Source organism: Hemiscyllium ocellatum, chromosome 37, assembly GCF_020745735.1.
Source record: "Hemiscyllium ocellatum isolate sHemOce1 chromosome 37, sHemOce1.pat.X.cur, whole genome shotgun sequence".
Taxonomy (NCBI): Eukaryota; Metazoa; Chordata; class Chondrichthyes; order Orectolobiformes; family Hemiscylliidae; genus Hemiscyllium; species Hemiscyllium ocellatum.
Genome location: NC_083437.1, coordinates 43,853,790 through 43,925,878, shown reverse-complemented (window position 1 = coordinate 43,925,878; position 72,089 = coordinate 43,853,790). Strand labels below are relative to the sequence as shown.

The 72,089-nt window shown below is 43.6% G+C and overlaps 1 protein-coding gene across 1 annotated transcript; it reads right to left on the bottom strand.

Annotated features, from left to right (window-relative positions):
- Positions 1-22,656: 22,656 nt before the first annotated feature.
- smim1 (small integral membrane protein 1) lies at positions 22,657-50,348 on the bottom strand. Its single transcript, XM_060852247.1, has 3 exons — positions 50,269-50,348; positions 30,076-30,217; positions 22,657-22,783 (listed from the first exon to the last, which is right to left on the bottom strand). Exons 2-3 carry the CDS (start codon positions 30,177-30,179, stop codon positions 22,657-22,659), a joined length of 231 nt encoding a protein of 76 aa, XP_060708230.1. The 5' UTR covers positions 30,180-30,217; positions 50,269-50,348.
- Positions 50,349-72,089: the final 21,741 nt, after the last annotated feature.

Below are 72,089 nucleotides of genomic sequence, written 5' to 3'. Positions count from 1 at the left end.
CTTGTAGAATTACATTTTATTTTGTTCTTAAAAGTGCATGAATCTATGTAAGATTCTGTAAATCCCTTGATTAGAAATACAATCAGCCTGAACATTGGGCCACTGACATACTCACACAGGGCAGCTCACTCCTACAATGCATTTTCTGGGCCACATGACACCCATTGTTAAAGTTCACTTGCGAATTTTGCTTTTTTAAAAAAAAGTTTTGGGATTTACATACGAAAGAACTGAAACCAACATGGTCATTCTAACAGATGAGAGACTTAACAAACAATCCAAATCTTTTTCAACATATAATTTCAGTTGCATCACACTGTAAACCTTTGCTATAAATTCTGTGTCTTATAATCTTATACTCCACAACCACCTGATGAAGGAGCAGCGCTTCGAAAGCTAGTGCTTCCAAATAAACCTACTGGACTATAACCTGGTGTTGTGTGATTTTTAACTTTGGAATATTAAAGTTAGTCTCAGTAATGGTGACTATAACAAAGTAAGCAATCAGGTTCATCAATATCTTTTAGAGGGAGGACATCTGCTGTCCTTAGCTGTGCTGGCCTACAGGTGATTCAACAGGAAGGATGTGGGGGGTTTAGAGAGGGTGCAGAAGAAGTTTACCAGGATGCTGCTTGGATTAGAGGGTATGAGCTGTAAGGAGAGACTAGAAAAGCCTAGGCTGTTTTCTTGGCGTGGCAGAGGCTGAGGGAAGACTTGATAGAAGTCTATAAAATTATGAGATACATAGATAGAGTTGACAGTCACAATCTTTTTTGCAGAGTTGTAATGTCTAGTCAGAGGGGGGGCGTGCATTTAAGATGGGGGAATGTTCAAATAAGATGTGAGGAGCAAGTGTTTTACACAAACAGTGGAATCTGGAACACGCAGGCAGGGGTGGTGGTGGGGCAGATACAATAAGAATGTTTAAGGGACTTTTGGTCATGAATATGCAAGGGAATTAAGGGATACTGATCAAGGATAGGCAGAAGGGATCAGTTTAATTTGGCATCACGTTCAGCATAACATCATGGACCAAAGGATTTGTTCCTATGCTGTACTGTTCTATGTTCTATAACTCCCAGCAATGTGGTTGACTCCTACCTGGCCCCTGAAATGGTTAAACAAGCCTCCTTCATTACCAAAACAAACTGGAAACGATAAATTACAAACATGTTTTTGATTGTAAACAAACACAAGACAATCTTGCTGCCTTTTGGAGGAACAACACTCTATCTTCCACCTGGGCACCCTAAAGCCCTGAGGACACAACACCGAGTGTTTCAATTTCAAACAACCTCCCTCTCCATCCCCCGACTCCCTTTCCAGCCCCTCTCCCTCCCTTCCACCGCTCCATGCCACCAACCGGATTCATCCCTCCCATTGACCAACCAGGCCATACCCTCTACTTGTCTCCAGCTATCCCCACTTCACCACCCTACCCCTCCCCATCTTCTCCTTTATCTGAAACTCCCCTCAGACCCACCACCAGTCCTGAAAGAAGGGTTATACCCGAAACATCGACTTCTGCACTTCTTCATGCTGCCTGGTTTGCTGTGTTCTTCCAGCCTCCTGCCTGTCTACTCAGCTCCAGGGCAGTTAGGGATGGGCAATAAATGTTGGCTTTGACAATTATGGCCACATTCTTTGAGAGAAATAAAAATAAAATCACTCGTGCCTTATTTGCTGTGCTACAAAGTTCACTAATTATTTTCCTTCTTGTCAGTGAGATTATTATGTATGTCATTTTTGCTTTTGGCAGCGAGATTGTCTTGTGTTTGTTTACAATCAAAAACATGTTGTAATTTATCGTTTCCAGTTTGTTCCATTGCAATGTATTTTCTATGGAGCAGAATTTCCTTCCACTGTTTGAATGAACAAGTAAAGTTCCATAAAAAAATAATTTTCTTGAGAATAATGTACAATTATTAATCAATCACTGAAATAGACTCACTGAACGCCCATAAATTACAGTCTCCAGATTAATTGTGTGGTGCTGGATAATCTTTGCATTAGTGTTCACTAAGGAATGGGAGGTGAAGAATGCTGAAATTAGAGATAGAAGTTTGTTTACTCTGGATCACATTGACATAAGGAGGGAAGATGTGTTGGGTAGGCCAAAGGATATTAAGGTGGTTAAATCCCCAGGACTGGATGGGATGTATCCCAGGTTGCTGAGGGAGGTGAGAGAGGAAATAGCTGGGGCCCTGACAGATATCTTTGATGCATCCTTAAACATAGGTGAGGTGCCTGGAGAGCTGGAGGGTTGCTCATGTTGTCCCACTGTACAAGAAGGGTAGTAGGGATATTCCGGGTAACTACAGACCAGTGAGCCTGACGTTAGTGGTGGGAAAGTTCTGGAGAAGGTACTGAGGGATAAAATCTACTTATATTTGGAAAAGAATGAGCCTATCAGTGATAGGCAACATGGTTTTGTGCGGGGCAGATCGTGCCTTACCAACTTAATAGAGTTCTTTGAGGAAATGACCAAGTTGATAGATGAAGGAAGGGTTGTAGATGTCATATACATGGATTTTAGTAAGGTTGATAAGGTTCCCCATGGAGAAAGTGAAGTCACATGGTGTGCAGGGTGTTCTAGCTAAGTGGATAAATAGTGGTTGAGCAACAGGAGACAGAGAGTAGTGGTTGAAGGGAGTTTCTTGAAATGGAGAAAGATGACCAGTGGTGTTCTACAGGACTCAGTGCTGGGGCCACTTTTGTTTGTAATATACATAAATGATCTGGAAGAGGGCATTATTGGGTTGATGAGTAAATTTGCAGGTGAGAGGTAGAAAGTTTAAGGAGGATACACACGGCAAGTACTTTACACAGAGGGTGGTAGGTGCCTGGAACATGTTGCCAGCAGGGGTAGTGGAGGATTCACTTAAGGTACATCTGGACAGATGCACGAGTATGTGGGGAGCAGAGGGATACAGATGCTTAGGAATTGGGCGATAGGTTTAGGTAGTGGATTTGGATCGACTCAGGCTTTGAGGGCCGAAGGGCCTGCTCCTGGGCTGTAGATTTTCTTTGTTCTTTGCTCTTTGTTCTAATCCTAAAATTGAGATGCCAGAGGCAGACTTTGTGTCATTCATTTAGCTTGATTTTTTTTAATTATAAAAAAAATGTGTGATCAGCAGCAAATGTACAAGCTACTGCCAGAGATGTTTCCACAGGAAAAAATTACAAAATAATTTGTACATTTCATTTCCATGGTAAAGAATACAAAGAATATTTACAAACATTATTTACATTACTTATATCACAACTTCAGGTCAATGTCATGCTTAAAGTCCTTTTGTAGATAAAATGTTTCTTGGTTCATGAACAGAATAAAAGAAATGAAGGAATTTGAAAACCCCAAAACAGAATTAGTTTTGGCATTTCTCCCCCTCCCAGTTACAACGTCCTCCTATCCAGTCCTCAGCCATAAACACATTGTGAGGAATTCTGAGAGGACCTGGTCTAAGGTGCCAGGACCTCATTAGATCAGTTCTTGCAATAAGCAAACACTGTAGAGATTTTGGGGAGAGAATGGTTGCTGAATCTGGCCTGATCAGAGGAAAGAACATGCTTTCTTTCTGGTTGAAGTTACTGTACAGTAAAGGTGTTATCTCCCTTCCACTCATACTGAAGGTGAGCTGAAACTGATTACAACACTCCCATTACCAGTCAGAATGAGATTAACATAATCAGCACAGCCCAGAAAGTGAAGTGGGGGGAACAATTCCAATCAATTTAAGACCCCCTGCTGGTTACATCACACTTACTCCTGAACAGGATGTTCTACACCACAGTTGTGATAACATCAGTGAACAATTAAAAGTACAATCAGTCAGTCAGTTTATTGGCAGCTGATTAGCACTAAATGACACATATATGATGTAAGAATCATGTTATCAGCTCAAACATAAATTCTTTATATAAAACACAAATAAATAATGGTTTCAATCCCCTTTCAGTGCTCCATAAATTTGTAGCAACAAAAATTCAAAACTCAATATTCATTGGAGTTGTACACCATTATAAACCTATTTTTTTTTGTATTCACTCATGGGATGTGGGCATCTCTGGCTCGGCCACCATTCATTGCCCATCTTCAATTGCCCAGAGGGCAGTTAAGAGTCAACCACATTGCTGTGGGTCTGGAGTACCATGGAGACCAGACCAGGTAAGAATGATAGATTATCAGTGAATCCAGATGGGGTTTTTCTGACAATCAATAATGGTTTCATGTCCATCATTAGACCCTTGATTCTGGATTCTTTATGGAATTCAAATTCCACCATCTGTTGTGGCAGGATTTGAACCAAGGTCCCCAGAACATTAGCTGGGTTTCTGGATTAATAGTCATTAAATGATTAAATAATTAAAATAGTGCAAAATAATAGCCAATCCAGGCAGCTCTCACATTCATTTCTATCTGTACATTCAACATCATACCCTCTGAGTATATAGATTAGATTAGAATCCTTACAGTGTGGAAACAGGCCCTTCGACCCAACAAGTCCACACCGACCCTCCGAGGAGCAACCCACCCAGACCCATTCTCCTACATTCACCCCTGACTAATGCACCTAACACTACAGGCAATTTAGCAATGACCAATTCATCTAACCTGCACATCTTTGAACTATGGGAGGAAACTGGAGCACCCAGAGGAAGCCCGCACAGACACGGGGAGAATGTGCAAACTCCACACAGACAGTCGCCCAAGGCTGGAATCGAACCCGGGTCCCTGACGCTGCGATGCAGTAATGCGAACCACTGAGCCACCATGCCACCCCGTATAATTAATATGGAGTAAATCTGAGCACATTCCCTTTTCTCTTCAACAGGAGGGTGGTGTTACCAGACTCTGCTGGACTATAGTCCAGGCTGGGGTAGCTGGGCCTCTGCTAGTGAATGCGATACTAGTTTCCAGATCAGAGTACAGAATAATAAATAGGTTTAGAAGCATGTCTACAGACTGTCCCTGCAGTTTACCGGAAAAAAAACTGCACAAACATTGACCAAGCTAGCATGTTCTAATATTGCCTTCTCTGTCTGATAATGCCCTTTGAAATGCCATGGATTGTTAGTTAGCTATGTTAAAGGTGGATATAAAGTGCATGGAACTTGTCTCCAATCACCTTTACACATCCAATGGAGCCAATTTCATTCCGAGTCCATCAATATGTACTTTGCCAGGGGCAGAGTCTTGGTGGGTCAGAGTACCAAAGTTCAACGTTTATTGGAGCTGGGACTGACTAAACCAAGTCAGAGAGCATCCTACTCTCTCTCTGTCACATCCTCAGTCACCCCTATCAGTCCATACACTCTGATACCTGCTGCACTGCTGGGCAATACAGCTCTTCCAAAACCAGATTGAAGAAAATAAAAGGTTGAGGAAGACAGACGTCTGTAAAATGGTGAGATAAATCAGTCAGAATAAAGATTCAGTAGAAAGTCAAACTCCCGATGGATAACGGAAACGGGGGGCCCACTGCTGAGTTTTGAAGAGCTGTCTGCAGTTTTGAGGAACATTCTGGTTGAGTGAACAGTCTCCGGATTTGGGGAAGCCGCTCAATCCTGCTGATAGACAATTTTGATGGAGGTGTCCTGCTCACTGAGGGAGACCAGTGTGTCCTTCCAGCCTCCGAGCCTAGCCCCTCGGTACAGACACGCGTTCACTCCTATTAACCAGTCAATGATCCTCTCGGTGGTGAACTCCTCTCCATCCGCACTGCTGCAGCTATCACTGTCTTCCTCACTGAGATCCTCACTCTTCGCCTTGTTACCACCTGCCGGCTGCTGCTTCTCCGGGCACCGGGCGGCCACTCGGGCCGTTCCGCTCGGTGCTAGCCCATCGGCCTGGCTGCTGCGCCGGATTTTGCGGCGGTTCTCGGGCAGTAGCGGCAGGTTCTCCTTCCCGGGACCGGGACAGGGGCCGGGGCCGGGGCCGGGGCAGGGCAGCGAGTGTCTCCGTCTCCCCGGGGCCGGGGCCGGAGCCGGGAGCCGGTTCGGGGCGATCGGCGGAAGCTGGGCGCAACTGGCCTGCGGCAGGCGGCGGTTTTCCGGCGCTGCTACACTCCTCCTCCGCCGGTCCGGGGCTGGGGCGGGAGCCGGGCTCTGCACCCAGTTCCCCGGCCCCGGTCCCGGCCCCGGTCCCGGTCCCGGGCGGCTCCAGTCCTTGGTCTCCCGGTTGCTCCAGGCCAGCTTCCTCGGGGGGCTCCACGGTGCCATGGCTCAGGGCAACGGTGCTCACTGCCCGCCTCTCCCTCTCCCTGTCTCACTCTCAGTCTCTCCCTCTCACTGTCTCTCCCTCTCCTTGTCTGTCCCTGTCTCACTCTCACTGTAGTCCCTGTCTCCCTCTCCTTGTCTGTCCCTGTCTCACTCTCACCAACCCTCTCTCTCTGTGTCTCTTTCTCTCTGTCCCTGTCTCTCTCTCTCACTGTGTGTCTCTGTCTTTCCCTTTCCCCTCTCACTGTCTCAGTCTCCTCTCTCTCTCTTTCCCTCTCTCTCTGTCTCACTGACTTTCACTCTCTGTGCAAAGTTGATGCCAGCCCTCAGTCCCCATTCTATTCAGCCCAGCTCCCAGCCAACCAGTGCCCTGTCCCTGCCCACAACTCTCTCCCTCCCTCGCTGCTGCTTCCAATTTAGCCCAGCCCAGCCTCCACACTGGGAGCTTTGTAACATCCCTCTCTTGGGAAATAATAATCAAACCACTCCCCTCCAATACCCATTCACCCACCCCCACCCCCATTTACAATGCTCCGGCAAACCCACAGGGAATGCAAACAGGGCATGTGGGAACAAACAGCCCTGAAACAACAAGGTGTGGTGGTGCCACTGTTGGACTGGGGTGGACAAAGTCAAACACCACATGATCCCTTCTTGAGCGGGGGCTTCGAAAGCTTGAGATTTGAAATAAACCCCCTGTTGAGACTGTAACCCAGTGTCGTGTGATTTGTTTGGTTTGACCTAAAGAACAGGACATTGTCCCAGGGATACCTCTGCAAAAGGAGAGGAACACAGCAGAGATCACATGCTTTTAGATTAGATTAGATTCCCTACAGTGTGGAAACAGGCCCTTTGGCCCAACAAGTCCATACTGACCCTCTGAAGAGCAACCCATCCAGACTCATTCTCCTACATCTCATCTCCCCTTCACCTAACACTACGGGCAATTTAGCATGACCAATTCACCTAACCTGCCCATTTTGTTTTGGACTGTGGGAGGAAACTGGAGCACCTAGAGGAAATCCACACAGACACAGGGAGAATGTGCAAACTCCACACAGACAGTTGCCTGAGGCAGGAATTGAACCCAGGTCTCTGGCGCTGTGAGGCAGCAGTGCTAACCACTGTGCCACCATGCTGCCCTAAATCAACAAAATCCACTTGTAAATCAACAAAATTGAAAAAAAAAGCATGCTCCAGAAGTTTAAGGTGGGGACTGAGGGGTTTAAAGGGAATCCGCTGACTTCTTTCACCCAGAAGATGTTGAAATATGCGCTGCCCGAGAAGGTGATGAAGGCAGGTTCTCACTCAACAGTTAAGAAGCATCTGGCTGAGCACTTAAAATGCCAGGGTGTATTGAATGGGATTAGTGTAGTTTGGTGCTCTTTGGTCAGGGTAGACATGGTGGGCCGAAGGGCCTGTTTCTATGCTGTATGACTCTAAGAGAAATCTCATTACAGCAGGAAAAAAATCTGATGGCCCTATTAGCCTAAACTCACCTGCCCCTCCCCTGAAATGCTGTTTTAAAACTCTGTCTAGAATCTTCTTTAAATTTTTGACTGAAGTTTCATCCATTTTGCTGATGCCTTGTTAAAGGCGTTGACCATGATTTGATGTGGCAATTTCCTTTCCAGGTAGTTTGCAGTGCCAGGTATTGACATTTGCATCTGATCTCAGCATCAATTTCTATTTGGGGAAGAGAGTTCCAAACTTCTAGCAACCTTTATATTAAAGAAAGCTAACAGTGAAATTACCAGAGTCCCAATCATTAGACACAGATGCCGGGTGATGGTTTAACCTGAGGATCACCATGCCTCAGGTAAAAGGAGAGTAACCTCAGCTGGTTCAGAAATTGAACCCACACTGTTAGCAACACAAACCGCCTATCCAGCCAACTGAACTAAGAGTAGTTAGTAGGAATTCTGTAAATATCTATTACTGTATAAATGTTAAACTAAAAATGAATAGAAAATAAGGATGGTCTGCTGAGTTTGGAAACTTGCTTTTGAATGTGAAAAAGGCTGATTCCAATCAAACCAACTATGCATAAAGAATGTTACAAAGTTTCATGTTTAGTATTTCTTGAAGGATGTAAGTTTTGAAGGACTGTGGAAAGATGGATTTATTTAAAGTTTTGTGCAAATGCCTGGAATGATTTCTTTGAGTAGAGTTCAGAGTGAAATGCATTTGATTTTCTGAAGAGTGATTGAAGCAACAACTCAGTACTATGTTTCTTGAGCAAGCTGGATCTGTCAAAGCTCCAGAGAAAACCATACTTGATCAGTAACTTGACCACATGTGCCAGACTTCAGGGTGGCCTGGTGGCACAGTGGTTAGTACTGCTGCCTCACAGTGTCAGAGACCCGGGTTCAATTCCTGCCTCAGGTGACTGACTGTTTGGAGTTTGCACGTTCTCCCTGTGTCTGTGTGGATTTTCTCCAGGTGCTCCGGTTTTCTCCCACAGTCCAAAATAAAATGTGCAGGTCAGGTGAATTGGCCATGCTAAATTGCCTGTAGTGTTAGATGAAGGGGTAAATGTAGGGGAATGGGTTGGTGTGGACTTGTTGGGCAGTGTTTCCACACTGTAAGTAATCTAATCAATAGACTTTGAAACATCCTACCTGCTCTTCAGAATAACTTGTTGGCCAAAGTATTTATTTTTCCAGAAAGCCAATTGCTTCAGAAAAATCCCATAACTTGCCTATTTTTCTCACATGAGTATGTGTGAATATGTTGGTTATTTATAGAGATACAATTAGAACATTTAAAAGGCATCTGGACGGGTATATAAGAGGAAGGGTTTAGAAGGATATCGGCCAAATGCTGGCAAATAGGACTAGATTAATTTAGGATATCTTGTTGACATGGATGAGTTGGATCGAAGGGTCTGTTTCCACGCTGTACAGTTCTATGACTCTAACTGGGGGTTTTGCTTGATTTGAATTCATTATATTTAAGAGAAATCTTTTTAAAGTAAAATAAAGAACTGCAATGCTGGAGATCTGAAACAAAAACAGAAATTGCTAGAGAAACTCAATTCGGGTGAAGAGTCACTGAATATGAAGCATTAATTCTGCTTTCTTCCCTGTCTCTCTTTCCATAGATGCTGCCAGGCCTGCTGAGTTTCTCTAGCAATCTCTGGGGTTTTTTCATTTTAAAAGTAAGGGGTGATTATAAGTGTAAAATGTCTATGTTGGGGTGAAGTTTAGTGAATAGAATTTGAAGATAGCTTTTGAATATTGCGTCAGACTTTCCTTGAATTGGAAGATGTAACAGTCAATTATTTCACAGGTAAATATTTGACTAAAGATGAAGTGAGACAAGAATGAGATGCTTCAAACAATTATCCAACATTTAGAATTGAATAAAGGGAAACTGAAATTGTGGTATCATAGTTGGAATTAGCTAATATGCAGCTAGAAATGAAAAGGAAAACTTAATTTGGAGAAAAATAGGAAAATTAAAAGTCTTGAGTTAGACACTAACAGAAAGTGAGGAGAGAGAAAGATAAAGGGATATAGAGTTAAGAATTCTTGAAGTGGAAAGAAAGGAGATAAAAAAGGACAATGGAAACTAAGGGGGAAAAAAAAAGAGAAAGTGAATTTTAAAAAGCTTGAATTTCAAAAACATGGGGAACATAGAAGTTATGAGTTGGCCAAAGTAAAGAATGAAGATGGTGGTAATCTCTCAGAGAATGATTTTGATTCTGATGAAGGATTAGATTTAACTTAGAATCTTCATGTAGTGTCTAAATTTACTCTGGAGGTTAAAAGGACATAGAACATTACAGCACAGTACAGACCCTTCCGCCCTCGATGTTGCGACGACCTGTGAAACCAATCTGAAGCCCACCTAACCTACACTATTCCATTATCATCCATATATTTATCCAATGACCATTCAAGTGCCCTTAAAGTTGGCAAGCCTACGACTGTTGCAGGCAGGGCATCCCAAGCCCTTACTACTCTCTGAGTAAAGAACCTACCTCTGACATCTGTCCTATATTTAACTCCCCTCAATGTAAAGCTATGTCCCCACATGTTAGCCATCACCATCTGAGGAAAAAGGCTCTCACTATCTCCCCTATGTAAGTCTGTGATCATTTTATATGTCTGTATGAAGTCACCTCTCAACCTTTTTTCTTCTAATGAAAACAGCCTCAAGTCCCTCAGCCTTTCCTCATAAGACCTTCCCTCCATACCAGGCAACATTTTGGTAAACCTCCTCTGCACCCTTTCCAAAGAATCCACATCCTTCCTGTAATGCTATGACCAGAACTGCATGCAATACTTAAACTTCTGCCGCACCAGAGTTTTGTACAGCTGCAGCAAGACCTCATGGCTCCGAAACTCAATCCCTCCACCAATAAAAACAAACACACTGTATGCCTTCTTAATAACCCTATCAACCTGGGTGGCAACGTTCAGGGTTCTATGTCCACCGAGATCTCTCTGATCATCTGCACTACCAAGAATCTTACCATTAGCTCAGTACTCTGTATTCCTGTTACTCCTTCCAAAGTGAATCGCCTCACACTTTTCGCATTAACCTCCATTTGCCACCTCTCAGCCCAACTCTGCAGATTATCCATGTCCCTCTATAACCTGCAACATCCTTCGGCACTATCCACAACTCCACCAGCCTTAGTGTCATCTGTAAATTTACTAACCCATTCTACTACGCCCTCATCCAGGCCATTTATAAAAATGACAAACAGCAGTGGCCTCAAAACAGATCCTTGTGGTACACCACTAATAACTGAACTCCAGGATGAATATATCCCATCAGCCATCATCCTCTATCTTCTTTCAGCTAGCCAATTTCTGATCCAAACCACTAAATCACCCTCAATCCCATGCCTCTATATTTTCTGCAATAACCTATCGTGGGGAACCTCATCAAACACTTTACTGAAATCCATATACACAACATCAACCACCTGTTTAGTCACCTTTTCAAAGAACTCAATAAGGTTTGTGAAGCATGACCTACCCTACACAAAACCATGTTGACTATTCCTAATCAAATCATTCTTTTCTAGATGATGATAAATCCTATCTCTTATAACCTTTTCCAGCACTTTATCCACAACCGAAGTAAGCCTCACTGGTCTAGAATTACCAGGATTGTCCCTACTCCCCTATTTGAACAAGGGGACAACATTTGCAACCTCCAGTCTTCTGGCACTATTCTTGTAGACAATGACGATATAAAGATCAAAGCCAAAGGGTCTGCAATCTCCTTCCCAGAGAATCCTAGCATAAATTTCATCCAGCCCAGGGGAATTATCTATTTTCACACTCTCCAGAATTGCTAACAATACCTCCTTGTGAACCACAAACCCATCTAGTCTAATAGCCGATACCTCAATATTTCCTTGGCAATATTTTTCCAGTGTGAATACTGATAAAAAATAATTATTTAGCACCTCTCTTATTTCCTTGGACTCCACGCACAACTTCCCATGACTGTCTTTGATTGGCTCTAATCTTACTCTAGTCATTATGTTATTCCTGATATACATAGAGAAAGCCTTAGGGTTTTCCTTGATCCTATCCACCAATGACTTATCATATCCCTCCTGGCTCTTCTGAGCTCTCTGTTTAGGTCCCTCCTGGCTAATTTGTAATTCTCAAGCGCCCTAACAGAGCCTTCATGTCTCACTCCTACATAAGTCTCTTTCTTTTCTTGACAAGAGATTTAACTTCTTTAGTAAACCAGGGTTCCCTCGCTCAACAACTTCCTCTCTGTCTGACAGTTACATACTTATCAAGGACCTGCAGTAGCAGTTCCTTGAATCAGCTCCACATTTCAATTGTGCCCACCCCTTGCAGTTTCCTTCCCCATCCTATGCATCCTAAATCTTGCTCAATCACATCATAATTGCCTTTCCCCCAGCTATATCTCTTGCCATGCGGTATATGCCTATCCATTTCCATTGCAAAAGTAAACATAACCAAATTGTGGTCACTTTCACCAAAGTGCTCACATTACCTCCAAATCTAACACCTGGCCGGGTTCATTACCCAGTACCATGTCCAATGTGGCCTCACCCCTTGTCGGCCTGTCGACATACTGTATCAAGAAACCATCTTGCACACATTGGACAAAAATGGACCCATCTAGGGTACTCAAACTACAGTGTTTCCAGTCAATATTCGGAAAGTTAAAGCCCCCATAACAACCACCCTGTTACTTTTGCTCCTATCCAGAATCATCTTTGTAATCCTTTTCTCTACATCACTGGAATTTTTGAGGCCTATAGAAAACTCCCAACTGAGTGACCTCTCCTTTCCTGTTTCTAACCTCAGTCCACACAACTTCAGTAGACGTATCCTTATTAAATGTCCTTTCTGCCACCTTAATATTGTCCTTGACTAACAATGCTGCACCTCGCCCTCTTACTTTTTTCCCTGTTCTTACTGAGACATCTAAACCCTGGAACCTGCAAAAACCATTCCTGTCCCTGCTCTACCGATGACTCCGAAATGGCCACAATATCAAACTCCCAAGCACCAACCCATGCTGTAAGTTTGCCTACTTTATTCAGAATGCTCCTGGCATTGAAGTCGACACACCTCAAACCACCTGCCTGCCAGTACACTTCTGCGACCTTGAAACTTTATTTATGACCTCACTACTCTCAACCTCCTGTACACTGGAGCTACAATTTAGTTCCCATGGTAGTTTAACCTCTATGAAAAGGTAGCTCGACAGATGAAGTGACCAAAAAACATTTGGACGTTAATGTTGTGGAGTGTTCTGACCGTGTATATTAGTTTGTCAGAAGAAAAAGCTGCAGACTACAAACCTGTCAAAGAGGCAATACTGGATGCTATGAGCTAGTGCCTGTAGCTGATCAACTGAAATTTGGGACTACAAGAAACCAAACATATCCGACATTTATAAACTTTGCTACAGAGAAAAAAGTGCTGTGGGTTTGGTGGTCTAGACCACTAATGCTACAAAATATTTTGGAGAACATCGGGGAAATTATGATCATGAAATATTCAGAAGCAGCATTCTTGCAAATTTAAAAACTTATTGATCTGTGTGTCAAGTATTCAAGATCAGAGAAGTAGCAGTTATAGAGTCATAGAGTCATAGAGATCTACAGCATGGAAACAGACCCTTCGGTCCAACTCGTCCATGCCGACCAGATATCCCAACACAATCTAATCCCACCTACCGGCACCCGGCCCAAATCCCTCCAAACCCTTCCTATTCATATACCCATCCAAATGCCTCTTAAATGTTGCAATTGTACCAGCCTCCACCACATCCTCTGGCAGCTCATTCCATACCCATACCACTCTCTGTGTGAAACAGTTGCCCTTTAGATCTCTTTTATATCTTTCCCCTCTCACCCTAAACCTATGCCCTCTAGTTCTGGACTCCCCGACCCAGGGAAAAGACTTTGCCTATTTATCCTATCCATGCCCCTCATAATTTTGTAAACCTCTATAAGGTCACCCCTCAGCCTCTGACCCTCCAGGGAAAACAGCCCCAGCTTGTTCAGCCTCGCCCTGTAGCTCAAATCCTCCAACCCTGACAACATCCTTATAAATCTTTTCTGAACCCTTTCAGGTTTCACAACATCTCTCCGGTAGGAAGGGGACCAGAATTGCACACAATATTCCAACAGTGGCCTAACCAATGTCCTGTACAGCCACAACATGACCTCCCAACTCCTGTACTCAATACTTTGACCAATAAAGGAAAGCATACCAAATGCCTTCTTCACTATCCTATCTACCTGCAACTCCACTTTCAAGAAGCTATGAACCTGCACTCCAAGGTCTGGCAGATATATATGATACTTCACACAAACTGTTACACATTGAGAGATGTAAAAAGTGAGGTCTGCAGATGCTGGAGATCAGAGCTGAAAATGTGTTGCTGGTTAAAGCACAGCAGGTCAGGCAGCATCCATGGAACAGGAAATTCGACGTTTCAGGCCAGAGCCCTTCATCAGGAATGATGAAGGGCTCTGGCCCGAAACGTCGAATTTCCTGTTCCTTGGATGCTGCCTGACCTGCTGTGCTTTAACCAGCAACACATTTTCAGCACATTGAGAGATGGTCATATGGAAATCCCCAAGAAACTTGGTGGGATAGAAAATCTGCAGATTAGATTCCCTACACTATGGAAACAGGCCATCTGGCCCAATAAGTCCACATTGACCCTGTGAAGAGTAACCCATCCAGACTCCTTCCCCTGCCCTACAGTCACCCCTGACTAATTAACTTGACACGATGGGCAATTTAGCATGGCCAATCCACCTAAACTGCACATCTTTGGACTGTGGGAGGAAACCAGAGCAGTTGAAGGAAGCCCACACAGACAAGGGGATAATGTACAAACTCCACATAGATAGTCATCCAAGGTGTGGAAACCTTGGGTTCATGATGCTGTGACGCAGCTAACCACTGAGCCACCGTGCTCAGGAGATGTTATGTTTTTTATATATGTGTGTATTTACATATATAATTTATATTAATATTATTTTTGAATTTGCATGTTGAACTAGTGGCATGTGTGCTTTGGTCTATGTCAGTGAGGAGGTTTAATGATTAGCTTACAAGCCTTTCTGAAGCCATGATTATTTTAAGTTAGTATGAGACAGACAGCCCTCCTTTAGTGATAATGGGAGCTTTAATGGACAGCCGTAAACATTGAAAAGCACTAGTTCCACCATCTCAGTTCTAAAGGGTTGTCACTTCACTCTGAGGCTGTGCCCTGGGTCCTAATCTCTTCCACTAGTGGACACATCTTCTCCACATCCACTTGATCCAGGTCTCTCAGTATTCTGTAAGTTTCAACCAGATTCCCCCTCATCATTCTTTACTACATCGAGTATGGACGCAAAGTCCTCAACCACTCCTCATATGACAAGCCCTTCATCCCTGCCATAATTCTTGTGAATCTTCTTTGGACTCCTCCAACACCAGCACATCCTTCCTTAGATACAGGACCCAAAACTGCTCCCATTATTTCAAATGCAATCTGACCACAGCTTCATACAGCCTTAGCAGTACATCTCTGCTCTTGTATGCTAACCCTTTTGAAATTAATGATAATATTGCATTTGCCTTCCTACCAGCCAACTGTACTTGCACATTAACCTTATGAGAATCTTGAACTAAGGCTCCCAAATCTCTTTGTTCTTCAGATTTGTGAAGCCTTTCCCCATTTAGAAAATAGTCGATACCTCTATTCTTCCAGTAAAGTGCATAATCTCACATTTTCCCACATTGTATTCCAACTGCCATTTGTTTGCCAACTCTCCAATCTGCTGACTGACAAAATCTATTCATGCTGTACCCCTTTGTCTCACAGTGGTTAGCATGGCTGCTTCACACGTCTGCTCCAGTTTCCTCCCACAATCCAAAGATATGCAGGTTAGGTGGATTGGCCATGCTAAATTGTCCATAATGGATTGCAGAGAGCCAGGAGGGGGCACGAGAAAGGCTTGGCAGGAAGGATTAGGGAGAACCCAAAGGCATTTTACTCATACGTAAGGAATAAGAGAATGATTAGGGAGAAGGTAGGGCCGAACAGGGATAGCAGGGGGGAACCTGTGCGTGGAGTCTGAGCAGATAGGGGAAGCCCTAAATGAGTTTTTTGCTTCAGTTTTCACTAAGGAAAGGGACCTTGTTGTGAATGAGAACTTTGAGGAGCTGGGATATGGGCTTGAACAGAGCAAGGTTGGTGAAGTTGATCTGTTGGAAATTTTGACGAACATTAAGATTGATCAGTCCCCAGGGCCAGACCAGATTTATCCTAGGTTGGTCCGGGAAGTGAGAAAGGAGGGTGCTCAGCTGCTGATGAAGATCTTTGCTTCCTCACTCTCCAGAGGAGTCGTACCGGAGGATTGGAAAGAAGCGAATGTTGTTCCTCTTTTCAAGAAAGGTAATAGGGAAATCCCTAGCAATTATAGACCAGTCAGTCTTACATCTGTGGTCAGCAAGGTTTTGGAAAGAATTCTGAGGGATAGGATTTATGACTATTTGGAAAAGCATAGCGTGATTAAAGACAGTCAGCATGGCTTTGTGAGGGGCAGTTCATGCCTTACTAAACTAATTAAGTTCTTCGAGGAGGTGACATGACAGATTGACGAAGGTTGAGCAGTAGATGTGGTGTATATGGACTTCAGCAAGGCATTTGATAAGGTTCTCCATGGTAGGCTCATTCATAAAGTCAGGAGATATAGGATACAGGGAGATTTGGCTATCTGGATTCAGAACTGGTTGGCTGGCAGAAAGCAAGAGTGATTGTAGATGGAACATATTTTGCCTGGAGGTCAGTGTTGAATGGTGTCCCACAGGGCTCTGTTCTTGGGCCTCTGCTCTTTGTAGTTTTTATAAATGACTTGGATGAGGAGATTGAGGGGTAGGTTAGTAAGTTTGCAGATGACACAAAGGTTGGAGGTGCCTTTGATAGTATTGAAGGCTATTTCAGGCTACAGTGTGATGTAGACAGGATGCAGAGCTGGGCTGAGAAATGGCAGATGGAGTTCAACCTGGATTAATGCGAAGTGATGCATTTTGGAAGGTCAAACTTGAATGCTGAATATAGGATTAAAGACAGGATTCTTGGCAGTGTGGAGGAATAGGGGGATCTTGGTGTTCAAGTACATAGATCCTTCAAAGTTGCCACCCAAGTGGATAAGGTTGTTAAGAAAGCATATAGTGTTTTGGCTTTCATTAACAGGGGAATCAAGTTTAAGAGCTGCAAGGTTTTGCTGCAGCTCTACAAGTTTCTGGTGAGACCACACTCAGAATATTGTGTCCAGTTCTGGTCGCCCTACAATCAGAAAGATACAGAGGCTTTGGAGAGGATGCAAAGAAGGTTTACCAGGATGCTGCCTGGACTGGAGGGCTTGCCTTATGAAGAAAGGTTAACTAAACTTGGACTTTTCTCTCTGGAGAGAAGGAGGACCTGATCGAGGTGTACAAGGTAATGAAGGACATTGATAGATCAATAGCCAGAGACTTTTCACCAGGGCAGGATTGACTGGTACGAGGGGTCATAGTTTTAAGATATTAGGAGAAAGGTATAAAGGAGACGTCAGAGGTAGGTTCTTTAAGCAGAGAGTTGTGAATGCATGGAATGTGTTGCCAGTGGTGGTGGTGGAAGCAGAGTCATTAGGGAATTTAAGCGCGTGCTGGATATGCACATGGACAGTAATGAATTGAGGGGTGCGTAAGTTAGGTTATTTCATTTTATATTAGGATTAGTTCTTGGCACAACATCGCGGGCCTATTCTGAGCTGTACTTTTCCATGTTCTGTGTTCTGTGGTAGAATCATTAACATAAACTCAGCAAATTGGGAATCGATCACTTCCTTTCACCAAACAAAATGAACAGAGTTCAAAGTTCAACACATGTGGCTCTATCCCTAACTAATCTGTGTTGGATGAAGCAATCAGGTAGCCACGACAACTGGTACATGAGATTTTCCTCATGTAAAGGTGAACAGAAACCAGGAATCTGTTCAATGTGACAGAGAAGAGGGCACACTGAAGAAGACGATGAGAGCTGGATTTGTGTGCTGAGCTGTTCACACTTGACCCAGGAAGTAAAGCTTGTTTCCATCTGTTAATTACTGCCTGAGGTCATTCATTACTGTATTTAAGAAACATTCCTGGTGTGGTAGTGAGTCCCACCATCAAAATTATTTGACAGATTCAGACATAAGTAAAGGCAGGCATGCCTTACAATGTGTAGAAATATTTCCCAAGTTCAGTCCTGAAGCATTTGGTTCCAGCATCTAAACTGTGCTCCCTGGTGGCAGAATCCACAAATCACAGTCTGGGCAGAATGGAAGGTGAACATTTGTCCTCCAGCACCATCTCTATCCGAAATACCCTGTTCAAGTGTTGCAAGAATATTGTATCCCTTCAAACTGTTTGTGAGTAACCTTAGGGTCACATCACTCTGGGGTCTGAGTCGGTAGTTTTTCCTGTTTTGGCATCCCTACTCTGGGAAAAAGACCAAGCAGGAGAAAGTGAGGACTGCAGATGCTGGAGAGTCAGAGTCGAAAAGTGTGGCGCTGGAAAGGCACAGCATGTCAGGCAGCAACTGAGGAGCAGGAGAGTCGGTGTTTCGAGCCAAGCCCTTCATTAGGATTGCTGATGAAAGGCTTTTGCCCGAAATGTCGATTCTCCTGCTCCTCGGTTAGTGCCTGACCTGCTGTGCTTTTCCAGTGCCACACTTCTCGACACATTTACCATCCAGCCAATGATGTAGTTTTGAGGAGTGGTCACTGTTACCAAGTAGGAAGCAGGGCAGCTGACTTTGTACACTGCAAACTCACACAACTAGCCATGTCATAGTGGCTCAGTCATCTGCTTTTCGGTTGGTGACTGATTGATCTGGGAGCCAGGGAATGCTCCCTTGCAGCTTTTTGTCAATGTAGTGCCATGAGATCTTTTACATCTGCCAGATCAGGGAAGCCTTGGTTTAATGTCTCACTGGAGAGGTGTCAGCTCTGACAGTGCAGTATGGTCCTGGAATGGCTTCCTGCACTTTCCATGCTGTAGTCCTGGAGTGGGGCTTGAACCAAGGAACTTGAGATTGTGAAAGCCATGGCTGACACAGGAGCAGAGTGAAATTTACTATCAAACATTGGAACTAGCCAAAGCTGCTGAAAGACCTTGAATTGAAAGAATATTTTTCTGTGATCACATGGGAACTCAGGGCATAATGAGTGTAATCTGATTGCACGGTTCTGTCCATGTTTTGTAAATATTGGGAATCTATCACCTTGATGATTGGTTCTACATTGAGCACAGAGTAAGTTAACAATGAGGGGAGGTGATGGTCAATGGTATTATTGCTCGGTTTTTAAACCAGAGACATGGGTAATGTTCTGGGACCTGGGTTTAAATCCTGCCATGGCAGAGGGTGGAATTTGGATACAACAATAATCTGGAAGTAAGAGTCTGATGATGATCATCATGAATCCACTCCCATTGTCAGGAAAAACTCATTGGTTCACTAATGTCCTTTTGGGAAAGAAACCTGTCATCCTTCCTGATCTGACCTACATGTGACTCCAGACCCACAGCAATGCTCTTTGGGCAATTAGAGATGGAAAATAAATGCTGGCTTAGCCAGTGACACCCTCATTCTGTGAATGAATATAACAAAAATGTTCCTGCTGCCATAGGGAATCGACATTGTCAGTGTGCAGTTAGATCAGCTAGGATTTTCCTCAAATATTCTGTAAATAAATCAAAATACAGGAAATCCCTGGGTTACGAACGCCTGATTTACGAACGTCCCATTCTTGCAAACCGATCTCTGGCTTCTCCATTTTAAAAATTGTTTTTAAAAATCTGAGTTAACTACAATGTTTTGTCCTAATGAACAGACAGACTAATTAACCTGTATGTATTCCGGCTTATGCACAAATTCAGCTTACGCACAATGGGAAAATGGAACTTGTTCATAACCTGGGCACTTTTGTAATGTTGAAGATTCCTTCTGAAATCAAATAATTATTTTTTCATACCCTAAATAAATTGTGAAAATACTCCAAAAATTGGTCCTGGGAGCTGCTGGTGTGGAATGGACATTATTGAACGTTGTAGGACAAATTCCACAAAATAAACTTTACTAATTAAGAAGTAATGTTTGTTTAGAAGGTTGGGGGTGATTTGCGCTGTGAATCAGATACGAACACATCCAATAGACTTTCTGGTAATTATGCAAAACAGATCAGAAAATTAGTGAAGATGTGACGTCCAGTCAGCACCTGTTTAGTTTTCCCGTTATTGCCAGTTACATTAGTTACATCAATATTAACTCTTTATTGTTAAATTTAGATATTCACCCAACTTCCTCAGTTGGTCAGAAGATCTTGTGCTGGGTGCTGTGACATAACGAGTTATTTGGTGCCCCCATGTTTTACTGTAACAGGTCAGTGTGCTTCATCAGTAGCCAGCACCCTATTGCTCAGTATTCTTAACTCCACAGTCACAGGCTGTGGTTCACCTCTCCGGCATTGACTCTGTAAACAAGACCAAAATCAGGAGACACACTGATGTGGAGTCGTGCAACTTTCTGCAGTGACCTCTGCTGTAAGTAATGATTGGCATCGCCAATAGGTTTATCAATGCTGTCAGACATTCCTCCTCTGCCTCCTGCCTGACAAACTGCTCTCCAAAAATAGGCAGCAGGAGAACCAGTCTCACCCTACTCCATTCTGCTCCGCCTGTACTTTGGGCATCAAAAAGGCTAATGGTGTGTTCCATATTCCATTACTTTCTCACATTGGGCTCCTGGCTCTAAGTGTATCCATTGACACAGAATCAGTCCATGGACATTTGTTACACAGATAATCTTTGCAAGGGCTGAAATATACACTGAACGCACTAATGGCTTTGAGTCCACTTATCCCAAAATATGGTAATTTACCTTTAATGGCTGTATCCCTTTAAACATCTCAAACAGCTCTTCTAAGGAGTCGTAAAAGCACCCAGGTGGAACTCAGCAAGTTTTGGGATCCTGCTCATACTCTGCAGCATCTGATTCTGTCCAATCAGGTGAGGTCAACTTGCTATCACTGTCACACTGCTCAACAAACACTTGCTGGATGTCCAATTGGAAAGTGCCCCACTCTGATTCCCAGATTGGAAAGATTCTTGTATTTATATTATAGTGTTGAATGTAGCCAGACAGGTGACAGAACATCCCAAGCCCCCCCACCTCAGTTTTGACTCTTCCCTGGACCAGCTTAATTCCCAGCTTTGGCCACCACCTCCTTCCCTTCACGTTGAGAATGAATTTAACACCTAGTCTATATTATCATCTGAACAAACCACATAATTAGCACAACAAAGTATTTTGATCAACACCAGTACTCCCCAAGGAAATGAATCAACATTGTCACACTCCCCACCACAGCCCACTCTGAGTAGGAGAATTGGCCCTGAAACGTTGACCATCTCCCTTCACTGAGGATTATAAAGGAGGATTATTGGGAGTTGCTATCACTGCATGGTAGTGACGTTTTAATCAATTCTTCAACAAAGGATCAAAAACATACAGGCGAATGAATAATCTGGAATGAACAAGTGGAGAATTGTTTATTGCCAAGACTTACAACCTCAGCTTTATTTACAGAAACACAACACCTGAGACCTTACAGTCTGTCATTTTAAATTGGTGAGATATGTGCTGTGAGAGTCTCATTAAAACTCATTGCATTTGGTGTGAGTGGTTATTCTATCTGGGTGTGACACAAATATATCTGATGTATAACTTCCTTTTGATCCCAAAAACATTTTGGAGAATTTGGCACAACATATTCTGGGTGCACGAAGTTGGAAACTGACTCTGGTTGAGATTCCTTGCCGCTTGAAGATTCCGGAGAAAATCAGGTCTCAAATCTTACATCCATCACTAGATGTGTACCCATGTGTGTACTCAATGTGAATCTGGAGATATAGCATCTATGTTCACCTACTCACTCACGCTGACGTGACAGAGACAAGTGTAGATTGGACAATCATAAGAACTTGGAAGATATTACAGACTGACATGAACAGATTTTGTAGGAGAGTGTCATCAGGGAGTGATGGGGGATGAGTCAGGGAAAAGCTGCAGAAACATCAAAAAATTTACTGCCCAAAACGTAAGGATATTGAGACCTGTTTGACCCCAGGATTGAAACCATGGCCTTGTCTGGTGCATGTGCCTCAATTCCAATAAAATGGAATACTGAATCAATTCATCGAAGAGCAGCATGGGTGGAGACAGGTACAGAATTGACAGTTCAGGTGAGGGAGTGTTAGCCAGTTCTGATGAAGGGTCATCAGTCCAAAATATTAACCCTGTGTTACATTCCACAGATGCTGCCAGATCTCCTGAGCACTTCCAGCATTTTCTGCTTTCATTTTAAATTTCCAGCATCCCCAGTTCTGAAGAAGGATCACTGTTACAGTAATCTTGTGTTTCTCACCACAGATGCTGCCAGACCTACAGAATTTCTTCAGCAATTTCTGTTTCTGTCTGCAGTATTTGTTTTGATAAAAAGGCATGATATGTTGGACAAAAAGGAGATTCATTTGAATGTTTTGAAAAAAGAAAGGTATTTGGAATTGGTCTGTGTGTTGTGGGTTTGATATGGCTGTGATGTAATATGGCAATGTCAATGAACTGTTGATAGCATAGCCTACCATGCACTTGTCTTCCTCAATACACCCCTATGGGAACAACTTATTCCTTTTGGAAAGAAAACAAACTACATCGGAATTTAATTTCATGTCCAACATTCAATAATAGCATACTCCAGTAATTTATATACTAGATGATTTTCAGATTGATTCTCTCATTATACAGTGTTCAAACAGGGAGCTACTTTGGGGATCACACCTGAAGGAGCATCAAACCATGTCTCAAATGGAATAGAAGAAATTATTTAGGTTTCTATTTGCACTTGTGGACATAGTAGCCTGTCACATAACCAATGATGAAGATGATCCAAAACACAGCAATTCCTCCAAGTACTTTCATCACAATGCCTAGTTTTCCGGTGCATAATTTATCATAAATCCTGAAATGAGAAACAAACAAACATATGCTGAATATTTAATCAGGTCAGTGTTACAAGTAACAACAAGACTGTTGAAGCAATGGTTATCTGCACACAAGGACACAGTAATACAATCTTGCTTCATGATAACTCCTAATTGGCTAGCAGTTCTGGCAGCTGTTATAAAAAAAAACTTCCTTTCATTCAGCTTGTGCATTTCGACACAGACATATATACCAAGCCTCAGGATCAGAACATCACGGGGAAGATTATTAATTGCCAAATCCATCCATTCTCATTGCTTGTCTGCAGGTTCCCTTCATCACACTCCAAAATCACAGAGGAAACTCAATCAGGACCTAATGTTACGTTGGCAAGCACATTTATAAACAGCTGTCATGTTAAAGCAGAATGCTGGATTTCAGCAACTGTGAACTGAGTACAAATATATCAATATGCTGATAAGCAGCAATAGGAGGACATTTGGCTCTTTCAGTCTACTCCCCCATTCAATAAGATTGTGCTGATCTGATTTGAACTTCACCTCTACATTCCTGCATACCACTGCTGGTGAAATAAAGTTCATTAGAACTCAGTATTGTTTTAGATTTCTTGCAGCTGCAGGTTTTTTGATTTGATCCAAAGTGCTAATAAATTTTTCAATATTATGTTATAATTTTGATTCACTGGAATAATCAAAATTTAGCTCATGTCTAATAGTTACCTAAAGATCCTTTAATCCTTTCTTTTATTTATTTTAACTTTGAGATTTATCACTTTCCTATGTCTAAACTGCCCTTACTTTTGAACTTTAAATACTAAATTGCTTTGGAAGAGTTTTGTTTTGGTTTTAACTCAGCCAATGAAAAAATGAATCGGGAAAATATTGATAATCTGCATTCTCAGCAAAAAGTGCAATACCTTCCCTCTCCCAGCCTCGACTGCCCTTTCTGGTGAAGAATCCCACAGTTTCATTGTTCTCTGAGAGAAAACATTCTTCTTCAGCTCTGTCTGAAATCAGTGCCCCCTTTTTCTGAAATACCTTCTGGCTCTGGACTCAACCCTGAAACAACCACTCCACATTTACTCTATCATATTCTCTTAGAATCTTGTGTGTTTCTTGTGGAGATGGTTTCTATTCAGAGGCTGAGCTGACAGAATCCATCATTCAAACCCACAATGGGCTGAAGGCATAGGAAGGACAGGAGGTTGCTGCATCATTAGGACAACAGCCAGAGTTTCAGAGGCCATCACTAGTTTCCTGTGTGTCAGCTGACAATGCTACAATCAATAATTCTGCTGGATTTACAAGATTTCAAGAGTAATAACATAGACCAATAGAACTTTAGAAACTATGTCCAGCATCAATGGGTTTAGAAGGAACAAGAGAGAGTGAATAAACTCACTTCCAACTTGAACCTGACATCCCTTACTACTGACAGTGCCGGTCTGAAAGAAGATTGGACATGGATAGGTTGGAAAGGTCCCAGTGAGGTGGCCCAGGCTGGGTCTGGGACAATGCTTGAATTGCTTTGATGCTCCTGGACTTTGAAAGGAACTCTGGTCCAATTTATTACTCAATATCTTCAGCTGGCTGACCCAGGGATGCCAACTGTGCTCAGCATCAAAACTCAGCAATACCTCAAGTCCAGCCAAAACCATCAAAGTTAGTGGACATTGGTTTCCATCTAATTGTTTCCTAGCAACACTTAGAGCTTCCAAGAGAGATGAAAAAACAGAAAAATAAACAGATTTTAAAAATTAAGTACATCTGTTCCATTGTATTTTTTAATTTATTGGTTCATTAAAATATTAAGACCATAGATCATAAGACATCGGAGCAGAATTAGACTATTCAGCACATCATCTTTGCTCCACCATTCAATCATGGCTGATATGTTTCTCACTCCCATTCTCCTGCCTCCTACCTATAAAGCTTGAGCCCCTTACCATTTAACACTGTCTTAGAGACATTCAATGACTTGGTCTCCACAGCCCTCTTTGGCAATGACTTCAACAGATTAAGCACCCTCTGCTGAAGACATTCCTCCTCATCTCAGTTCTAAGAGTCATCCCTTCACTCTGAGGCTGTGCCCTCAGGTCCTAGTCTTTCTGACAAGTGGATACTTTTCTCTATGTCCACTTTATCAAAGCTTCTCAGTGTCCCATAAGTTTCAGTCGGATCCCCCTCTTCCTTCATAACTCCTTTGAATACAGACCCAAAGTCCTCAACTGCTCCTCGCATGACAAGCTTTTCATCCTCAGAATTGTTCTCATAAACTTCATGTGGGCACCTCCAATACCAGCACATCCTTCCCCAGATATGGGGCCTGAAACTGCTCACAATATTCCAAATGCAGTCTGACCAGAGCTGTGTACAACCTCAACAGTACATCTCTGCTCTTATATTCTAGCCATGTCAAATAAATGCTAACATTGCATTTGCCTTCCTATTGGATAACTGCATTTTGGAAAGGCAAATCAGGGCAGGACTTATACACTTAATGGTAAAGTCCTGGGATGTTTTGCTAAACAAAGAGACCTTGGGGTACTGGTTCATAGTTCCTTGAAAGTGGAATCCCAGGTAGCTAGGATACTGAAGAAGGTGTTTGGTATGCTTGCCTTTATTGATCATGCGAGGAGAAAGTGAGGTCTGCAGATGCTGGAGATCAGAGCTGAAAATGTGTTGCTGGAAAAGCGTAGCAGGTCAGGCAGCATCCAAGCCCTGAAGAAGGGCTTATGCCCGAAACGTCGAATCTCCTGTTCCTTGGATGCTGCCTGACCTGCTGCGCTTTTCCAGCAACACATTTTCAGCTTTATTGATCATGCATTGGGTATAAGAGTTGGGAGGTCATGCTGCAGCTGTGCATGACTTTGTTAGGCCACTTTTGGAATACTGTGTGCAATTCTGGTCTCCCTGCTATAGAAAGGATGTCGTGAAACTTAAGAGGGTTCAGAAAAGACTTACAAGAATGTTGCCAGGGTTGGAGGATGTGAGTCACAGAGAGAGACTGAACAGGCTGGGACTGTTTTTCCTGGAGCACCGGAGGCTGAGGGGTGACCTTATTGAGGATTATAAAATCATGAGGGGCGTGGATGGGGTAAGTAGCCAATGTCTGTTCCCCGTTCTGGAGGAGTCCAGAACTAGAAGGCATAGGTTTAAATTGAGAGAGGAAAGATTTAGAAGGTACTTAAAGGGGCAACTTTTTCATATAGAGGATGGTGCATGTATGGAATGATATGCCAGGGGGAGTGGTGGAGGCTGGTACTATTATGACATTTAAAAGGCATTTGGATGGGTATATGAATAGGCAGGGTCTAGAGGGATATGGGCCAAATGCTGGCAAATGGGACTAGATTAATTTAGGATCTGATCAGCATGGATGAGTTGGACTGGGGATCTGTTTCGGTGCTGTACATCTCTGTGACTGTATGAATCTGCATGTTAACCTTAACTGAATCCTGAATTAGGTCTCCTAAGCCACTTTGTGCTTCAGATTTCCAAAGCCTTTCCCCATTTAGAAAATAGTTTATGCCTCTATTCTTCCTACCAGAATGTAAAACCTCACACTTTCCTACACTGTCTTCCATCTACCACTTCTTTGCCCACTCTCCCAGGCTGTCCAAGTCCTTCTGCAGCCTCCCTATTTCCTCAACACTTACCTGCCCCTCCACATATCTTTGTCTCATCTGCCCTCACTTCCTTTGTTCAGATCATTATTGCATAACGGGAATAGTTGTGGTCGTAACGCAGACCCATGTGGCAATCCACTAGTCACTGGCTGCCATTCTGATAAAGACCCCTTTATTGCACTCTCTGCTTCTGCCAGTCAGCCAATCCTCGGTCCATGCCCCTAACACCATGGGCACCTTGTCAAAGGCCTTTTGGAATCCACGCAAGTCATATCCACTGACTCTCCTTTGTCTAGCTTGCTCATTACCTCCTCAAGGAAAAGCAATAAATAAATAAACACATAAATAAATAAATGCAATAAAATTAAGAATTAAAAGTACTACTTTTGAGATTTTACCCAATCATTGTACATTTTACAAATATTGTATTTTAGCTTGTTTGTACAATCATAATTAGAGTCATAGAGTCGTAGAGATGTACAGCATGGGAACAGACCCTTCGGTCCAACCCGTCCATGCCGACCAGATATCCCAACACAATCTAGTCCCACCTGCCAGCACCCGGCCCATATCCCTCCAAACCCTTCCTATTCATATACCCATCCAAATGCCTCTTAAATGTTTCAATTGTACCAGCCTCCACCACTCCCTCTGGCAGCTCATTCCAGACATGTACTACCCTCTGCATGTAAAAGTTGCCCTTTAGGTCTCTTTTATACCTTCCCCTCTCACCCTAAACCTATGCCCTCTAGATCTGGAATTCCCCCACCCCAGGGAAAAGACTTTGTCTATTTATCCTATCCATGCCTCATATAATTTTGTAAACCTCTATAAGGTCAATCCTCAGCCTCCGACGCTCCAGGGAAAACAGTCCCAGCCTGTTCAGCCTATCCCTATAGCTCAAATCCCCCAACCCTGGCAACATCCTTGTAAATCTTTTCTGAACCCTTTCACATTTCACAACATCGTTCTGATAGGAAGGAAACCAGAATTACACACAATTTTCCAACAGAGGCCTAACCAATGTCCTGTACAGCCACAACATGACCTCCCAACTCCTGTACTCAATACTCTGACCAATAAAGGAAAGCATACCAAACGCCTTCTTCACTATTCTATCTACCTGCGACTCCACTTTCAAGAAGCTATGAACCTGCAGTCCAAGGTCTCTTTGTTCAGCAACACTCCCTAGGACCTTACCATGAAGTGTATAAGTCCTGCGAAGATTTACTTTCCCAAAATGCAGCACCTTGCATTTATCCAAATTAAACTCCATTTGCCACTTCTCAGCCCATTGGCCCATCTGATCACGATCCTGTCGTAATCTGAGGTAACCTTCTTCATTGTCCACTACATTTCCAATTTTGGTGTCATCTGCAAACTTACTAACTGTATCTCTTATACTCACATCCAAATCATTTATTTAAATGACAAAATGTAGAGGACCCAGCACCGATCCTTTTGGCACTCCACTGGTCACAGGCCTCCAGTCTGAAAAATAACCCTCCACCACCACCCTCTGTCTTTTACCTTTGAGCCAGTTCTGTATCCAAATGGCTAGTTCTCTCTATATTCCGTGAGATCTAACCTTGCTGACCAGTCTCCCATGGGGAACCTTGTCGAACACCTTACTGAAGTCCATATAGATCACATCTACTGCTCTGCCCTCATCAATCCTCTTTGTTACTTCTTCAAAAAACTCAATCAAGTTTGTGAGACATGATTTCCCACGCACAAAACCATGTTGACTATCCCGAATCAGTCCTTCCTTTTCAACTGCATGTACATTCTGTCCCTCCAACAACTTGCCCACCACTGAGGTCAGGCTCACTGGTCTATATTGCTCTAGCTTGTCTTTACCGCCCTTCTTAAACAGTGGCACCACATTGGCCGACCTCCAGTCTTCCGGCACCTCAACTGTGACTCTTGATGATCCAAATATCTCAGCCAGAAGTCCAGCAATCACTTTCCTAGCTTCCCACAGAGTTCTAGGGTACACCTGATCAGTCCTGGGGACTTATCCACCTTTATGCATTTCAAGACATCCAGCCTTTGCTCGTCTGTAATATGGACATTTTTCAAGATGTCACCATCTATTTCCTTGCATTCTATATCTTCCAGATCCTTTTCCACACTAGATACTGATGCAAAATACCCGTTTAGTATCTCCCTCATTTTCTGCAGCTCCACACAAAGGCTGCCTTGCTGATCCTTGAGGGGCCCTATTCTCTCCCTAGTTACCCTTTTAGATTAGATTCACTACAGTGTGGAAACTGGCCCTTCGGCCCAACAAGTCCACACTAACTCTCCGAAGAGTAACCCACCCAGATCCATTTCCCTCTGACTAATGCACCTAGTGCCCACCTAACACTATGGGCAATTTAGAATGGCCAATTCACCTAACCTGCCCATCTTTGGACTATGGGAGGAAACCAGAGCACCCGGAGGAAACCCAGGCAGACGTGGGGAGAATGTACAAACTCCACACAGGACAGTCGACCAAGGAATTGAGCCTGGGTCCCTGGTGCTGTGAGGCAGCAATGCTAACCACTGAGCCACCGTGCGGCCCCACAGTGTCCTTAATGTATTTGTAAAAACCCTTTGGATTCTCCTTAATTCTATTTGCCAAAGCTATCTCATGTCCCCTTTTTGCCCTCCTGATTTCCCTCTTAAGTATACTCTTACTTCCTTTATACTCTTCTAAGGATTCACTCGATCTATCCTGTGTATATCTGACATATGCTTCCTTCTTTTTCTTAACCAAACCCTCAATTTCTTTAGTCATCCATCATTCCCTATACGTACCAGCCTTTCCTTTCACCCTAACAGGAATATACTTGCACAATAAGAATCAGAGAGTTATACAATCATACAGGACAGAACTTGCCCTTTGGCTCATTAGGTTTGCACTGACCCATCCACAGTAAACCCACTTTGCTGCACTGGGTCCTAACCGCTAGTCTCTCTCAGTTTGTAGGTTTGTACCTACTGCTGAACCCCACAGGTGCTGTACTGAACAGTTACTTCCTCTCCACCCTTTTATCTCCTCAAAATTTTATACACCTCAAACAGATTCCCCTTAACCTTCTCGAAAGAAAACACCCTGAGCTTATTAAGCCTCTCTTCAAAGTTAAACTGCCCCATTCCAGGGCAATATCCTGCTGAATCTCCTCTGTACCCCCTCCAGTACAATCACATCCATTATGTCATGTGTAAACCAGTACTGCACACAGCACTCCAGCTGTGGCCTAAGCAATGTTCTGTACAGGTCCAGCATAACCTCCCTGCGCTTCTAATTCATGATTAAGGCAAGAGTCCCTATTGTGCCTTCTTAACCACTCTATTAACCTGTCCCGATCCAGGGATCTGTGGATGAGTCCAAGATCCCCCTGTTTCCTGGAGCTTCCTGGTGTCCTAACGTTCATGGAGTACTCCCTTCTCTTGTTACTTCTTCCAAAGTGCATCACCTCATACTTTTACAGTGCACCGTTTCAGTTTAGTAATGTTACTGATTAAAAGAACAAACTTAGATCAGTGCTAGGGTCCTCAACGTAAACTTTCAACTGAAATTTCGGACAGGTGCAGATATTTGGAGGAATGTGAATTGTATTGCATGTCCATAAACTGATACCTTCTGAGAACACTATGGGCTATGGAATAATCTTTGAAAGCAGCCGTACCTTTTACAGCCTGAAGCTTCTATTGCAGAAATGCTGATGGTGACCTGGTCCTGGGCATTGTCATTCCATCGACTGTACTGCACATCTGTCTCATGAGTGATCATTGTTAAATTCAATCTCTGGTGCTAAAAATTAGCTGGATCTGTAGTAACACAAAACTCATGCCTTTAATGTTCTTATAATTAATCTAGGTAGAGAAATTGTTTTTTTAAAAATGATCATTCTTTCTTGTTGGATAATAATGGCAGAAAAAGACCTTTCAGTCCGCTCACCGAGAAGCTGTACTGTTATTCAGTCGGATCACGATAAGCTGTATTAAAATTTCATCTGTATCATGACGCTACAAAAACCTTTAGCATTAACTTGGTTCAACTTCCCTTGAATCCTTATGATTATTGTGTGCAGTTTTGGTCGCCGTATTATAGGAAGGATGTGGAGGCATTGGAACGAGTGCAGAGGAGGTTTACCAGGATGTTGCCTGGCATGGTAGGAAGATCGTATGAGGAAAGGCTGAGGCACTTGGGGCTGTTCTCATTGGAGAAAAGAAGGTTTAGGGGAGATTTGATAGAGGTGTACAAGATGATTAGGGGTTTAGATAGGGTTGACAGTGAGAACCTTTTTCCGCTAATGGAGTCAGCTGTTACTAGGGAACACAGCTTTAAATTAAGGGGTGGTAGGTATAGGACAGATGTTAGGGGTAGATTCTTTACTCAGCGGGTTGTGAGTTAATGGAATGCCTTGCCAGTAGCAGTGGTGGACTCTCCCTCTTTATGGTCATTTAAGCGGGCATTGGATAAGCATATGGAGGTTATTGGGCTAGTGTAGGTTAGGTAGGCTTTGGTCAGCGCAATATTGAGGGCCGAAGGGCCTGTACTGCGCTGTATTTTTCTATGTTCTATGTTCTATGTAATTCTCCAGCTCAAATGTAAAGGCTTCTAATATAATATGCTGGATTTTGTTTAATTTATGGCTGTATAAAATACTTGTGGTTCCAGGAGTTAAGTACAAAATCTAGGCAGACTGGGGAGGGCGTTGTATTGATGAAATTGCAATCTTGTAGCTAACTCATGGTTTAGATGTTTGCTGAGCAGGATGGAAAAGATCCATTGAGACAAAGGAAGAATAAGGAAATTTTCCAGATGGCTGAGCTACTGCTTACCCATTAACCAACAGCATCAGAATATATTAACTGGATTTTTATTCCTTTGCAGTTTACTGGAATTTGCTGATAACATTCTTTCCTACGTTGGAGCAAATTACTGCAGATGCTGGAATCTGTCCTGAAAATAACAAATGCTGGAGATCACAGCAGGTCAGGCAGCATCCAGGGAGACAGACCAAGCTCATGTTTCGAGTCTAGAAGACTTTGTCAGAGCTAAAGTGAAGTGTGGAGGGGGCAGCATTTATGCAATGGTGTTGTGGGGGTGTGCCGGGGAGGTGGTGACGTGCTGGCAGAGAAAAGGACAGAGTAGATTAAGTGATCAGAATGAGAGAATGACAGAACAATGGTCCAACAGCCAGACTAGAAAAAACAGTCAGCCCCACTGAAGTGGATTGGCCGTGGGAAAGGATAGATTTACGGGGTTAGGGTGAAGGGAGTGGGTCTGAGTCGATGCTCTTTAGAGGGTTGATGTAAACTTGATGGGCTGAATGGCCTGCTTCCACAATGTAGAGGTTCCATGATCCCATATGAATTCAGTCTAGGGCTTCCTTTTAAGGCCACAAGACAGTTATTGCCAGTTGTGAGCTGATGTGTTCCTATTAAGGCTGCAGAACGTGCCTGGCAATCCATTGCAGTAAGAAGTTCCTGTTCTTAGGAACTGAGGAATAAAGAGCTGCGTATTTCATTTTTGGTGAAAGTGAGGACTGTAGATGCTGGAGATCAGAGTCAAGATTAGAGTGGTGCTGGATAAGCACCGCAGGTCAGGCAGCATCCGAGGAGCAGGAAAATCGATGTTTCAGGCAAAAGCCCTTCATCAGCCCTTTATCCCTGATGAAGGGGTCATGCCCGAATCATCGATTCTCCTGCTCCTTGGACACTGCCTGACTTGCTGTGCTTTTCCAGCACCATTCTAATCTTGACAATTTCATTTTTGGACCTGGGAAAGATGTCAGGGTCTTTGAGGTAGTGGTGTGCTCTGCGTTTTGGTGGGATATTGGCGTGGACACCACTGTAAGGACTCTGATGGGATTGTGCTGTTCACCCAGACCATGTGAAGGACCTCTCACCACCATTTGAGAGCAGTCAGCATCCTTCAATGTGGACAACCTTGCATGCAGCTTCTCAAAACTTGCAGAGGGGAGAATTCTCCTAATTTTCACTTCAATTAGCTCATATATTGTGATACACTACTGCTGAGCAAAGACAGGAGAGAAATCTTACAGACAGTTCAAGTAGATACTATCAAAAGAAAGAAAAAAACTCTCATGGCAGTTATATAGCACCTACTACATCTCAGATAATCCAAAAATGTTTCACCAATGAATGAACTATTTCTAAACTGTAGTTAAGGCAAACATGTTCGTCAGACTTCACCTGGCAGGTTAATACAAGCAGCAATAGATAACAGACCAGATACATTTTTCTTTATCAGTGCCTTTTGTGTGATATTGGCCCAGAAACAAGAAGCTTCCCCTGGTTTTCCTCAAGTCTGTCATAGTCCCCTATCTGGAAATTTAACCTTATAGTTAATGAAGCTGTTCATTAACTCTACCCATGTGTCAGGAATGCTTGAAGGCTCCCAGTTCTCAAGTGACAAACAGGGTAGTATAATCCTGGATTGTCTTCACTCCTGGGATCTGATGTGCTTTCCTGTTTTGCTCTGCTCTCCCTCTGGACTCTCAGGTACCTGACCTCAGCTCTTCAGTTCCCTGGTGCTGTGTGACCTGCACCGTCATCTCTTGTTAACCACAAGAAATGCATGAAACCAAATTTGAACGTTTTCAGGTTCATGAGTGAATGATTTTGAAACCTGAGTCTAGAATCTTGAAGCATTTCCACACAAGAGACCTTTTGAAACATGATTGTTTTCCAACCAAGGTAGATGACAAAGGCATCGCTGATTAAAATATTCATTACACTTGGCAACTTTGTTTCCTCCAGTTCTTCAGAATCTTTGACTTTCTGATGATATTTAGAATACAGCTGGTGGACAATGAGCTCAGCATTCTCTAATGGAATAAAGAAATAACTTGCATTTATATAACACCTTTCGTAATCTCAGGAAGGCTCAAAACATTTTATACCATTTTATTTATTCATGGGACATGGGTGTCACTAGCTAAGCCAGCATTTATTGTTCGTCCTTGATGATCAGAGTGCAGTTAAGCATCAACCATATTGCTGTGGGACTGGAGTCACATCTAGGCCAGACCAGGTAAGGACAATGCACTCCCTTCTCTAAACAGCATTAGCTAACAAGGTCTTTTCAGCAATTAACAACAGTTTCATAGTTGTCATTACATCAGACTTTTATTGAATTTAAATGCCACCATCTCTCATGGTGGGAATTGAACCCAGTTCTCCGGGACATTACCTGGGATAGGATTCTGCGTAATCTAAGATGGAGGATAGGAAACAATTGTGGCTGGAAGAGCTGTTCTTTTTTTGAGGTCTTTTAGGTGTTGGAGGTGATTTCCTCGAATTCCAGGAGCAGCAATTATTGTTTTATATGCTGTTACATGTTTTGAAACTTTGAAGAAAAAGAAATCAGAACAACAGCACTTGTAAATATTTTTATTGAGAAAAAGAATTTGAATTTTTTACAAAATTAGAAACTTACTACAAACAAGCATAACAATCTTAAAATATAATAACAATAACGGCGGCAGTAACAGTGAACAAACTACAACTCTACTCCACAAACAATTTAGAAGAAAAAAAGAGAAAGAAAACCTACGCAAACTACAATTCAATAAATAACTAAACTTAAAAAAATAAACTAAATGAAATGAAATTGAACCAAGGCAAATTAACTTACATTAAGTAACTAAGTTACTACACTCAGTGCAATTCCACCAAAGCTCCCCACCACTGGGATCATCAGTTGGCGTACCTGTATTTGTTTGGAACTCTTCCTCCCAGGGACCCCCGAGCTGCCAGACACAGCCCTCATAGTTATAGAAAGGCCCTGACCAATATGGCTGACAAATCCACATCTATATGGTTTAAAAAGGGCCGCCACATCCTACAAAGCAGTTCCGTTTTCTAGTGCCCCATACTTGTAAGAAAGTCCAGGGGGATATGCTCCATAACTAATCTACTCCACCCTGAGAGTCCTGGGGGATTTTCTGACACCCATCTCATCAGGATGTTCTTCCTTGCCCAAAGTGAAAGAATATTAAACAGTTTCTTCCCATGTGCATCCAAAGAAGGGAGGTTTGGCAAACCCAAGAGTAGGGACACCGGATCTACCTTGACGTCAGTTCCCAAGACCCCTTCCAAAACACTTGCTATAAAGCTCCAATACCTACAAAGCTTGTGGCATGACCACAAGAGTACCAACATCTGTTTTATATTTGGGCCACACTGGGACGCTCCTGTCATAAATTTTGTAAGCTGCTTCGATGCCAAATGAGCCCTGTGGAGTGCCTTCAGATGCATAGTCTGCATCCTATTGCAAATCTAAATCTTCCTTACTCTCCCAAATATCTTCCCACGCCTCTGATGAGATCTCCACCCCCAATTCCCCTGTCCAGATTCCACACAGCCACTCAATGTCCTTCAAAACATTACCTCCTGATAAATGGTAGAGGGTGCTGACTGAGAGAATACCCATGGACCAAAGTACTCCCCTCTCCACTTCCAACTTAGTGTAGTCCTTTTCTGTATAAAGTCCCTAATCTGAAAATAACGAAAGAGGTCCATCCTAGATAGTTAATACTTCTGGCTCAACTGCTCGAAAGACATCATGACATCCCCATCAAATAAATCTCCCAACCAGGAGGCTCCTCTAGTCTCCCAGAGCCTAAAGCTGGAATCCATCAATCCCGGCTGGAATCCTAACCTTCCTTCCATGGGAGTAAAAGGAGAAGTTTTTTGTAAATTGCCCTCACCTTGTCGCATCGTTCTCCATGCTTTAACCGTGTTAAGGACAATCAGGTCTCTGCAATGCTCCATACCAGTCCTCATCTTGTCTATAAGCAACAAATTAATGAGGGGGCATTCTGCCTGGGGGGGCCGCAATGTCCAGCCAGGTTGACCACGGGTCCTGGCAAGTCTAATCAGCCACATCGGAAATTGGGAACTTAATTGATATTTCTTAAAATCTGGAAAATCCACACACCCCCCCATCCCCTGTGGAAGTTGCAATTTGGAGAGCTTAATAAGGGGCCACTGTGACGAGCCAACTGTAAAGCCTCAGTAGCGCTTGCCCAGGCAGCATCAAAGGGAGCGTTCGCATGGGATATAAAACAAATAAGGAAGAACATTCCTTTTAACCAGAACTAAGACTTGAAAGGATCCTTTTTCTCTTAATCAGTGAATTACTCCCCTTAACATTTCAGGTGCACCAGGTAAATGGTTAGCCATAGCTATCTGAAACAGTCTGTGACCCCCAGGAGGAAGAACCCCACTCATAGCACACCAAGTGAAAGCAGTAAACAGCTCATATAAACTTGAAAATCCAACTACAAAAATTACCAAATCAAAACTTCTAACAACTATTTCTAGAATGAACCAACATATAAACACAAATAAGAGGAGACTTTCCCCCTTTCCCACAGGGGGTCGCCCATACTACCCACTAAGCCCTCGATGGTTCCATCTTACTGAAGCCGTGCCCCAAACCCAGGCAAAACAAAGTAAAGAAAAGTTACACGTGTCTTACAACAAGAAAATTGAAAGTGGGCACTCAACCCGTCCCATCCATTCTTTGACCCTAGGCAATCCTAGTTAAAAAAAAACCCTCCCCTGTCTCCCCAAACCACTCCCCCCCATCCCATACAAACAAAGAGAAATGAAAAAGGAATGATAGAGAAATAAAGGATAATGGGAAGGGAGAAGGAAGGGAGAAGAGAGAGAAAGAGAAAAAAGGGACCCCCACATAATAAAAAAAATCAAGGAAACCAGGCAAACTACAGAGAAAACAAACATATTATTTGAGACAATCAGTCTATTTTAAAATTTCTAGGAAGTCCTTTGCCTGTTCTGGTGAGTCAAAATTAAACACGGACCCTCTATGGCTGAAACGTAATATTGCCGGATATCTTACAGAGTACTGAATATCTAAGTCCCTAGCTTCCTTTTTAACCGCATTAAAAACCTCCCTCTTGCTGATCACAGCTGCAGAAAAATCTTGGATAAACAAAGTTCTTGATCCTTTGTATATCAGAGCCTGAAGATCCTTCCCCAGTGCTCTAGAAGCTTCCAGCACCATTTGTTTGTCTCTATAATGCTGGAGTCACACTAAGACAGGACGGGGCGGGGGTGCTGGTCTGACCCGGGCCTGTGCACTGCGATCTGATGGGCCCGCTCAACCCACACCCGGCCCGCCCCGAATTTCAGATTCAGAAACTGCGGGAGCCATTGCTCTACAAAGCTGATCAGCTGGCCTTCCTCCTCCCGTTCCAGCAGCCTGACCAAGCGGATGTTCTTCCAATGACCTTGATTTTCGAGGTCATCGACCTGCTTGACTAAGGCCCGTACCTGCTGTTCCAGGGCCTGGACTTAACCCCCAAGGATTCTGGTTGCAGTTTCGGAAGCCGTGGTCCGCTGTTCCACCTCCATGACGCACTGCCCGGGATACTAGATCTCCTGGTTGTGCTCCTATAGCATGGTCGATATCGGTTCCAGCCTGGTCTGGATCTCCTTCATCGCTGAATTGATCTTCTCTTGGAGTTTCCGAGACAAAGCTCTGCCCCACAGGCCATTCCCCTGGGGCAATCGCAGAGGCTGATGCTGCAGCTGCAGGCATGTCTGTTACTGTAGGGGAGTGCCCTCCTTAGAGTCATAGAGACATAGAGATGTACAGCACGGAAACAGACCCTTCGGTCCAACTTGTCCATGCTGACCAGATATCCCAACCCAATCTAGTCCCACCTGCCAGCACCCAGCCCATATCCCTCCAAACCCTTCCTATTCATATACCGTCAAAATGCCTTTTAAATGTTACAATTGTACCAGTCTCCACCACTTCCTCTGGCAGCTCATTCCATACACGTACCACCCTCTGCATGAAAACGTTGCCCCGTAGGTCTCTTTTATATCTTTCCCCTCTCACCCTATGCCCTTTAGTTCTAGATTCCTCGACCCCAGGGAAAAGACTTTATCTATTTATCCTATCCATGCCCCTCATAATTTTGTAAACCTCTATAAGGTCACCCCTCAGCCTCCGATGCTCCAGGGAAAACTGCCCCAGCCTGTTCAATCTCTCCCTATAGCTCAAATCCTCCAATCCTGGCAACATCCTTGTAAATCTTTTCTGAACCCTTTCAGGTTTCACAACATCTTTCCGATAGGAAGGAGACCAGAATTGCTTGGTGCAATCTTCGCTATTATTTTGCCTTAGTCGTTTTTCTTAATCAATTAAAGTGACATGCAGCAATTCTGAGGATCCAAAACTACTGATTTTTACCACAATGGGTGAGAAAGGTAGAGTGAATGCACCTCTTTGTCTGAGGTCTGAGTGCAGAGCTCAGCAGGGCAGACCTACTGGATCACTGCCATCTTAGATCTCTTTTAAAAGGAGAAAGACAGACAAAAGGCAGCATATTGTCAGTGAAGAAGAGAGAGAAAGACACCTACACTGCTAATTGACATAGCAGTGAATCTGCGCAGTTACTGCCTTTGTTGTTTGAATTCATACATCTCTGGACTCTGGAGTACATCTAAGAAAAATTAAAAACAGCAGAATTCACAACTGACCTTGGAGAAACCTGTGTGGGAGAGCTCACACCACAGGAACAGATGAGTGCATAGCTTTTAACATGTAACCTTGTTGTAAGTCTACAATAGTGAGTAGAGTGGGTTCTTTCTTGATTGTATGTTTTATTGAGTCCTGTCTCTGGATTAAATTTTAAGCACTAAGTTAGCCTGGAGCACTGTTTTTTAGAGCAAAAAGATGGTGGTATTTTCTGGGTCTGTAGATTGTGAAGGAGCAAAGATGGCCTTTAATAGGGTGATATGCTCCTCCTGTTGGATATGGGAGTTTAGGTTTTAGGGAGAGTTTACATGTTACTAATGATTATGACTGCAGGAAGTGTCCTTGGTTACGAATCCTATCAAATCGCATGGATCAGTTGGAGCGACAGTTAGAGGCAATGAGGAATTTATAAGAGCTGGGGGTGTAATGGAGTGAAGTTATAGGAAGGAAGAAAAGCCACAGATACAGTCAGGTAGATGGGTTAACTCCAGGAAAGGGAGGAGGGGTAGGCAGGTCATGCAGGAGTCTCCTGTGGTTATCCCCATTTCAGACAAGGATGCTGTTTTGGGAAATGGAGAGAGTGATGGACTCTCGGGGAATGTAGCATGAACAGCCAAGTTTCTGGTATCAAGACTGACTCTAATGTAATGAGGGTTATGTCGGGTTCCAAGTGATTGATTATGTTAGGGGACCCCCTAGTCCGAGGCACAGACAGACGTTTCTGCAGCCGGCAGTGAAAAATCAGAATGGAGTGTTGCCTCCCTGATGCCAGAATCAAGGATGTCTCAGAGAGCATACAGAATGTTCTCAAAGAGGAGAGGGACCATCAGGAGTCATTGTACATATTGGATCTAAAGAGATAATATAGAGAGTTAGGCAGGAATTCCTCAAGGGTAGTAATATCTGTATTACTCTCGGTGCTACAAGCTAGTGAGGGCAGGAGTAGGAAAATAGAGCAGATGAGTGCGGCCAGGAGCTGGTACATGGGAGAAGGACTTCTGCCTGAAACATTGACTCTCCTGCTCCTCGGATGCTGCCTGACCTGCTGTGCTTTTCCAGGAACCACATTCTTGACTCTGATCTCCAGCATCTGCAGTCCTCACTTTCTACTACGCAAGGGAGAAGGGTTCACATTTTTGGATCATTGGAATCTCTTCTGGGATAGAAGTGACCTGTACAAGAAGGACCGATTGCGCCTCAATTGGAAGGGGACTAATATACTGGCAAACAGAATTTCTAGAGCTGCTCAGGAAGATTTAAATTAGTAGGGTGGGGGGAATGGGACCCATGGAGATAGTGAGGAAAGATTTCAATATGAGACTGGTACAGTTGGGAACAAAGGCAAGTCAAGCAGTCAGGGCAGGCAGGGACAAAACAGAGAACAAGGTAGGACTGATAAATTAAGCTGCATTTACTTCAATGCAAGAGACCTAACAGGGAAGGCAGATGAACTCAGGGCATAGTTAGGAACATGGGACTGGGATGTCATAGCAATTACAAAAACATGGCACAGGGATGGATAGGACTGGCAGCTTAATGTTCCAGGATACAAATGCTACAGGAAGGATAGAAAGGGAGGCAAGAGAGGAGGGGGAGTGGCGTTTTTGATAAGGGAGAGCATTACAGCTGTGCTGAGGGAGGATATTCCTGGAAATACATCTAAGGAAGTGATTTGAGTGGAACTGAGAAATGAGAACTGATCTTATTGATATTGTATCATAGACCCTCTAAAAGTCAGAGGGAAATTGAGAAATAAATTTGTAAGGAGATTTCAGTTATCTGTAAGAATAAAAGGGTGATTATGGCAGGGGATTTTAACTTTCCAAATGTAGATTAGGGCTGCCATAGTGTTAAAGGGTTTAGATGGAGATGAATTTGTTAAGTGTGTACAAGAAAATTTTCTGATTCAATATGTGGATGTACCTACTAGAGAAGGTGCAAAACTTGTCCTACTCTTGGGAAATAAGGCAGGGCAGGTGACTGAGGTATCAGTGGGGGAGCACTTTGGAGCCACTGACCATAATTCTATTAGTTTTAAAATAGTGATGGAAAAGGATAGACTGGATCTAAAAGATGAAGTTCTACATTGGAGGAAGGGTAATTTTGACGGTATTAGGTGAGAACATTTAAAAGCTGATTGGGTGTAGATATTCACAGGTAAAGGGATGGCTGGAAAATGGGAAGCCTTCAAAAACGAGATAACGAGAGTCCAGAGGCAATGTATTCTTGTTAGGGTGAAAGGAAAGGCTGATAGGTGTAGGGAATGACAGATGACTAGAGAAATTGAGGGTTTGGTTAAGAAAAAGAAGGAAGCATACATCAAGGAAAGACAGGAGAGATCGAGAGAATCCTTACAAGAGTATAAAGGAAGTAGGCGTATACTTAAGAAGGAAATCAGGAGGGCAAAAAAGGGGACATAAGATAGCTGTGGCAAATAGAGTTAAGGAGAATCCAAAGAGTTTTTCAAATACATTAAGGACAAAAGGGTAACTAGGGAGAGAATAGGGCCCCTCAAAGATCAGCAAGGCAGTCTTTGTGCGGAGTCACAGAAGTTGGGGGAGATACTAAATGAGTATTTTGCATCAATATTTACTGTGGAGAAAGACATGGAAGATATAGACTGTGGGGAAATAGATGGTGACATCTTGAAAAATGTCCATATTATACAAGAGGAGGCACTGGTTGTTTTGAAACACATAAAAGTGGATAAATCCCCAGGACCTGATCAGGTGTATCCAAGAACTCTGTGGGAAGCTAGAGAAGTGATTGCTGGGCCCCTTGCTGAGATATTTGTATCATCAATAGTCACAGGTGAGGTGCCGGAAGACTGGAGGTTCGCTAATGTGGTGGCTCTGTTTATGAAAGGTGATAAGGATAAGCCAGGGAACTATAGACAAGTGAGCGTGATGTCAGTGGTGGGCAGTTTGTGGGAGGGAATCCTGAGCGACAGGATGTACATGTATTTGGAAAGGTTAAGGACTGATTAGGGATAGTCAACATGGCTTTGTGCATGGGAAAGCATGTCTCACAAACTTGATTGAGTTTTTTGAAAAAGTAACAAAGAGGATTGTTGAGGACAGAGCAGTAGATGTGATCTATATGGACTTCAGTAAGGTGTTCGACAAGGTTTCCCATGGGAGATTGATTTGCAAGGTTAGATCGGCACGGTGGCACAGTGGTTAGCACTGCTGCCTCACAGCGCCAGGGACCTGGGTTCAATTCCCACCTCAGGCGACTGACTGTGTGGAGTTTGCACGTTCTCCCCGTGTCTGCGTGGGTTTCCTCCGGGTGCTCCGGTTTCCTCCCACAGTCCAAAGATGTGCGGGTCAGGTGAATTGGCCATGCTAAATTGCCCATAGTGTTAGGTAAGGGGTATATGTAGGGGTAGGGGTATGGGTGGGTTGCGCTTCGGCGGGTCGGTGTGGACTTGTTGGGCCGAAGGGCCTGTTTCCACACTGTAAGTAATCTAATCTCACAAAATACAGGAGAACTAGCCATTTGGATACAGAACTGGCTCAAAGGCAGAAGACAGAGGGTGGTGGTGGAGGGTTGTTTTTCAGACTGGAGGCCTGTGACCAGTGGAGTGCCACAAGAATCGGTGCTGGGTCCACTACTTTTTGTCATTTATATAAATGATTTTGATGTGAACATCAGAGTAAATTTTCAGAAGACACCAAAATTGGAGATGGAGTGGACAGCGAAGAAGGTTACCTCAAAGTACAACAGGATCTTGATCAGATGGGCCCATGGGCTGAGAAGTGGCAGATGGAGTTTAATTCAGATAAATGTGAGGTGCTGCATTTTGGAAAAGCAAATCAGAGCAGGACTTATACACTTAATGGTAAGGTCCTAGGGAGTGTTGCTGAACAGAGACCTTGGTATGCAGATCATAGCTCCTTGAAAGTAGAGTCACAGGTAGATAAGATAGTGAAGAAGGCGTTTGGTATGCTTTCCTTTATTGGTCAGAGTATTGAGTACAGGAGTTGGGAGGTCATCTTGCGGCTGTACAGCACTTGCTGAGGCCACTTTTACAATATTGTGTGCAATTCTGGTCTCCTTTCCATATGAAACTTGAAAGGGTTCAGAAAAGATTTACAAGGATGTTGCCAGGGTTGGGGGATTTGAGCTTTAGGGAGAGGCTGAACAGGCTGGGGCTGTTTTCCCTGGAGCGTCAGAGACTGAGGGGTGACCTTATGGAGGTTTATAAAACCATAAGGGGCATGGATAGGATCAATTGATAAGGGGTCGGGGAATCCAGAATTAGAGGGCAGGGGTTTAGGGTGATAGGGGAAAGGCAACTTTTTCATGCAGAGTGTGGTGCATGTATGGAATGATCTGCCAGAGGAAGTGGTGGAGGCTAGTATAATTGCAATATTTAAAAGGCATCTCGATGGGTATATGAATAGGAAGGGTTTGGAGGGATATGGGCCAGGTGCTGGCTGGTGGGACTAGATTAGATTAGATTACTTACAGTGTGGAAACAGGCCCTTTGGTCCAACAAGTCCACACTGACCCGCCGAAGCGCAACCCACCCATACCCCTACATTTACCCCTTATCTAACACTACGGACAATTTAGCATGGCCAATTCACCTGACCCGCAGATCTTTAGACTGTGGGAGGAAACCGGAGCACCCGGAGGAAACCCACACAGACACGGGGAGAACGTGCAAACTCCACACAGTCAGTCGCCTGAGTCGGGAATTGGACCCGGGTCTCTGGCGCTGTGAGGCAGCAGTGCTAACCACTGTGCCACCGTACCGCCCTTGGGTTGGGATATCTGGTCAGCATGGATGTGTTGGACCTGAAGGCTCTATTTCCATGCTGTATATCTCTGTGACTCTACGACTCTAATAGTGCAGTGATAATAGTGTATGCAATGTTGTACTGTGGGAAATGGAGAAACCATGCCATCTGTTGGTGATACTGATCTCACAATCCTTCAGCAATGTACTCATAAACCAGAACCAGTTTCCTGATATTGTGCTGTTCAATCTTAATTTCCTGATATTCCTGTTATTAATCAATTGGATGCTTACCTTTCCATTGAGCTAGTTAACTTTGTAGTCCAGTGACAAATTATGAAGTGTAATCCTTGGTACCAAAACCAATATACAACTTCTATTGCGATATTAACTATCAAAATTGCTGATGCAGTCATGGTAATTTCTTTTTCTACCTAGATTAATAGCTGGATGAATGTAATCTCAGATGAATACAAAACAACTTACGCTCCAGTTCTCTGACTGGGATGAGTAATGAAATGCCAGCAAAAAGGAATTCCTTTATCAACAGATGTTTTATTTTGGTTTTTTTGCTCTTCATGCCACATTTGATGCTACATTTGGCACAAATAGAGAAATCGTCTGAAGCAGGATATATCCAAGAGTGAAGTCATTATTACTCCTTGTCAGTCTCACAGATAAGTTTGGACACATGGTGCATTAACTCATGCTGATTTTAGTAGGAACATTGATCCTATGAGTAACGACATTGAGGGGCTTGTGTGTTGGGAATTTGGTAGTGTCCCTACCTCCAGAGTATGTCTGAACATGATTTGGAGTGCCAGTGTTGGACTGGGGTGGTCAAAGTTAAAATTCACACAACACCAGGTTATAGTCCAACAGATTTAGAGTCATACAGTCATAGAGATGTACAGCATGGAAACAGACCCTTCAGTCCAACCCATCCACGCCGACCAGATATCCCAACCCAATCTAGTCCCACCTACCAGCACCCGGTCCATATCCCTACAAACCCTTCCTATTCATATACCCATCCAGATGCCTTTTAAATGTTGCAATTGTACCGGCCTCCACTACTTCCACTGGTCGTTCATTCTATACACGTACCACTCTCTGCGTGAAAAGTTGCCCCTAAGGTCTCTTTTATATCTTTCCCCTCTCACCCTAAACCTATGCCCTCTAGTTCTGGACTCCCTGAACCCAGGGAAAAGACTTTGTCTATTTATCCTATCCATGCCCCTCATAATTTTATAAACCTCTATAAGGTCACCCCCTCAGCTTCTGACGCTCCAGGGAAAGCAGCCCCAGCCTGTTCAGCCTCTCCCTGTAGCTCAAATCCTCTCCTTATAGCTCAAATGAGCAGCACTTCAAAAGCTAATGCTTCCAAATAAACCTGTTGGACTACAACCTAGTGTTGTGTGATTTTTAACTATGTCTGAACAGGTTGACTGAAATAACTATAAGTAACATTGTTAAAGAATGAGACTTTAAATGAGTATCGATTCAAGATCGATACAGAATTGACTGGTCGATAGAAGGCAGCGGAGTGGTAGTGGAAGGAAAATATTCTGTCTGGAAGTCAATGGTGAGTGGTGTACCACAGGGCTCTGTCCTTGGGCCTCTACTGTTTGTAATTTTTATTAATGACTTGAATGAGGAGATTGAAGGATGGGTCAGCAAGTTTGCAGATGACACAAAGGTTGAGGTGTCATTGACAGTATAGAGGGCTGTTGCAGGCTGCAGCGGGACATTGACAGGATGCAGAGATGGGCTGAGAGATGGCAGATGGAGTTCAACCTGGATAAATGCAAAGTGATGCATTTTGGAAGGTCGAACTTGAAAGTTGAGTACAGTATTTAAGACAGGATTCTTGACAATGTGGAGGAACAGAGGGATCTTGGTGTGCAGGTACAGAGATCCCTTAAAATGGCCAGCCATGTAGACAGGGTTGGTAAGAAAGCAAATGGTGTTTTGGCTTTCATTAACAGGGGAACTGAGTTTAAGAGCCGTGAGATCTTGCTGCAGCTCTATAAAACTTTGGTTAGACCGCATTTGGAATACTGCGTCCAGTTCCGGTCGCCCTATTATAGGAAAAATGTGGATACTTTGGAGAGGGTTCAGAGGAGGTTTACCAGGATGCTGCCTGGAATGGAGGGCTTACCTTACGAAGAGAGGTTGACTGAGCTCGGATTTTTTTCATTGGAAAAAAGAAGGAAGAGAGGGGACCTAATTGAGGTGAACAAGACAATGAGAGGCCTAGATAGAGTTGATAGCCAGAGACTGTTCCAGGGCAGAAGTTGTTAACATGAGGGGTCATAGTTTTAAGCTGTTCGGAGGAAAGTATAGAGGGGATGTCAGAGGTGGGTTCTTTACACAGAGAGTTGTGGGAGTGTGAAATTTGTTGCCAGCAGCAGTTGTGGAAGCAAGGTCATTGGGGATATTTAAGAGACTGCTGGACATACATATGGTCACAGACATTTGAGGGTGCATTCATGAGGATCAGTGGTCGGCACAACATCGTGGGCTGAAGGGCCTGTTCTGTGCTGTACTGTTCTATGTTGTATGTTCTAAGATTAGAGTGCCCTTTATCAGACCTTCCTGATGAAGGGCTTTTAACCGAAACGTCGATTTTCCTGCTCCTCGGATGCTGCCTGACCTGTTGTGCTTTTCCAGCACCACTCTAATCTTGACTCTGATCTCCAGCATCTGCAGTCCTCACTTTCACCTTATAATGAGTATGCCAAGGCATGCAAGCCTTTTATTCTGATGAAGGGCTTTAGCCCGAAACGTCGATTTCGCTGCTCCTTGGATGCTGCCTGAACTGCTGTGCTCTTCCAGCACCACTAATCCAGAATGCAAGCCTATGGATCAAGTGCTGGAAACTGGGAGCAGAATAGTTAGGTGGTTGTTTTCAAAAGGAGCAGAACTTATGTGCCAAAGGGCCATTTTCTGTGATGTACACCTTTATGGTTCCATGATTCTATTAATAGCTTAATTGCATTGAAATATCCCTTTCTCGTTTTGTTCAATTGCAGTACTGCAAGATTGTTGTATGATTTAACCAGGTTAGAGACCAAAAAAAACTGCAGATGTTGGAATCTAAGATAGACAAGCAGGAGGCTGGAAGAACACAGCAAACCAGTCAGCATCGGGAGGTGGAGAAGTCAACATTTCAGGTATTAACCCCTCCTGATGCTGCCTGGCTTGCTGTATTCTTCCAGCCCCCTGCTTGTCTACAGTGTGGTTTAACCAGACAAAATGTACGATATAAAATGTTTATGACAAATATACAGCACTCGGTGAAGATAAAATTACATTGAGTTGCTGGCACTGAAAGTGCCCAGTGTTTATTGTGCAGCTTCCTGATCCAGCAGTCCCTCCTTCCTTGTGCATCAAGTCCATTACTGTAGGGACGGAGTTACACTGCAGCCTCCACACAGCTGCTAACTGGTCATGAGGCACTCCCACTCCCCGTGCCGGCCTTGGGCTCAATATGATCACAGCTGGAAACAAAAAATGCTGGGTGATCACAGCGGGTCAGGCAGCATCCGTGGAGAGAAGGTATGTAACCTGCACATCTTTGGACTGCAGGAGGAGACCGGAGCACCCGGAGGAAACCCATGCAGACACGGGGAGAATGTGCAAACTCCACACAGACAGTCACTTGGGTGTGGAATTGAACCTGTGCCCCGAACCACTGTGCCATCCTAACTCAGAACCTCTGTCAGACTCATCTCTTGCGGGGGGGAGGGGGGAAACACAACAGGCACCTCTTTCATTGCTGATGCGAACTGGAGGTGACCCTTTGCACAAGGTACAATCCCCAGGGCCACTGTTTCCTGCCTCAATTTTCAAAGGAACTGAGGAGTGGGCCATTCAGCCCATTGAGTCTGTTCCACCATTCAATAAGATCGTGGCTGATGTGGTGTGATCTCAGCTCCACTTTTCTGTCCACTCACTTTGGCTCTCATTTTGCCAAAAATCTTACTTAGTCCGAAATAAGTTCAATGACCCATCCTCCACTGCTCTCTGAGGGAAAGAATTCCACTTTCTAAAGCTCTCTAAAAGAAAGGGAAAATCCTCCACATTTCTGTCTTAAAAGTGAGGTTTCTTATTCCTAACTAACATCCCCTGGTGTTAGTCTCCTTCACCAGAGGAAACATGGGGTCTTGGTCTGCCCATTACGCAGAGGGATGTATAACATGCTGTAGATACTGTATACACTGGAAGCTATTACGATGACCATTGAAAACCGACTGTCTCAAACTTAGACCTTTTTCTGAATTCCCGAGACGACAGTGAAAAAATTATAAAGGGATTTGGTCATCCTGAGCCAGCTAATGGGTGAATGGGATCGTGACGGATTGCTGGCTGTCAGATTCTGTACAGTGTGTATAATCTGTCTAATTCTGATGGATTGCCTTCTCTCTATCATTGTTTGGTGACCAAGCCGAGGTTATGTGTTGGTTTCTATTGCTGTCTGTCTCAAGGCGTAAGGTGTTGTTGGGTCACTGATTCTCAAGGGTTAATGATATGGGCTCAGAGTGGGAGTTACGTCATGAAACAGATTGAGAATGTGTTGTACAGATCAGGCTGTGCTGGAACATGGTGTTGCTGCAGAACAAAGCTGCAGTGTTCCTTTTGTGCTATGATTTGCTGTGTGTAGCTGGACTTAGCAGATTTTTAGTCCTGAACATATGCATGTATGTCTATATGGGGAAGTCCATGCATCAGTGTCTGTGTGTGAGTGCATGTATGTCTTTGTGTCTATGTGTGTCATTATGTTTGTGTGTGAGTGCATATGTGTCTGTGTGTCATTTATGTGTGTGTGTGTGTGTGTGAGGGTGAGTAAGAGACAGAGACTGGGAGACTCTGTTCAGGGTCAACAGCATTTTCACCAATTACTGGGTGACAAGGGGTGGGAAAAGTTACTCCAATATCAGAATTACAGGCTGAGAATAGAACAAGATCAAAAAACTGTGGATTCAGAAAATCTCAAAATCGAAACAGAGGATGGTGAAAATCCTCAGCCAGACTAGCAGCATCTGCAGAGGGAGGACCAGAGTTAATGCTGCAAATCTGTGACCTTTCATCAGAACTGGGAACAATCCATCACTGAATGATCCACCGCAGAATTATAAACCGATATATTGGCCAGAGAAAGCAAAATGTGGATAGTGTGAGAATTGCTCCATTGGATTTAGACTGAATGGGAAAATGAATTGATAATAAAGCAATGGGCAATGGGTTCCAGGTCACTTCACGGCCAGAAACGTATTTAGAATGCAGCCAAAAGAGGTTCAGGCTCAACTTGCAAATCCTTCTGACGTCAGCCAATCACAGGCGATGAGATTGGGAGAGTGTGATGGAAGTGAAAGTGCCGACCATCACTGTCCGAGCTCCATATATACAATCTACACATGAATGTGTCCATTACCATGGCAACATGGGTTTCAGGGAGGAGGGGGTGGGGCTGGGGTGAGGATGAGAGACAGACTGGACAGATGGGGAGGAGGGGTGAGAAGGGGGTGGGGTGGGAATGGGGGAGAGGTGAGAGGTGATGGGGAGGGGTGGGAGTAGGGAAGGGGAGGGAGATGAGGTGGGGGAAAGGCAGGGACCAGCTGTCCACTCTGGACCAGATTGCTGCCCTGAACGTGTGGCTTGATCCCTGTTCGGCCTGGGAGTAAATTCGGGACCCAACTCCTCTCTGTCCCATGGTGCAGGTCATGGCTCAATGGGTCAGACCTGACTTTAGGCCCAGAACCCAAGAAGAATAAAGACATGGATCTAATGTTTTAGAGAGAAATCTGTCACCATTTCTTACCTATAGAGTCATTTTCACACAGCTCATTCAGTCTTTACAAGCAGGATTGCATGGTGGCTCAGTGGTTAGCACTACTGCCCTGTTACACCACGGACCCAGGTTCAACTCCAGCCTCAGATGACTGTCTGTATGGAATGTGCGCATTATCCCTGTGTCGATGTCCTCACACAATCCAAAGATGTGCAGGTCAGGTGGATTGGTCATGCTAAATTGCCCATGGTGTGCAGGCTATGTGGTTAGCCATAGGAAATGTAGGGGGGTGAGTCTGGATGGGATGCACTTTGGAGAGTTGTTGGGCCGAATAGCCTGTTTACACACTGTAGGAATTTTATTTTCTGTGAACTCTCTCTAGAACCATCTTTCAGTCACAGTCCCCCAGTTTAGCCCTGCTGATGCATTTGTCAAATGTCTGTTCGATTGCCTTTGGAAACCAGCAGAGATGGTAATAGTCATTCCTGCCTTGTCTTATTTAACCTCGGCCATTCCTGAATCACCCAGTCACCATTTTGCCACTTCCAGACGTGACAGAGACAGGGAAGGGCTCGTTGGCTGGAGTTTACTGTTGGGGTCAGAGTTTGGTTGGGAAAAATGGAGCTCTGTGTTTCCACTTTCTGTGGTATTGTAATGTTCCAACAGTGCGGAAGGCAACATAACTGAACAGGTCTGGCCTCTGACTGGGTAAGGAGCACTCGGGGGGAAAGAAAACACCCAGGAACCTGTAGCTGATTTTGGGAGAGGGAGAGAGAATGAGTGTGTGTGAGAAAATGAGTATGAGAATGTGTGTGAGATTGTGAGTATGTGTGTGTGTGTGTCTGTGTGTGCGTGAGAGAGTGTGTGTGTGTGTAACTCTGTGTGTATGTGTGTGTGTGAGAGACAGACAATGTGTGTGAGAGAGTGTGTGTGTGAGAGAGAGTGAGTATGTGTATGTGTGTGAGAGAGTGTGTCTGCGTGTGTGTTTGAGAGAGTATGTGAGTGTGAGAGAGAGTGTATGTTTGTGTGTGTGTGTGAGAGAGTGAGTGCGTGTCTGTGTGTATGTCTGTGTGTCTCTGTGTGTTTGTGTGCAGGGAAAGTAGTGCTAGTGTCACATCCTATCTCTGTGGGAGGTTTTACTTGGAGTCAATGTCTGGGAAAAGAGCTTTTTACATAATTCATAATTCCAGCGCTTTTGAACAAATGAAGTTCTTTACAATTACAGCTAATGTAGGAAACACCGTGTGGTTTACAAACTCCCTATCCAAGAGAGAGTGCAATAGCCTGTACTGGCCCCATTGAATCCAGATCAAAATCAAAGTGTGAATTGTCCTCTGGCCTGATTTAGAGCATTCACCTGTTTTGATGTGATGTTAAGGGAGTGAGTGGCCTTTTCGACTTAACAGTGAGACAGCATTAAGCAATGAGAACTAATAAAACAGGTTTGAGGTACTTTAGGTTTATTAAGCCCCTCTTTAGTTCAGGGTCACTGTAACATGGGTGAACAGAAAGATTAACTGCAGCACTGATGGTTTTCAAAGAGACTTATATAACACAATAACCAACAAATCGAAATCCCACATTAAACTGGTGGACCAGATGATAGAATAAACATCATAAATTGAATTTTAAATTGACCACCAAATAATTTTGCATCTTTCCTTTTGTAATTAAAGTCTGTTTCTGCAGTGCTCTCAGTTGTGTCTAATACTGTACTTAAGCACAAAATTTAGCCATAAGTTGAAATTTCACTAAATATTTTCAGTCAAAATAGAATGGAGAGATTAACTTACCAGGTACAGGGTTCAGTAAACACTGTTTACTGCTAAGGCAACTGGTCTCTGGATTGAAAATCGCTGCAAAGTTTGAAAGCAGTCAGATTTGCCAAAACACTGTTGTTAACAAACAGCAAATGTCCCTGCACAACAGCTGAAAGTCAGCAAAGTACTAAGGCAATGGAGACGGAATTGTACAATGCAATCTTGGAGGAGTTTACAGATAGCAGCTCCTGGCAGTGAGCTCTGTCATGTGGGGCTGAAAGACACAACACAGCAACTTCTCAAACTTGCCAATCACCTTTCCCACTGACCGTAGTAACAAGGTCTAAAATCTGGAGAATGTAGTTCCTCCACTGCACAACGCAGCTGGAAAGAAAGTCAAACTACAGTGCAGGATTCTGGTCAGGTCCTGCACTCTGAATGGCTTGTTCTTTTGCAATGCATTGCACAATTCAGTAAAACTGCTCAGCTCAGTCTCTTCTGGGTCACTGATTAACTTCTCAATCATATTTACCATCCCCCACCATCCCTTCAGGGAAGAACAGAATTGGAAAGAACAGTGACCTGGCCTTGTACTGATAACCCAGTGACACGTGAGAAATTAGTAAATACAGGATAGGGATGTTGTGGTTCTGTTCGCTGAGCTGGGAATTTGTGTTGCAGACGTTTCGTCCCCTGTCTAGGTGACATCCTCAGTGCTTGGGAGCCTCCTGTGAACAGGACACCCATGGGCTCACCCATCTCTGGACTCATAGCAGAAGCGGTAATGAACAAACAGTCTTACTGCAAATACAACCCAAACTCTGGGTCAGATATGTAGATGATACCTTTGTAATCATTAAGAAATAGAGAACACACACCGGATCATCAATGCCACACTCACAGGAATCCGATTCACTAGAGAGGAAGAAAAAGACAACCAACTCCCATTTCTAGACGTGATGGTACAGAGAACACCGAACGGAGAATTCACCACAAAGGTATACAGGAAAGCCACACACATAGACCAAGTCCTGAATTACGAAAGCAACTACCCCAACACACACAAAAGAAGTTGCATCAAGACACTATTCAAAAGGGCCACAACACACTGCAGTACACCAGAACTGCAAAAAGAGGAAGAAGAACACCTCTACAATGTATTCGCCAAAAACAGATACCCGCGCAATTTCATCAATGGATGCCTAAGGGAAAGACAACGGAATGAGGACATGCCACAACCAATACATCAAAAACATTTCTGAACTGACAGTCAGACTACTGCGACAACTAGGACTCATAACAGCACACAAACCAACAGCCACTCTCAGACAACAACTCACCAGAACGAAGGACCCGATACCCAGCATGAGCAAAACCAATGTAGTGTACAAAATCCCATGCAAGGACTGCACAAAACACTACATAGGACAAACAGGAAGACAGCTAACGATCCGCATCCATGAACACCAACTAGCCATGAAACGACACGACCAGCTATCCTTAGTAGCCACACACGCAGATGACAAGCAACATGAGTTCGACTGGGACAACACTACTATTATAGGACGGGCCAAACAGAGAACAGCCAGGGAATTCCTAGAGGCATGGCACTCATCCACAGATTCAATCAATAAGCACATCGACCTGGACCCAATATACCGGCCACTGCAACGGACAGCTGGAACTGACAACCGGAAGCGGCAGATTCAAACCACTACAAATGCCGAAGGAAAGATCACAGAAGCGCTTCACAGGAGGCTCCCAAGCACTGAGGATGTCACCCAGACAGGGGACGAAATGTCTGCAACACAAATTCCCAGCTCGGCGAACAGAACCACAACAACGAGCACCCGAGCTACAAATCTTCACACAAACTTTGAACAGGATAGGGATGTGTGGTGTTATCACAGCCTAGAAATGAGGCGATCAGGTTCAGCCTTCCCAGAATATGGTGGGGCTGCTGTTTGACCCATTCCCCATCCTCTGCCTCCTCAGCTGCTCCTCAGCATGTACTTTGTGGAGGATGTAGCAGACAAGCTCAAACTGAGATCCTCCTCCCCAATCTCCATGACAGCAGCTTCAGTACAATCATTGCTTCTGGCCCACAATGATCTGATGAGGGAAGGTATGGTGCATGGTGCATGTACAGACATTGGGTTGGAAAGTGGGATCCTGTACAAGGTATACAATGGACAGCTCTTGGCATCTCTGTTAACTTTGAAAATTTGAGGGAACAGTGGGCTGGTATAGAACCTCCTGCCAAGAGAATGGACATTTCCCAGCACAATTTGCTGTGTGTTTGGAGAAATGCATTTGTATAGCATAAGTTGTCAGGGTCATGTGACCTCTGCTTTCTGTAAGAAGGCTTGGTGAAAGAGGTCATTACACTTGAGTTTGCCTAGATTGTGAGAGCTGTAGAGGGAGCCAGCTGCAAGGAAGAGTAAGTAGTAATCTTCAGTATTGGGTGGGCCAGATTGTCTTAGAATTTTCAAATCCCTGGCTTCTGAAGAAAACAAAGATGACTTGAGAAAGAATAGTCTCCCAAACTTAGTGCCAAAGCTGAGATGGCAGCAGATTAAACAGAAAACCTGAACTAACAACAGTGCTGAGGAAAGAATATCACAAGCTGCGCTGTGCCTTAGGTGACCCTGAGAGGCAAAGACACCAGTCTGGAGAAATTCTGAAGACCACAGAGATGTATTTTGAACCCTCTGTTATTGATGAATGTGTGTTTAACAACAGAGCCCCGCAAAAGGGAAATATTATTGGTGTGTGTGTAACGGAGCTGAGACATGTGGCTGTCTTTTATGAATTTAATAACTGAAGGATGCTATGAGCAGAGATACGATTGTTTTAGAAATAAGAGATCCTGTTGTAAGAGCATATCTGCCGAAAGAAGAGAAATGACATATGCCGAAGGCTCTGAGGTTATTATTATCAGCTAGAGAGTATTCATAGAAGTAAGTTTGAGACATTTGCACTATACTGAGAGACAGTCCAGGCTTTCACAACAGATAAAAGGAAGGGATATTTGCAGAAGGACCAGCAGAAAGATCATGGCATTGCAGAGAGGATATACGTCCAGCGTGGGAACAGCGGTGTTCAAACTGCAGAGTGCAGTTATGGTGTAAACATGTGTGCTGCTGGACAGAAGCAAAGCAAGCCGATAAAGATAGCTGACAGAGAGATGTCAGGCAATGATTTGGATTCATCTTTACAGGATAGAACTGCTTGCAGCATCTGGTATCAAGGTGATAAAAGGTTTGTGATGACTGCAGAGGAAAACTTCAAGTGAATGCAAAGTGTCGGAAAGACACGGATGTTTTGTGAAACATCATGAGCTTTGCAGACGTGTGTGGTGGACCAAGATAATGACCAAAGATAAAACGCTTGAGGGTAAAGTTGAGAGTGCATGATGGACTGATCCCCATTACACTGAGTACTTGCTTGCTGTGCTTCCTTTCAGAAGCAGACACTTGTGACAAAACGATTCTGGTTCTTGCAATGAGAACACTGCTTTTCCCATCCTGGATATGACTTCTCTTTTGAATGATGTCCTCCCATCTGTGTGCAATCTATCTGTCCTTTCAGCCTGGAATATCTGTCAGCATAAAGTAACATCTGGTCTGGTCTATCATGATTTACAACCTCAGTACTTCTGCAAATGTCAACTGTTTTGTCAAGAGTGAGTTTCTTCTCTCTCAGCAGACATGCTCTCATTGCAGGATCTCTTCTGCCTAATAAACCACAGGTGATAATTCAATTACCTTTTAGTTGCACAAAGTCATAGAATTCTGTCATTTGTTAACACAGTTACATATGGAACAGTATTGGGCCCTAATACTGAACACACGCCTTTCATACCTTCACTTGGGGTTCAAAGCCTGGTTTCAAGACTTTAACATTTTTGCAGTCATTTTTTTCAAGTTGTTGAAAAGATAAAGGGTGAAAGATAAAGGGTGGAATATACATGGAAACAGTCTCTCCCCAACAATGATTGAAGTGTAACTACCTATAGCTGTGCCTTTTAATTAAAACTGTCACAAATTCATAGCTTTGCCATTACAATTGGATGAACTGCCCAGTCCATTTTATGGCAGCATTCATTTTGACAGGCACCACAGTTGTTTGCAGGTTTTGTGTCTTACCTGGTTGTTCAGTGGCAGCCTTCTTCCTTGATATCTTTTCTCCCGTAGTTTTCCTTGTATTTTGGCTGTGTTCTGCAGCTCATAGTATTTCTGTGTTCCTCTTTTAGTAACTATGTTTCTGTCTAGCTTTTTATCATTCAATGAGCTCATAGAACAACATTATCACCATCACTTTCTCAGGGCAATTAAGTTTGGGTACCAACTGCTGGCCCAGCTAGAGAAGCCCACATCCCCTGAATAATGAAGAAAATGTATCTGACAACCAGCTTTCCCACCTATCAGGTCCATCCTCCTCTCCTACCTATCACTTTCACCCCTACTTTCATCCACCTATCACATTCCCAGCTACCATCCCCCTAGCCGCACCCCCCTCCCATTTATCCCGCAGATCCCCCCACCCCCCCACCTTGGCCCACAAGCCTCATTCCTGATGAAGGGCTGTTGCCTGAAATGTTGAATCTCCTCCTCCTGGGATGCTGCCTGACCTGCTGTACTTTTCCAGCACCACAATCTCAAACCAGTTGCAATGGTAAAGATATGATGGCCTATTTCTTGAATAATCTCAGTATTGAGCTAAAGGTTTGAAGGTATTTCAGAGTAATCAATGGGCAGTTAAGAACAGACCTTGCAGTACTCTGAGCAAAGACAGCAAACTTGGACTTTCTCCTATAAGTATGTGATTGTTTATACAGAATGAGATTTTCACTGGGTTATCCCACAGAGAATCAACACGGTTGAACTGCTCAACTGTCTGATGGACAATCACGGTTTATATGAGAAAGGTTCCATTGAGAACACTTGCCAACTGGATCCCAGATTTGCCTGCAATATTTAATTCGCCACATCTGGATTTGCGATTGACTTTCTGGTGAGACTTTGCTAGACCAGAGCCCAGCAAGAAAAACTACATCCATGTTGCTGCAAGTTAATTAGCCCTCAGGCTGTGGCTTTGCTGTGGTAATAAAAACATTTGAAGCATGATGCCATGTTCTCTTTACTCTCTTCTCTCTTGTTACAGGATTATAATAGTCTGCTAACACCAAATTGGATCTCAACCATTACAGGAAAGCGATCTGTTTTTGAAATTTGGACAGGGTGACTGCGTAAGTCGAATCCATTAGGAAGAGTTTGGGGGAGCCTCTGGGTCTTCACTTCCAAGGAGAGGAGGAACTGGGATTCCAGATTCCATCAGCATACGATGAAATGTTAGACGGTCATCCAATATTGTCTAAAAGGAAAACAAGGAGAAAGTGAGGTCTGCAGATGCTGGAGATCAGAGCTGAAAATGTGCTGCTGAAAAAGTGCAGCAGGTCAGGCAGCATCCAAGGAACAGGAGATTCGACGTTTCGGGCATAAGCCCTTCTTCAGGAATCCTGTTCCCTGGATGCTGCCTGACCTGCTGCACTTTTTCAGCAACACATTTTCAGCTAAAAGGAAAACAAGTAATGATTAATTGTTTATGTTATTCTGCTTTACTCACTATAGCTTTGTTCTCCATGTGTCAGTGTTGAATATTTTGTAAATTCATGGCAAATAACATGCTGATAGATTAGGGTGGCACAGTGGCTCAGTGGTCAGCACTGCTGCCTCACAGCACCAGGGTCCTAGGTTTGATTCCAGCCTTGGGTGACTGTCTGCGTGGAGTTTGCACATTCTCCCTGTGTCTTTATGGGCTTCCTCCCACAGTCCAAAAGATGTGCAGGTCAGGTGAATTGGCCATGCCAAATTGCTCATAGTGTTAGGTGCATTAGTCAGAGGGAAATGGGTTTGGGTGGGTTACTCTTCGGAGGGTCAGTGTGGACTGGTTTGGCCGAATGGCCTGTTCCATGCTGTAGGGAATCTATTCTAATCAAACCAGACACACAGAGAGTGTTTTGGTTTTTATTTACTCACAGGGATGTGAGTCTCTAGCTGACCCAACATTTGTTGCAAATCCCTAATGAGCTTTTGGGGAGTTCAGAGTCAACCACATTGCTGTGGGTCTGGAGTCAGGTTTAAGAGAGACTAGGTAAGGATGGAAGTTTCCTTCTTTAAATGATATTAGTGAACCAGATGGACTTTTCCTGACAATGGTTATATGGTTATCGTTAGACTCTTAATTACAGATTTTTATTGAATTCAAATTTCACCATCAGTCATGGCAGGGTTCAAACCGAGGTCTGCAGAACATTAGCAGGATCTCTGGATTAATGATCCAGTGATAATACCACGGGACCTTGTGATGATATTATGGCTTTAAGAGGTGCATTTTGTCCTTGTTTCTTTGAAGAGAGGATTTGAGCCACTCCTTATCTCTGTCACCTCCTCTATCCCATACACCCGTCCTTATCTCTGTAACCTCCTTACAGACCCTAATACCCCTCTCTATCTCTATCACCCCTTTCCAGTTCTCCAAATCGATAAAGTAAACAATTGTGAGAGTCTTGGTTATTTTTTAAAAGTGAGAACAATCGAAGCAGCATGAATGGTGGAGTCAGGCTCCTACAGAGCCAGGGGTTCAGTTTAGTTTTCAGTAGTTGCTGGGGTTTGGAAACTGTTATTCATCTCTCTGTTACAGCTAGAAGCTGGAGTTCTGTCCGCTGTCAGGATTGCATGGGAGACAATTTGTTTTACTGACTTTTCCATTGCCAAAGGTGTGTTTATGGGATGTTACTATATTGAAACAGATGCTTTTTTGTAGTTAAATAATCTATTATTCGTTAAATTTTCCAGTAGAGTTAAGTTATTCCAATTCTCTTTACTTTTGTTTGTATTTTAACTATAAAGTACAAACAAAGTGTGTTTTGCTTAAAGCCAAGTAGTAGAATTTGATTGGTTATACTGGAAACACAGCTCCTCACAGCTGCCTTTAAAAAAGGTAAAAGTTAGTGTCTAGGCTATTTCTTGGATATGTTAGAAGGGGGTTTGGTCTGGTCCATATCAGATCCCACCCCAGTCATCATTAAACCAACTTTTTGATCCAGATTTTTATTCAATTTTTTTTCATCGCAGCAACTTCAGCAAAATGTTGACACAATCTAAAAAGCTGACAAAGTAGCCCAAACTAAGCTTATGAGATGAAAGCAAATAATTAGCAACTGGACCAGGTCTGCAGCAGATGGAGAGGGAAGCAACAGGAGGGTAAAACATGCTTGACCTCATCATCACCAAGCTGCCGGCTGTAGATGTATCTGTCCATGACAGTATCAATAAGAGTGACCACTGCGCAGTCCTTGTGGAGACAAAGTCCTGCATCATTCACACTGAGAATAACCTCCATCGTGTTGTGTGGTATTATCACTGTGCAAAATGGGACAGACTTCAAACTGATCTAGTAACTCGATACTGGGCATCCATGAGGTGCTGTGGGCCATCAACAGCAACAGAATTGTACTCCATCACAATCAGTAACCTCATGGCCCGGCATATCCCCCACTCAACCATTACCATCAGGCCAGGGGATCAGCCCTGGAAAGTGTAGGATGGCATGCCAGGAGCAGCACCAGATGTAGCTGAAGATGAGGTGTCAACCTGGTGAAACCACCAAACAGGACTACTTGCCAAACAGCATAAGCAGCAAGTGACTGACAGAGCTAAGCGATCCCACAACCGATGGATTGGATTTGACCTCTGAAGACCTGCCACATCCAGTCATGAATGTGGTGGACAGTTAGACACTTTACTGGAGGAGGAGGCTCCACAACAATCCCCATTCTCAGTAATAGAAGAGCCCAGCAGATCAGAGCAAACGATAGGGCAGAAGCATTCACAACAATCTTCAGCCAAAAGTGTCAAGTGAATGACACATCTCAGACTCCTCCAGTCGTCCCCAGCATCACAGATACCCCCAGTCTTTAGCCAATTTGATTCACTCCATGTGATATCAACAAGTGGCTGGAGGCACTGGATACTGCAAAGGCTATGGGCCCTGATAACATTCTAGCGATAGGACTGAAGACTCATGTTCCAATGTGTCACACACCTAGCTGAGCTGTTCCAGTCCAGCTACAACACTGGCCTCTCTATAACCTCCACCAGACCCTCACACCCCTCCCTTTCTCTGTAACCTCCTCCATTCCCTACACTCACTCCTATCTTTGTAACCTCTCTAGCACCTACATCCCTCCTTATCTGTCACCTCCTCCAGACCCTAATACCACTCCCTATCTCTGTAACCTCCTTCAACCCCACAATCCACCCTATCTCTGACATCTCCTCTAGCTCATACACCACTCCCTATCTCTGTCACCTCCTCTATCCCATACACTCATCCTTATCTCTGTAACCTCCTTACAGACCCTAATACCCCTCTCTATCTCTATCTCCTCTTCCAGTCCCTAACACCCCTCCCTATCTCTGTAACCTCATCCAGCCCATACATCCCTCCCTCTCTCTGTAACCTCCTCCAGTCCCTAACACCCCACCTTATTTCTGTAACCTCCTCCAGTCCCTAACACTCCCCCCTATCTCTGTAGCCTCCTCCAGTCTCTAACACCCCCTCCCTATCTCTGTCACCTCCTCTAGCCCATACACAACTCCCTATCTCTGTAACTTCCTCCAGCCCATAAACCCCTCCCTATCTCTGCAGCCTCCTCCAGGCCCTAACACCCCCACCCTATCTCTGTCACCTACTCCAGTCCCTAACACCCCTCCCTATCTCTGTAACCTCCTCCAGTCCTTACATCCCTTCCTCTTTTTGTAACCTCCTCTGATCCTGAACCATTCAGTCTCTGTGATCCTCGACTCTCTTGCACACCGTCGGTTTTAGCTGCTCCACTGTTTGAAGGTGTGCTTTCAAAAGCCAGATCCCTGGAATTCCCTCTGCAAACACCTCCAGCTCTCCCTTTCCTCAATACTCCTCAACCCTCCCTCTTTGTCAGCCCTGCGGAGTATACTCCACAACCACCTGTTGAAGGAGCAGTGCTCTGAAATCTAGTGTTTCCAAATAAACCTGTTGGACCATAACCTGATGTTGTGTGGTTTTTAACTTTGTCCAACTCAGCATCTTCAAATCCTCAGAATATGTTATTGTATTACAGGTGCCATATAAAGTCAAGTGGTTCTTGTCATGTGCCTGGAAGTCTATAAATGCCAAAAAGGAATATGCAGGGCTGTCTCCCTCAGATCCCAGCATCTCATCTCAGTAATTACATCTAATGTTTGAGATGTGATCTAAAGAAGCCAAGTAACTGCAGGCTGAACACTGAGAAAAATCCTGTACTCGGCCTTGTGGGATTTTTACCCTGAAGCTGAATCTAAGCAAGATATTACAAAGTGAAACCTTTCAGATCAGGAAACACAGGCTGAATCTAAGTTTCCAGGTGTATCATGGTGTATCTTGTGTGAAACACTGCAGGTACCAAAAACAGGAACCAGATGAAATGGGGGAGCATTTAATGAAACTCCATACCTGGAACATCTCAAGAGTATCCTCGTCAGTAATTTGTGTTGCGGGTTGGACAATTCCTGGGGCGGTGTAGACAGCTTGAACTATCTTGCTGATAAATCGTTCAAGCTACAGATTAAAAAAAACAGGGGACAGTAAAATTAATCAATTATCCTTCTGTAATCTACCAATGTACTGATGCAAAAGGTGCTCACCCATAGTCATTATAGTTATAGAGAGATTTCATAGTTAGCGGGAGTAACAGGAATGTCCACTTGTTGGATAGTCTAAAACTCTGGTGCACAAATATAAGACTGATAGGAAGAAATGTCGACTCAGAAAGTGGCGAGAATCCATGGAGACAAATAACACAGATCTCCAATTATAAACTAAATAAACATGAGGGAGAAAGGGGTAAAAGGTTATTATCAATAAAGTTAGATGAAGAGAAGTGAATGGAGATTCATGTCAATTATTAGCACCAGCACAGAGGAACTGGACCAATTGACATGTTTCTGTGGTTTCATTACTTTACAAGAAGTCTGCCATTTAGCCCATCAAGTCTCTCATTCAATCCCTATTTTCTTGCCCATTAATTTTCCTCAATTGCCTGTCCAAATTCCTCTTGAAATCATCAGTCATCTCCACTTGCACCATCCTTGCGGGCCACAGGTTTCCCAGCTCATCACCACACTCTCCATAAACAAGTTCTGCCTTATGCCTCCTCAAAACTCTTGCCAAAACTCTTAAAGCTGTAATCCCAGGTCTTTTTCAATGCCACAGGGGGAAATTTACCTGGAGCTGCAGTCCCCTTGCCCAGCCATAATGCTGGGGACAGCCTGCCTCCACCTGCCTTGGTCCCACTGCCATTGGCTCATTTGTCAGTTTGGGGTATGACTTCTGACAGGCTCAGGGAGGAAGCTGAGAAAATGGTAAAAAGGGGGAGGTGTAGCATTGTTAGTCAAGGACAGTATTACAGTAGCAGAAAAGACATTTGAGGACTCATCTACTGATGTAGTATGAGCTGAGGTTTGATACAGGAAAACAGAGGTCACCCTGTTGGGAATTTTCTATAGGCCTCCAAATAGTTCCAAAGATGTAGAGGAAAGGATAGCAAAGATAATTCTGGACAGGAGCAAGAGTAACAGGGTAGTGTTATGGTGGACTTCAACTTTCCAAATATTGACTGGAAATACTATAGTTTGAGTACTTTAGATGGGTCAGCTTTTGTCCAATATGTGCAGGAGGGTTTCCTGACACAGTATGTAGACAGACCAACAAAGAGAGAGGCCAAATGGGATTTAGTGCTGGGGAATGAACCTGGCCAGGTGTTAGATTTGGAATTAGGTGAGCACTTTGGTGATAGTGGCCACAATTCGGTTATGTTTACTTAAGAAATGGAAAGGGATAGGTATATAACGCAGGGCAAGTATTATAGCTGGGGAAAGGCAATTATGATGCAATTAGGCAAGATTTAGGATGCATGAGATGGGGAAGGAAACTGCAGGGGATGGGCACAACTGAAATGTGGAGCTTGTTCAAGGAGCAGCTGCTGCAGGCCCTTGAAGAGTATGTAGCTGTCTGACAGGGAGGAAGTTGTCGAGTGAGGGAACCCTGGTTTACTAAAGAAGTTGAATCTCCTGTCAAGAAGAAGAAGTAGGCTTATGTTAGGATGAGGCATGATGGTTTAGTTAAGGCACTTGAGAGTTACAAGTTGGCCAGGAAAGAAGTAAAGAGAGAGTTAAGACAAGCCAGGAGGGGTCATGAGAAGTTGTTGGCAGGGAGATCAAGGGAAATTCTAAAGCTTGCTATCAATATATCAGGAATGAAAGATTGATTAGAGGAAGATTAAGAGCAATCAAGGGTGGTAGTAGGAAGTTGTGCATGGAGTCTGAGGAGATAGGGGAAGCACTAAATGAATATTATTTGTCAGTATTCACAGTAGAAAAAGACAATGTGGTCAAGGAAAGTACTGGGATACAGGCTACTAGACTAAATGGGATTGAGGTGCATAAGGAGGAAGTGTTAGCAATTCTGGAAAGTGTAAACATAGATAAGTCCCCTGGGCCAGATGGGATTTATCCTAGGATTCTCTGGGAAGGCAAAGAGGAAATTGCAGAGCCTTTGGCTTTGATCTTTATGTCATCATTGTCTATAAGAATGCTGCCAGAAGACTGGAGGATAGCAAATACTATCCCCTTGTTCAAGAAGGGGAGTAGAGACAACTATAGTAATTATAGACCAGTGAGTCTTACTTTGGTTGTGGGTGAAGTGTTGGAAAAGGTTGTAAGAGATAGGGTTTATAATTCTCTAGAGAGAAATAAGTTGATCAGGGATAGTCAACATGATTTTGTGAAGGGTCGATCATGCCTTACACATGTTATTGAGTTGTTTGAGATGGTGACCAAACAGGTGGATAACGGTAAAGTGACTGATGTGGTGTACATGGATTTCAGTAAGACGTTTGATAAGGTTCCCCACAGTAGGCTATTGCACAAAATATGGAGGCATGGGATTGCACGGTTTGGATCAGAAATTGGTGAGCTGAAAAAAGATAGAGGGTGGTGGTTGATGGGAAATGTTCATCCTGGAGTTCAATTTCTGGTGGTGTACTGCAAGGATCTGTTTTGGGGCCACTCGTGTTTGTCATTTTTATAAATGCCCTCCTGGATGAGGGCATAGAAGGATGGGTTAGTAAATTTGCGGATGACACCAAGGTCGGTGAAGTTTTGGATTGTGCTGAAGGATGTTGTAGGTTAGAGAGGGACATAGAAAAGATGCAAAGCTGGGCTGAGAGGTGGCAAATGGAGTATCAGTATGGAAAAGTGTAAGGTGATTCACTTTGGAAGGAGCAACAGGAATAAAGAGTATTGGGCTAATGGTAAGATTCTTGGGAGTGTAGATGAGCAGAGAGATCTCAGTGTCCATGTACATAGATCCCTGAAAGTTGCCACCAGGTTGATAGGTTTGTTAAGAAGGCATACAGTGTGTTAGCTTTTATTGGTAGAGGGATTGCGTTTCAGAACCATGAGGTCATGCTGTAGCTGTACAAAACTCTGGTGCGACTGCACTTAGTGTATTGCGGACAGTTCTGGCCACCGCATTATAGGAAGGATGTGGAAGGTTTGGAAGGGGTTCAGAGGAGACTTACCTGGATGTTGCCTGGTATGGAGGGAAAGTCTTATGAGGAAAGGCTGAGGAACCTGAGGCTGTTTCCGTTAGAAAAAAGAAGGTTGAGAAGTGACTTAATTGAGACGTATAAGATAATCAGAGGGTGACAGCCTTTTTCCTTGGATGGTGATGGCTAGCACGAGGGGACATAGCTTTAGATTGAGGAGTGATCGATATAGGATAGATGTCAGAGGTAGCTTCCTTACTCAGAGAGTATAGGGGTATGGAACTCACTGCCTGCAACAGTAGTAGACTCACCAGGTTTAAGAGTATTTAAATGGACATTGGATAGGTATATGGTGGAAAATGGGATAGTATAAGTTAGGTGGGCTTCAGATTGGTTTCACAAGTCAGCACAACATCGAGGGCCGAAGCGCCTGTGTACTGCTCTGTAATGTTCTATTTTATATATTCAATGTTCTGCAGCCAATCAAATGTCAGGAAGCTCCTAGGCCAGGCATGATGGGCTGAATGGCCTCCTTCTATAGTCTAACAATTTTGTAATTCTGATTTAATTTATGATAGATCCTTAAGTTTCACCGGTCAAATAATTATCATAGCACTGGGACAGAGTATTGCTCAGTCTGAGCCGAGAGTGTGGTGCTGGAAAAGCTCAGTAGGTCAGACAATATTCAAGGAGCAGGAGAATTCACGTTTCGGCAAGAGCCCTTCATCAGGAATCATGTCTTGCCCAAAACATCAATTCTCCTGCTCCTTGGATGCTGCGTGATCGGCTGTGCTTTTCCAGCACCACACTCTCGACTCTGATCTCCAGCATCTGTAATCCTCACTTTCTCTTAATGCTCATTCTAAGGCAATATGAACAGAGCACAGTCAAGTACAGTCTCCCTATGGGGACAGACAGGTCTCAGCTAACTCTTGTTAGAATCAATATTATTAATGTGTCAAAGAGTTAATGTAACCTGTACATAGTAATTGAGGTATAATCAACTACACTGTGTTATCAAAGACAAGAGCCATTTCCATTGAGACTAATTCATGGTCCATGGTCCATGCTCCAGCACAGCCTAGAGCACTACCCCTGACACCAGCACCCAAAGGGAAATTGATGGCAGCATTCTCTTTGAAGGTACCCAGGCTTCACACCATATTATAACATGGTGACAATGGTGGGTTTCTCATCAATGTAGATCACTGTTACAACGACAAGTCCAACATCCCTTGACAAACAGGGTCAATAAATATGTAGTTAAAAGTCACACAACACCAGGTTATAATCCAACAGGTTAATTTAAAAGCACTAGCTTTTAGAACATTGCTCCTTCATCAGGTAGCTTCCTGACGATTTGGCAAACACTCTGAAAGCTAATCCCAAATAAACCTGTTGGACTCTCACCTGGTGTTGTATGATTTTTTACTTTGTCCACCCCAGTCCAAAACCGACACCTCCACATCATAACAAACATGTCAGCTGATCCAAAGCAACAAATCACATTTCATAACATGGGAAGTTTATTTCTCCAAAGTCAATTCTAATTCCATGTTCCTAAAATGATGGTGCCAATATCCGAAAAAGTTGTGAGGCTGTTGCACTGAATTCAGAATATTTACCTTCCACTGAAGTCAAAACTTATTTTTTGAAGACTTGAAAATGAATATGAACACAGCAATGACTCACACAGTACAAACACCAGCTCAGTAAACAGTGCAAGGGAATTACCCTGGTTCCAGTGAATTTCAGTGCAATTTGTAAATCCTGCAGATCACGCTGCATTACTTCACCCTGGGAAGTGGCCTTGTCAAACTCAGCTTGAAGATGCCTCTTCCTCACATCTTCAGCGGTAATGTGAAGCTGCAGCTTATTGATCTCAGTATTCAGCTTTACGATCTCTTCCTTATTCTCCGTCTGCTCCGACTGTAGCTCAGCAACACGCTAAAAATAATTCAGAAGCAACACTTGAAACAGGAGGAACTGTTTTGTCCATTTTTGGGGGGTGAGGGGGGAGCGTCTCCATCTCATGTTTAGGTACTTTTGATGGAAACAGTATAATGAGTACAATATAAGACCAGGAGTGGCACAGTGGCTCGGTGGTTAGCACTGCTGCCTCACAGCGCCAGGGGACCCTTCGGCAACTGTCTGTGTGGAGTTTGCATGTTCTCCCATGCTATACAGGTTTCCTCTCACAGTCCAAAGATGTGCAGATTAAATGGATTGACCTGGTAAATGGTCCGTAGTGTCCAGGAATGTGCAGGGTTACAGGAATAGGGTAGGACAGTGGGTCTAGGTGAAATGCTGTTTGGAGGATTGGTGTAGACTCAATGGACTGAATGACCTGCTTCTGCACTGTAGGGATTCTATAAAACTAAGCATTAGAAATACTCTCTCAGGACCCACACTACACCATGAGTAAAGGTCAGCATCTCCCCAGCTATAACCATCTTCCTAACCTTCGAGTACAGGTTGGGTTGATTGCAGAAAGTATTGAAATAGGAAATGAACACCCATTAGTCTGGGATTCCAAGGAATGATGGGAGACAATCAGGTGATGACATTTCTTGATAAGAGTATTGAAAAAATTAAGGAAAATACCAAGTCTGTACCTCGCGTAAGCTGATGTTCTCTTTTTGAAGATCTGTCATAATTTTGGTGTGATTGTTCCTTTCTCTCAAATTGGAAAACTATGCATGAAAAACATAACAGGGTTTACTTATTAAATCTATAAAGTTCCCACCTTTGATATATATCATTAACACATCCAATAAAAGCCTTCACTACAAAAGTCAGCTAATTTATTTTACAAATGATTCCCCCCCCCGATCCCTAATACATTCTCATCTCACAACAGGTGAAGATTAGACCCCAAATGTCGATACCAATTGATATCATGGACCAATCACTCTCTGGCAGCATTTGCTATTGCAATGAGTGCTGAGGAGCTACTGAACTGTTGTATTAGCAGGAGGTGGTGATGTAGTGGGCAAGTCACTCTGGTTAATAATCCAGAAGCCTAGGCTAATGCTTTGGCAGATGTGGGTTCAAATCCCATCATGGAAACTTGAGGAGTTTCAATTCAATTTGTGATAAATCATGGAATTGAAAGCTAGTGTCTCCCAAGTTGATCAGGTCTTTGATGAATTTATTCAGAGATTGTGAAAATCACTAGGCCAGCATATATTGCCCATCTCAATGTTCTCCAGAACTACTGTTAGAGTCAAAGAAGCATAGCATACAGAAGTCCTTCGGCCCATTGAAACTACACCAACAAAAAAAACCTAAATTTAAATCTACACAAGTCCCACTTTCCAGCACTTGGCCCATAACCTTAAATGTTATGATACTTCAAGTGCTCATCTAAGCACCTTTTAAAGGTTGTGAGGTTTCCCACCTGATTTCCACTCCTACCCTCTGAGTAAATTTGTTTTCCTCAAATCCCCTCTGAACCTCCTGGCTTTCATGTTAAAATTATAATACCTTGTTATCAACCCTTCCACTAGGGGGCACAGCTGCTTTCTATTTCCCTCCTGTCCCTCAAGGCCTTATCTACCTCAGCTAGGTCGCCTCTTGGCCCTAAAAAAACCCCAAACATATCCAGCCTGTCCCCTAACTGGACTGCTCCACCCCAGGCAACATCCTGGTGAATTTCCTCTGCATCCTCTCCAGTGCAATCACATCCTTTCTATCGTACGGAGACCAGAACTGCACACAGTACTTCAACTGTGGCCTAACCAACTTTCTGTACAGTTCCAACATAATCTCCCTGCTCTTACAATCTATGTCATGACTGATAAAAGGCAAGTGCCCAGTCTGCCTTCTTAATCACCCTGTTAACCTGCCCAGCCACCTTCAGCAATCTGTGGACAAGCACCCTGAGATCCCTCTGTTCTTCCGAGCTTATTAGTGTGCTGTAATTGATTAAATCCCTCCCCATCTCATTACTTCTTATGAAGTGCATCACCTCACATTTACCAGGGTTAAGTTCCATCTGTCACTGATGTGCCCATCTGACAAGTCTGTCTACATCTTTCTGAAACCCACGACCTTCTTTCCCTCTGACCAATCTTCATGTCATCTGCAAACTTGATTATCATCCTCCCACATGTTCGTTCACAATATTTATATGTGTAAAGAGCGATAAGGGACCCTGCACTGATCCCTGTGATACACAACTGGACAACCACCTCCAGTCACACAGACAACTTTTACCATCACCCTCTCTCTGTCTCATGTCACTAAGATAACTTTGGTCAACTTATCGAGTTACCCTGGATCCTATGTGCTTTTACCTTCTTGATCGGTCTCCCATGTGGGAACTTGTCAAAGGCTTTTCTGAAATCCAGATAAATTACATCAACTGTTCTGCACTCACCAACATACCCAGTCACCACCTTGAAAAATTCAATCAAATTTGTTTGGCATGACCTCCCTCTAATAAAGCGATGCTGACTACCCTGGATCAAACCTTACCTTTCCAAGTGGGGATTAATCAGTAAAAACCCTTTAGTGAAGGAAATAGGAAAAATAATATAGGAATATTAACAACTGATCCAATATCCACTTTAATTTGTGGAAGAGAATTCCAAACCTCTCCCACCTTTCGTAGAAATGCTTCCTGACATCTCTCCTGAATGGTCTGACCCCAATTCACAGACTACGCTCCTGGCTCTAGAATCCCCAACCAGTGGAATATAGTTTATCTTTATCTACCCTGTCTTTTTATGTTAATATCTTGAAGACTTCGATCAGACCACCCCTTAATCTTCTAAATTCTACATAAAACAGGCCTCATTTTACATTTTTTTCCTCATAACCTAACCCCTGAAGTCTAGGTATAATTTTGTAAACCACATTGTATTCCCTCCAAGGCCATTATATCCTTCTTAAGATGTGGGGCTGAAATCTGCTCTCAGTGCTCCAAATGGGGTCTAACCAAGTTTTGTATAACTGCAACATAACTTCTGGGTGCTTGTACTCCAGTCCTCTCGATAGAATGGCCAACACTCCATTAGCTTTCTTGATTATTTTTGAGCCAGTTTTTGGCATTTTAAAGATCTACATACCGAAACCCCTAAGTCTCTTTGGACATCCTGTATTTAACTTCATACCATCCAGAAAGTACCTTAATCTTCTTTTCTCAGTCAAAAATGGATAAACTTACACTTGTTTACATTGAACTCCATCTTCCACATTTTTGCTCATTCATTTTAGAACATAGAACATAGAACATAGAACAGTACAGCACAGAACAGGCCCTTCAGCCCACAATGTTGTGCCGACCACTGATCCTCATGAATGCACCCTCAAATTTCTGTGACCATATGCATGTCCAGCAGTCTCTTAAATGTCCCCAATGACCTTGCCTCCACAACTGCTGCTGGCAACACATTCCATGCTCTCACAACTCTCTGTGTAAAGAACCCGCCTCTGACATCCCCTCTATACTTTCCTCCAACCAGCTTAAACTATGACCCCTCGTGTTAGTCGTTTCTGCCCTGGGACATAGTCTCTGGCTAGCGACTCTATGTATGCCTCTCATTATCTTGTATACCTCAATTAGGTCCCCTCTCCTCCTCCTTTTCTCCAATGAAAAAAGTCCGAGCTCAGTCAACCTCTCTTCATGAGATAAGCCCTCCAGTCCAGGCAGCATTCTGGTAAACCAGAACTGGATGCAGTATTCCAAGTGCGGTCTAACCCATGTTTTATAGAGCTGCAACAACATCTCACGACTCTTAAACTCAATCCCCCTGTTAATGAAAGGCAAAATGCCATATGCTTTCTTAACAACCCTGTCCACTTGTGTGGCCATTTTAAAGGATCTATGTACCTGCACACCAAGATCCCTCTGTTCCTCCACACTGCCAAGAATCCTATCCTTAATCCTATACTCAGCTTTCAAATTCGACCTTCCAAAATGCATCACCTTGCATTTTTCCAGGTTGAACTCCATCTGCCACCTCTCAGCCCATCTCTACATCCTGTCAATGTCCCGCTGCAGCCTACAACAGCCCTCTATACTGTCAATGACACCTCCAACCTTTGTGACATCTGAAAACTTGCTGACCCATCCTTCAATCCCCTCATCCAAGTCATTAATAAAAATTACAAACAGTAGAGGCCCAAGGACAGAGCCCTGTGGAACACCACTCACCACAGACTTCCAGGCAGAATATTTTCCTTCTACTATCACTCGCTGTCTTCTGTTGGCCAGCCAATTCTGTATCCAGCCAGCTAAGTTCCCTGTATCCCATTCTTCCTGACCTTCTGAATGAGCCTACCATGGGGAACCTTATCCAATGCCTTTCTGAAGTCCATATACACCACATCCACAGCTCGACCCTCATCAACTTTTCTAGTCACATCCTCAAAGAACTCGATAAGGTTTGTGAGGCATGACCTGCCCCTCACAAAGTCGTGTTGACTGCATTTAATCAAGCCATGCTCTTCCAGATGGTTATAAATCCTATCCCTCAGAATCCTTTCCAACACCTTGCAGAAGACAAACGTGAGACTTACTGGTCTGTAATTGCTGGGGATTTCCCTACTTCCTTTCTTGAAGATTTGCCTCTCTTCAGTCCTCAGGTATGACTCCAGTGGAGAGCAAGGATGCAAAGATCTTCACAAGTGGTGAAGCAATTGCATTTCTCATTTCCCAAAGCAGCTGAGAGCAAATCTGGTTTGGGCCTGGCGACTTGTTCAATCTTAATGTTTGACAAAATTTTCAGCACATCAGCTTCCTCTATCTCTATCCATTCCAGCATGCACACCTGCTCTTCAAAGGTTTCATTTACTACAAAGTTCATTTCTTTCGTAAAGACAGAAGCAAAAAACTCATTTAAGGCTTCCCCTACCTCCTCAGACTCCACACACACATTCCCTATGCTATCCCTGATCGGCCCTACTCTTTCTTTGACCATTCTCTTATTCTTCACATAAGTGTAAAATGCCTTTGTGTTCTCCCTAATCCGTTCTGCCAAGCCTTTCTTGTTTATCAATTTGTTTATCAATATCTCTTTGTAATTTAATGCTATGATCCACATTGTCCAGAATACTGCTTAACTTCGTGCCATCAGCAAATTTGAATATTTGACTTCTATGTCACCATCCAAGTTGTTACTAAATAATGTGAATAATTAGGGCAGGGTATCACTAGTCACATCTTGCCAATTCGAAACCTACCCAATATCACCTTGCACTGAACCCCTATTCTAGCCACATCAGTAGTTTGCTCTCAGTTCTGTGAGGTTCTACCTTAGTTAACAGTTTCTTATATGAAACTTTATCAAATACCTTCTGAAATCCATAGAAGCAAAATCCATAGCATTTCCTTGTCCATTCAGCCATCCTAACCCAGTCTGTCCCAGACCTGACTCCAGATCCACATCAATGTGGCTGACTTTGAAATGACACAACAAGCTACGGTATTCAGTTCGAGGGTAAGTAGGAAACGGGGAGAAATGTTAGCCGTGGCAGCATCAACCACATCCCTAGAAGGAATAAAGAAATGTTCTTTACGTGAAATTGTCCAACCTATCCACTTGGACTAGAAAGACATGGCAACTTGGCAAAACAGCAAAATGGCATTAACACCAATATGTGCAGAGGATATCAAAAAATAGATTGGGCTTGTGAAATCATCAATAAACTGATGTTTCCCCAGCAATTCCCTTTCAACTGCACATTGTGATTGTTAAATCTCCCGCTGACCCATTTCACATCTATAACCTAACCATCCACCCCTTATCTCTGAATGTCAGACTTATGCACTTATGCCTGTCTGCAGTTACTGAGATGTAATAAACTATATTGTGTTATCAAAGAGCTTTTTGCATTCCGACTAAGTCACGGTCCATCCTCCATTATGGATTCTCAAAACCCCTTTGACGAGCACTGGAATGAGAATTGAATGGGATAACACAAATATCACAGCAAAAACATTCACATCCTACTCTGAGACCTGGTACTCTCCAAGGGGAGCGAGCGTAGCAGGAGTTAAACAGATGAACTTGGAGAAAGAAATTTGTGCAATTCAGCTTTAGCCCATTGAGGCAAATGAAATAAATCCAGCAAGTCATAAAAGGACCTTAAGGGTTCCATAAATCCTCCTTCCGGAGTTGGGAACTAGAGTAGGGGGATCTCCACATGGCAGGTGCTATCAGACTTGTTAGCCTTCATTGGTCAATGGGTGCCTGTTATTTTGTACACTCACAGAATATGGGCATCTCTGACTAGAGCAGCATGTATTGCCCGCCCCTAACTGCCCAGAGGGCAGGTAAGAGCCAGCCACATTGCTGTGGGTCTGGAGTCATGTGTAGACCAGACCAGGTGAGGGGGAGGGGGGTCAGATTTCCTTCCCTGAGGTAAAACTTCACAACTCACTGGCATTTCAGCGCTGGCTCAAGACAAAGTCAGATGTGATTCTGTGGGAGGATTGGCACATGTAAAGCCATTGGTGAAATGATCACTGTTAGATTAGCTTGGTTAATTCTAATTTAGACAAGCAGAAGGCTGGAAGAACATAACAAGCCAGGCAGCATCTGAAGGTGAAGAAGTTGTTGCCTGAACCATTGACTTCTCCACCTCTTGACGCAGCCTGGCTTGCTGTGTCCTCCCAGCTTCCTGCTTGTCTACTTTAGATTCCAGCATCTGCAGTTTTTTTATCTCTAACTTGTTAATTCTAATGTTTAACTGCATTAAAATTTCACCATTCAACATGATGGAATTCAATCCCTTCTCCTAGAAACAGTAACCTGCAACTCGGGGTTACTACACACCAGTGACATCACCACAACATTAATATCACTTCTCTTAACCCATCACAAATTATTCAGTAATGAATCAGACTGATTCTTGGGAATGGAAGAGTGATATATGAGGAGAGACTGGATTGATTAGATCTACATGTGAAACTTGACAGGGTTCAGAAAAGATATATAAGGATGTTGCCAGGGTTGGAGGATTTGAGCTATAGGGAGAGGCTGAACAGACTGGGGCTGTTTTCCCTGTAGCGTCAGAGGCTGAGGGGTGACTTCATAGAGGTTTATAAAATCAGGAGGGGCATGGATAGGGTAAATAGGGGAATCTGGTGTAGGGGAATCTAGAACTAGAGGGCATAGCTTTAGGGTGAGAGGGGAAAGATATAAAAGAGACCTAAGGGGCAACATTTTCACGCAGAGGGTGGTACGTGTATGGAATGAGCTGCCAGAGGATGCGA

Bases quoted from the DNA above. Each gene is read 5' to 3' on its own strand.
- smim1 (XM_060852247.1), bottom strand. From the start codon at position 30,179: ATGATCACTCATGAGACAGATGTGCAGTACAGTCGATGGAATGACAAT. The intron at 22,784-30,075 runs GTACGGCTGCTT...TTCTCATTTCAG, and splicing joins GAAGCTTCAGGCTGTAAAAG to GATTTATGATAAATTATGCA.